Source organism: Microchirus variegatus, assembly GCF_963457635.1.
Source record: "Microchirus variegatus genome assembly, chromosome: 12".
Lineage (NCBI taxonomy): Eukaryota > Metazoa > Chordata > Actinopteri > Pleuronectiformes > Soleidae > Microchirus > Microchirus variegatus.
The window spans coordinates 13,987,933-14,051,221 of record NC_139813.1 but is presented as its reverse complement, the minus strand read 5'-3'; the positions used below and the strand labels follow the sequence as shown (position 1 = coordinate 14,051,221).

Sequence of the window (63,289 nt, the reverse complement as noted above, 5' to 3'; positions counted from 1 at the left end):
AGACTTAATTAAAAAAAAAGAAAGCACAAAGAGTGAGGCAAAGAAGCAATGTTTGTGTGTCAGCTACACACACAATTGTGTCCGTCTATTGATGTGCTCTAAATAGACTATTGTACTGTGTAAATGTGTGTGTGTTCTCTTGGTTTAAGTTTGTATTTTTTATTACAGCGCCCTTGTTTATTCTACTCTTTAGTTTTTACACTGATAAAGATTCTTAAAATGTATTGTGCTACTTTGCTGGAAGAACAGAAGGCAACATACATTTGTTTAGGGGGAAAAAACCACTATATCACTATTTACTTTAAAGGCGCCATATGTAAGATTGTGGCCAAAAACGGTTACTACACTCAAATTTCAAAATACCGAGGTCTTTTAGGTTTTTCCACCATTGTAACTGGCAACCCGTGGTTGCTTGGCAGCTGAGACTCTACTGACTGCAATGATTGGTAGACGGCGGTAGGTGGCGCCACATACCAAAACATGATTTCAAAACATATACATGATTTAAAATATATTTAATGCTAATATTTTGGCTGTACTGTTGTTGTTGGTCAGTTCAGTTTGTTATATGAACATTATTCCTGAGTCTCTGTGACATTATTTATTTATTTAAAGCTGCAGTCTGTAACTTTTGGGCTTCATGACCTTAAAGGGATAGTTGAGTAAAAGCACAAGTATCCTACCAGAAAATGACTTTTGTGGAAGTTGAAGTCACTTTTTATTATAATATTACTAAAGAAGCACCACAGCAGTTCAATCACCCTGCCAAAACAGCCCTGTTCAGAACGCTCTGTTTAGTAGTATCTCTTTAGGTCCACCTTAAAAAAAAGTAAAACGAAACTTAAAGAGACAGGAAATGACATCAGGCACAGAGGCTGCTGGGCGCTATCCTCTGAGGCTGGAAGTTTGTGTAGAACTCTGTGCTGCACGGTGGAGCCAAGAATAGAACTTTTCGCGGACTTCTGATTTCGGATATCGTTTAGCGAATTGTGACTTCCCAATGAGCGCGTAAGTCAACATCGTGTGTTTCACCTCCTGTACTTAGACTGAGGAGGACCACAAAAACATGAGTGAGTCATCTATTTTCACACTTTGCCGACTGATAGGACCTCCACAGTCCCAAATATAAGGATTTAAATGATTAAAAATTTGATTTTGCTTAATATGTCCCCTTTAAAACAAACAGACCAAAACAACAAGCGACTTTACAGACCCCAGTGACTTAATTCTTCAGCAACAAAATTGTGACTTTCTAATTACTTTCTGAGAAGGAAATGTCCAGTTCTGCCACGCGAGTTAACTAACTACATCTATGTACATTTAATTTACTGCGAGTGGAGTCTGACTGTAGACACACACAGAGAGGAACACTGTGACCACACAGACACAGAGTCACAGACAAGAATGAGCTGTAGACGTGCAGTACAGCTGACTGTGTGCAGAACAATCGCTCATCTGTTCATTCAAGTTAAAATAGTGTCTGTGGAAATATATTTTGTTTTCTCCTCTTATTATTTTAAGATTCAGTTTCACTGTTAATCTTCAACGCTGCTTTTGTTCTTCACTCCCCGTGTCTGAAGACACTGAGGACAGTAAAGCCTTCTTGTGATTCCTAACGCCTTGACGCCATGTGGACATAATGCTAATACAATTTTTTTTTTTTTTTTTTTAAACGTATATAGACGTATGTCTACAGCTGTTTTTCCGGTGGACAGGCCCCAAAACCAGCTCTGTCAAGCAATACTATCAGACCTGACTGAGGGAGTGACTAGTAGAATTCACACTTCACTCGTGGGTGCTTCTTGCCATACTCCAACATCTAAACACCACTGTACTGAGAAACACAGAGGAGTCGGTGGTCTTAGCATGGAGGTTAGCATTTGTCTATGTTTAAAAGTGACATCCAACCATTAATTCTTTACCAGCGAGCTGAAACCTAGGTTCAAGTTACGTGGAGCTAGTAGGCAGTAAAATCTTCACTAAAATATAACCGAAAAAACTTTGTCTCAAATATTATTGTATTATTTTAATCACAAAAAAATGCAGTTTTCAGTATGACGACGTGCAACGTACACGTTTGGGTTTTGTGTTCAGTGTGAATGCCATCGTAGTTCTTGGAAACGGGATTGGTGAGTGGAAGAGTCCTCAGACAATCAAACTAATACAAAGTTAATCTGCTTGATTTCCTTTGCTACGATAGGACAACACTGGCTTATAGTCACATGTACTGTAAGCTCATAATTGTGTTATTTGTTGTCATTTTAAGTGATAGATGCATGAAGCATAAAACAGAGAGGACAGAGAAACACAACTGAGGCGGTTTTAATGAAAAAAGAAGTACATGATGAAGTACAAGTGCGTGCACATTTATATCATTATTTACTTAAGTAAAAGTACAGTCATTTATATTTTATTAGACAATTAAAGTTAGCACGCAAGCGTGCACAGCACTCTGTGATGACCAAAAACTAGTTTTTCAGAGTTTAGTATTTAACCGTTAAGATTAAGTGAATTAAAATGCACATAATTTCATTTAATTTCATTTTCAGGGCCATGGTTTCTGTTATAGCTTGCACACCACCTTTGCACACACACACACACACACACACACACACACACACACACACACAACATATGACAACTAATTTGCTGTAATTAACGTTCGAAAATTGTCAACGTGTCACACAGGGGAAATTCCCCCGAGCCCATGATGACTTTGGGGTTGAACGTGTGCCAAGTGCTTCAGACGAACTTGAAAGACAAACTTCACACCAACTTGTTGAGCGATGTCGCCAACTGTTTAATGACTGTAATGACAATGCTTCATTCAGTCATTCATCCATTCATTCCTTGTTAACTGTTCTGTCTGCAGGTGGGAAAAAAAACAGAGGAGTCTTCAGTCGTAAAGAATGGGACTTTGAAATTAAAGGATTAATAGCATTTCACCCAGTCATGATGTCTCACCGTATACTCCTATGCTTAATTTGTGAATATGGTATGTGCTGTAGTTTTGTTTTAGTACATTTAATCATTAATATCAGTAAATAATTGTTTACTCTTTGTTTGGAAGTCAAGCACCAGTGAAAATAAAAAAAATAACCTTCCATTCACAGACATTGAAAACAGGGACTTTGAAAGCATCTGCATATTGTGGACTGAATCTTTTTCCAACTTTGTTCCAGATAAAAATAAAACTGTAACTTGTTTTCAGTGTGGTTGATTGGTTTGCCATGTGTGTACACCTCAAAACCAAATGGAAATAAAATATAACCATAGTTTTAAATCAACGCAGGATTCAAGGATGTCGCCTACATCAGGGTCAGGTGGTCTTGAGGGAGCAGAGTGAAAAGGAAAAAGGCAGATGGAGCCGTTTTTGCGATCACAGAGACTAAAACTCAGGTGAGGAAGGAGTTTGAAAAGAAAGTGGTGGAGGTGTTAACGACAGGTGTGCATGTAAATATGGTGATTTTTTTTTGGTGAATGACTCAGATGTTTAATACCCTGAATGTCTCTTCAGAAGATTGGACTGCAGATGTTGATAGGGAACAGGAGAAGAGGAAAAACAAGAACACAGTAGACATTAAAACTTCAGTCTCAGAGAGGGATTTGCTCGTCACCATAGATACCAGGAGGATAAAAGAAGATACAGTTCTTTCCACTGTCTCAGACTGAGTCAGGAAAACACACGTGTCAAGTTTGTCTGTGATGTGTGGGGGCAGAGTCTGCACAACAGGTGGCTGCTGGGAAAAAAATCTGCCTGGTGCGTCCTAACTTTGTAAGATGATGTGGAATAAACATATGACTGCAAATGTCTTCATCTATCTATAAAGCAAGTTGCGTCTGTCTGTCTGTCTGTCTGTCTTTGACGGGCATATCTCGCTGACCGTTAGTCAGATCGCCCTAAGATTTTGGATATGGGTTGATTTTCAAATTTTTAATTTTAGTTCTTGGTGATTTATCACGCTAAACCAGGTAGGCTCATCAGCAGCAGCTGTGCTGTCTGAAGCGGGGAGGTGGGAGTGAAGAGGCTGTCCTTATACTGAAACAACAAAGTCAGTGTGCATTCACCAATACGGGAGCACATATTCATTTAGCATTAGCATGCAACTATTTTGCGCCTAACTTGGGGAACCTGTTTCCAAAGGTAAGCTAGCGAGGCTACGATTAGCATTAGGGTAGGGCTAACATAATACAAACACTGTGCAACCTCATTAGGCACAACGCAAATTTTAGAATTTTCGATTAGCATTAGCGTAGCTAGCTGTTGTGACTGTCAGCCACACCAGTTCCTTACGTTCCTTATCATGCATAACTGAAAAATATTGTTCAGCTCCCACTATAGGAATACATACTTCCTACAGGCACTGCAGTGTACTGTAATAAAACAAAGTTTCTAATCATATCTATTAATGTACATCCACATGTTTTGGTAATGGTGTCACAGCTGCCTTCAGGATATAATCTGATCATAGTAAAAGACAAATAAAGGAATATATTCCTTATATATGAATATATATATATGAATGTTTTGTGAACAAATTGAGGCTCCAAATTAAGGAAATGTTAAAAAGAAATACCAGTTAAAATGTTGTTTACTGAAATAGTAATGTTGGCAACATTTGAAAGTGAAAGGTCCAGATTGAGCTGTATCAGCTGTAGAAAATCTATTTTCTTATATTTCAAACATCTAAAACTAATAACCGTCATGATTCATGTTTACATAAGGAGTGGGTCCTGTGCCGTGCTTGCATCAAGCCCACACCTGACAAACCAAACACTCAGGCCTCTCATGTTTTCATACCTGAAGAACACCTGCAACAACCTTATTTGAGAGGGAGGGGCTTTTCAGCTGTTTGCAATGTGTAATGCCACCACTAGAGGGATGTCATACTTTTATTTTTTATATATTTTGAAGCAATATTGAAGCACAGAAATGGACATTGTACAATTAGTTTCCCCGCTTTTACGATTTAATTAATTAACAGCTGTCTTTTATGACATTTGTCTGGACGGGAGACGCTGTTTCTTCACAATCAGCCACTGTATTAAGCTGGAGTGAATTTTCCTCTCTGCTCTTTTGGTTTGAAAAACACCAAAATTCTTCACATTGTTTCCATGAAGACATCAGCGTGGCTGTTTGACTTTGAGTAGGGTGAGAAAGAATGACGGCATGGTGTAACATGTGAGGGGAGCATTGGCTTTTTCAGAGCTTTATTCTGGAACAATTACACACATATCACTATATCTGTGAGGTTATACTGTTTTTTTTTTTTATTATTCACTACTGGCTAAAGTGAAGCTGAAGTGAGATATACAGAGGAGCTGCTGCCCTCTAGTGGTCTCTCTGTGTTGTGGATGAAATGTATAAAGTATATAGATACTTGGGTAAAAGTACAAGTATCTCACCAGAAAATGACTTTGGTCCAAGTTGAGGTCACTTTTTATAATATTCACATATAAGTAAAATAAGTCTTAAAACGAAAGTCTTGAAGTATATGATATTTACTTAAAGGTCACATAGAGTGGTCCTGTTGCACATATATGTTAGTTATGGAGGTCTACTTACATATATTAACTTGTTTTTATGGTGCTAGTTGCTGTAAACTAGCCGATAGAAATCCTCTTTTCTGACACTCTTCTTCAGCCGCGATATTTCAGAGTGAACTTTCACCCCCAGAAGACAGAGTCTTGTGATTGGCCAGTACTATCCAGCACATCCGTTCTCAGAAGCGCAGCGCCCCCCTCTGGAACGGCGGATGCACTGCTCCTCATTATCAAACCATTGTTTTAACAGTGTTTAAAAATAGCTTCTCCACGACTCCCCGCCGCAGTCCCTTTATGACTTTAAACCGGAGTCAGACCCAGAGTCAGAAGACTCTGTCAGGCTTCATAAACAAGGTAATGACGCAGATACACACCAAAAAAAACAGCGATAATAGGAACTTCCGGTCTAGTTCCGCTTTAAACTTAAGTTTTAGATGTAAACATATTTTTTTTTGTTTATTCTTCTCTTTAGTTTTTTTTACAGTGATAAAGATTCTTGAACCATATTGTACTACTTTGCTGGAAGAACAGAAGGCAACAGTGGGGAAAAAACTGTACATCACTATTAACTTTAAAGCTGCAGTATGTAACTTGGGTTGTTGAGTAAAAGTATCTTACCAGAAAATGACTTAAAGTATATGACATTTACTGTATTTAAGTATCAAAAGTTATTTTCTGATATAAAATGTACTTAAGTATTAGAAGTAAAAGTATTTTTTTTAAAAAGTGAGGAGGTAGAATTGAGCCATGGTGGATCAGTGGTAGGTTGAGTTGTCTTTCAACTGGAAGGTTGTGGCTCCAATTCCTGGCTCTGCTCGTCCATACGTGTCCTTGAGCAAGACACTGAACCCCATTTTGCAGCGTGTGCATGGGTGAATGGTAAAAACTGTAGTGTAAAGCAGCTCATCAAGACTAGAAAAGCTCTATATAAATACAGACCATTACCAACTCTCTCCTTCTTCTGGTTTTATTTGGCAGTAACAAAGACAGTTTGAGGAAAATGTGGTGGAGTAAAAGTGAATCTTTTCCTACTAAAACTGGTGGAGCGTGTTCATTCCACACTCCTGTTTTTATTGCAAGTGCATCACGTTTCTCTGTGAATTCTAAAAGACATCTTGACATATTTGGCATTTTTAAAGTTCACAACATCCACAACTATTCACAGCGTGTCAGTTGATCATTTGTGGGTATGAGTGGATGAAAGGTGCCACACATGTAGTTACCTGTTTGAGACACACTTGGAAAAGTTCACACACATGCACAAACGCACAAACAAAGCTGAAACGTTAAATAAAATGTGCAATAACAACATATTGTTATCCTATCAGTGCTAAGATAATGATGCCTCTCTCTATTTCTTGTCTTCTTCTTCTCACAATATATTAATATAGTCATTTTCGTCTCCCACTTCTGTCTCTGTGTTGTTCTAAAACATGTTTTGAAATGCTCCTTTACTGCACCTTAAATCTACCTTTGTGTGAATGTAAAAATGATCTATAAATAAGTCTGCCAGGTTCAAAACTTCCTTCTCTTGCCTCCTTCCTCCTCCTCCCCTCTTCACCTGACACCTGACGCTGACGTGTAGAGTTACAACACAATAAGAAGTGTACAGAAGAGGTCGGACAGCTCGTGGTTGACGTGGTAGAAAACAAACAGATCGAAAAACGGGAGCTTTGTGTGTTTGTCCATTGCCTCGGCTTTTGTTTGACATGAGACGAGACACGACAGAGAGCGACTCGGATCAGTGAATCAGCGTGCTCCAGCTGGTTGTCAGGTAAATTGCAGTGTGATGTGTGTGTTATTATTAGTGAGCATGGGTGTGTTTGTGTGTGTGTTTTGAATTGACTGTATGCACAATGTGGGAATATTGTTCAATCTCACTGCCAAATACGATGAAAAAGTAGCACAAACATTAGGTTTGTTGAAGATTTTGGACTTTACCTCTCAGCACAAATACAGTATGTTAGTATAATGAATAGTGGGATATGTGGTGGATTTCATAATGATGTGCCTTCCTGTAACACAATGTACAGCATAACATATACAATATAATATTTTGATCCTGCTGTAAAATCTTTGAATTTTTGACCACAACATCCATAAATGTCAGATTGATTGCAAATTAAAAACAAAAAAGCATGTTTAACTTGAACTGAAGCTTTATTCTGCACAATGTGTTCTTATTTATCATATTGATAATGTTTTATTGTGCTTAATAAGGGGGCCATTTATTCGATTTTTACTTACTTTTCACATATGATATAAATAATTACTTCTATGTTTTTGTAATATTTGGTACTTTCCTTCCTTTTTTGTAACTGTATGTCTCTAAATCTGGCATGGAGCAACTGTGTGACCACACATTTTTCACAGCGATTAATACATGATTCTGATTCTGATTCTTCAAAAAGCAGCACAGCGAAAGGTTTAGTCAAGATAACAAAATTGTGTCGTGGAGTGCAGTTTCTTTTCTTGTCTATTGTTCTGGGCAGAGCCATCTCATTATGTTAAGTTACTGTAGTGTCCAGTCTGTCCTGACTCCTGACCCCTGAGGAAATTTAACATGGATTATCTCACTTGTTGATGTGAGGAGTTGAACATCATTTACAATCTTTCCACAAGGATATACAGTAAGGTTTGAGTGTTGAAGGATGTGCTAGTGCGCAGTGTTTTGCTGTCCAGATGGTTATGTCAGAGTAATTCCTGTTCAGAAGGACTCGCTGCTAATCCTCCAGAGACTCTGCACTGGCTTGATCTCGTGCCCTGGATGGGGAAAGCGAACAGCTAACCTCTTTGGCTGCAGGACGCTGTTTCTGAGAGATTCTGGAGGATTCTCGACTTGAGGTTGAAGGTCTGAAGTTACGATAAAGGCAAAAGTGATCACTGGAACGAGCAATTGCATAGAGGAGAGATGTAGCACAGAATAGAGCAAAGAGAAATAGATCAGGACAGGTTGACTGGGTGCAGAGTCAAGACTCGTGGGACCTTTGATAATCAGGTACATGCTTTTTTACTTGGTTTGTATTACAGATTATGGATTATGGAGCCATTACTATTGTTTAAATGTGTCTTACTTTAGTGGTGATTATTGTAAAGTTCAATCAATAGAGAGAGTGAGGGGATATTTTTTTGAGTGATGTCCTCCCTTACACAGCCTGTATTGTTTATTATTGTGGTACCGACTGACGCTGCTAAAGGTCAAAGAGGAGGTGGCTTTAATTCACTTAGCTAGCTCTGTACTGTATGATTCGTGTGATTACATGAGCTGACGTGACTTGGTTTCCCTCCGCTATGATAGCATGTCAACAATAAGTATAATGCACAGGATGTTTGCTGTCACATCCCTGCGTGTTGTTTGTTTCATTGTATCTGTGAACTTAAATAATCTGCAGATTGGATGAATACTGACTTTTTTCCCCATCAAAAAAGTGGTAAAAATCTGTAAAAAATCCTATATATTTATTGAATTAAATGATGTCATAGTCCCCAATTTCAACTACATCTCACTCATGCATGCTGCTGTATCTGACGTACTTGATAGGATAAGACCCAGAGCAATGCTCCTGTTCTCATGCACTCTATATTTCTCTTGTGTTTGTGCTCCTGTTGTGACCTGCTCCTCTGACTGCTGGATCCATACTGCTCCTGCTCATGGTGAGTTCACTGAAACACACCCTTGATGATTGACTGCCACTCTCTTCAGTTTATGATTAAAATACCTTCTTTTAAAATCCCTCTCTGTTATCAATTTATGTCCAAAAAATAATTTCAATATGTATTTTCCAGTTGTAAAAAAAAGGTTTCAAAAGTTGTTTGTTGCTTTACAGCACATTAATGCTGTTTGCTCCTCCCCCTCGGTGGATGTTAAATCTCCACACTGCCTCACACTATAAGCCAATTACTGAGGCTTCTGTAATCTGGATGTGGTTATATATGTAAGAGGTCTGTGTGTGTGTGTGTGTGTGTGTGTGTGTGTGTGTGTGTGTGTGTGTGTGTGTGTGTGTGTGTGTGTGTGTGTGTGTGCGTGTGTGTGTGTGACCGTGATTGTACACGTGTGACTTCAAAACATATTTCTCCACTTCACTTTTAACAAATAACAACACAATCTGTCTCCTGTTGACGGCAGATACAAACTCTGATACCCACTTCCCACGGTCCATGGGAAGTGGGACAGTCTTCTGATTCCATAAGGCTTTAAGACACACCAAGAGTAAATGCATATATGAACAAAAGAGATCAAAATCGGACGTTTAATCTGTCCACGGTCAGTTAAATGCATTCATCTTGTGACTTGCTGTTGTATTAAGACAGTTGACGTCTCTAAGTTTGCATCTAATAACGTTGCCTTCTTATTCCTTATTTCTTCTTAATTTCGTCATCATCTTCACCAACACTGTTGTTTAATGTGAATTTTTCCAAGAACGTTTAGAATCTATGCACAAAATATTCAAATTAGTTTAAGATTAAACAGAATCTATTTCTATGAGTCAGAATCTATTTTATTGCCATGTAGTATGGTGTTTCTGGTGCATACCAAAATCCAATAACAAGAGGCAAATGTATCAACAAATGTAAATGAAACCAGATTAAATGCGGAAATGCAATAACTGCACAATAATGAACACACAATATATAACCAAAACAAATGTACATAAATAAAAGTAGAAATCGACACAATATTAAAGTGTGCAGTCTCTGGAATAATTGAGTATTGATGTGTGTAGCAGTTGCAGCACAGAGCAGATCTGAGCAAAATCTAAGAAAAATTCCAATAATGTCGACATAAGAAAAAAAAAAGGAAATTAAGATGATGTAATATTCATCCAATCCCCGTCCAAAAAAAATCAGCATAAAATCAGAAAATGAACAAGCATCAACATATTGCAGTAACACAATCTAGCCTCTAGAGGGAGCTGCTCCGCCACACCGCCACTTCGACATCCGCGTCAAAGATCCCTCCAACGCGAATGGACAGCCCCGTCGACCAATCAGATATCAGCATCTAATACAGTAATCCGTATGAGCCAATAAGAGGCGCCAAAAAGATGTTTTTTCACTGTATGGGCGGGTCTTAAGGATGATGGACACGTCTGCTTTGAACCTCCTGGCCAGATTGCCTGTGCGTGAGGACAGAAGCTGTGGATTTTGGAGGCTGAGACAGTGAGGCGAACATTATTATTTTTGGAGGGGAAACAGCGCAAGTGGACGCAGTTTTGGAAAAGTTCCTCTTATACGCATCGCTGGGAATTGCAACAGGTAATTAAAATTCCCCCCATTTTAAAATCACGTGATTTATACATCAGCGACTGCCGCTGCTTCAATGCTTTCGATATTAAGCGTCAAATGAAGTGTGTTTTGTTAGCGGCGGGTGGTAAACCTGCACCGAAAAACCATAACAACACGTGAAACGGATAATGTAACGTAGCGCTTTCCTGGTGAAACCCCCGTTACTCCCCCTTACCTTTCCTTCATGGCGCCTATCTTCTCCCATATTATCATCATCACCTCAACTCCTCTCATGTCCCACTGTATCCCACGCGGGTGTGTTTTACGTGGAAAGGGTTAGCTTGTGTTCAAACACGCGTGTTTTTCTATGCGGTGTTTTTATAAATGAATAGACGGCAGTTTTACGCTGCTGTGGTTGTGTTTCCTGTTGTAGGTGAATTGTACTGTCACGTTAGTCACGTTAACGGTGGTTTTGTTCCAGCCATGCTAACGCAGTCGTCACACTGTTCAAACATCCGTCTGCGTTTTTCTTTTCGTTGTCTCTGCGGGACAATTCATTGCCAAAGTAAACCAGCAGTGGTTTTGGTGGGTGTTTGAACGCATCACGGTGCTGAGAACAAGCACAACAATGTTGGATTTAATGTGTTTTATCTGCTGTTGAGGTGCGTTTGTGTTCATTACCTTCACCTCCCGCTGTATGAGATGTAGGACGAGAACACGCTGTGTTTACTGCCTTTACATCAAAGACAGTTTTTCTTTAATGTGGTTCCATGTTGGAAATGTTTTACAAATACAACCAGAACCTTATTTACCTGTAGAGTATGTCCTTCCACATTCTTTCTTTCTATTATTAATATATCATATATGCTAGGGATGGCACATACCACTTTTTAATGGCCGATACAGATATCATGAAATAGAGTATGTACAGATACTGATATCACACTAGAGTATGTACAGATACAGGTATCACGAACGAGAGTATGTACAGATACCGATATCACAAAGTAGAGTATGTACCGATACAGATATCACGAACTAGAGTATGTACTGATACCGATATCACACACACTAGAGTATCTACCCATACAGATATCACACACTGAAGTATGTACTGATAACACAAAGTAGAGTATGTACTGATACCGATATCACTCACTAGAGTATGCACTGATAACACAAAGTAGAGTATGTACTGATACCGATATCACTCACTAGAGTATGTACCGATACCGATATCACTCACTAGAGTATGTACCGATACCGATATCACTCACTAGAGTATGTACAGATACAGGTATCACGAACGAGAGTATGTACCAATACCGATATCAGTCAGATACAGTCATTTTAGACCTTTTAAACAAAGACACTGTTGACAAATGAGTTCAGAGCATTCAGAAAATTACACATTTGTGTCATTTCAACCTACTTCAAAGACATAATATAATTTTCATTAAATCTCAATTTTTAAACTATAAATAAAAGTCATGCCCACCACCCAAAAAAAAAACCTTTCTAGTAATTGTTTCTAAATTCAATTGTCGAGAAAGAATTCATGATGTACACATCTCGAATTGAAATGATTTACTCTGTTGTTGTGGTGATAAAGTGAAACATGGGCTGAGATAACATGACACTCACTCAAATAAAGGGAGAACAGAGTTTGCTCTTAAACAATGAGGTCATCACTCTTATCAACCGCTGACTGTCAGAGATGATTTGGTAAATGTGCTCTGAGTTTGACCACCATGCACAAAAGCCGCTGATCAGACTACACAAAGCAACGTCTTAATATTTCAGTTAGCATCAGATGATAGTTTTCACTTTAAAAGCAGTGCACATGACCATTTGACTTGCTGTTGATCTGACCGTATATGGTACATTGCTGCGGTCATTTTTCTGCTTCATTTTTGATCGTTCTCCCCAGGCTACGTTCCTATTCCTGTTCAAATATCATACTTTCTCATGAACCTTTCAATGCCACTTGTCTGCTGACATGACCGTATGCACATACAGTCCTTGACATGTGTGCGTTTCCCAGATGAACTCGTAGAAGGTCATACTCCTGACAGCAGGCAAGGCATTGTGTGTTTCACAGACAGATAGGCAGACAGGTCAGCAAACTAACCAGCCACTCTGGACCGAGCTGAGAGTGTGCTGACATGTGCACAGTCAGTCGGAATTGAACAAAAACATATTGATTAATGCATTGAATCAATGTTGACACAGTCAGCCAGTTTGTTACTTGCATATTTGTCTCTCTTTGATAAATCAAACCTGGCTCCCTGAAGTACTTTATTAAAGGTGCCTCTTAAAACCTGCTGCTCGACTGTCACTGACACAAGCAGAATAATATTACAGTGCCTCACCATGCAATTATGTCAGCATGTATTATTGACGGCGCTCTTATTTCTTCCTATAATTATGTGTCTGTGTGGCCCAGTGTGCTCAGTCACATTAATCAGTGTAGCTCAGATGTGGTGCCTCTGCAGGCCTTCCTGTCTTTTCTCCATTATGAGAAGGTAACGAGGGCAGACACGGTGTCATGGGCAATGATGTTGTAATGTTATATTAGCATTGATTTCCCTTGCCTTATCATTTTTTTGTTTGCAAGGATTATTGGCATAGGGTGTGTATCAAACCTGGCCAACGTACACCGCACTTCAACTTTTCCTGCATGCGTTTGTTGACATTACATATGTTGTAAGAAATTAGGTCAAGTTTGTAAAATGTGCTGCGCTTCTGAGAGCTGGTGTGCCAATTACGTCACTTCCAGGTACCTGGCCAATCACAAGGCAGTTGTCAAAGCTCTCGTTGGCTGGCCAATCACAACACAGACTGTCTCCTGGGTGTGAGATTTCAGTCTTAAACACCGCAGCTGACGAGAGCTTCAGTGAGGAGAGATTTCTATCGGCTCATTTACGGCAACAAGGTTTTTGACCATAAAAACAAGTTAATGTATATAACTAGACCTCCATAACTCACATATAACGTGCAACAAGACCACTCTTGTGAGCTTTAAGCTGCAGGATGCAACTTAACCAATAGATGTTGCTAAATTGTACACACTGTACCTTTTTAACTTGAACTTTGAACTACATAATATGCATTTGATGATTAGGGATTCATGTTTTAGAAATCTTGTAGTGAAAGTCAGGACTAATCATGTATAGAATGTTACTGTAGTGTGCTTTTCCTGTCGGGACTCCCCTGTGTGTGTGTGTGTGTGTGTGTGTGTGTGTAGCTGATCATGTTCATTCTCAGACTCCTGGGGGTGTGTGGAACAGTGGCAGCTCTGTCAAACCCACTAATGAGAGGACTTAATTGGTTGTTCTGGTGGGAGAATCTGCTCATTAAATGTAGCTGGAGCTAACTCTCGGCTTTGCTAGAATGTGAGCATGATTTTACCCCCTTAATATTGCTGTCATCATATCCATTAATAAGGGATCTACCAATGTATGCTTTAGAATCTTGTCTTTGTCCGAGTCTTTGATCTCTGTGTTAGAGCACTGTTAATTAAAACTAGAGAAACGTTAAAATAACAGTTTCTGGAGTGTTGTGTAGTTAAGAAGGGGTGTAAACTAAAATTAATGGAGAGGAAGTGAGTAAAAGTGAAGGAGAGGCTAAGTGAGGGCGACACAAATATTGCTTAATCATTCGGAAAGACTATGGGAACATCCCTGTGTGTGTGTGTGTGTGTGTGTGTGTGTGTGTGTGTGTGTGTGTGTGTGTGTGTGTGTGTGTGTGTGTGTGTGTGTGTGTGTGTGTGTGTGTGTGTGTGTGTGTGTGTGTGTGTGTGTGTGTGTGTGTGTGTGTGTGTGTGTGTGTGTGTGTGTGTGTGTGTGTGTGTGTGTGTGTGTGTGTGTGTGTGTGTGTGTGTGTGTGTGTGTGTGTGTGTGTGTGTGTGTGTGTGTGTGTGTGTGTGTGTGTGTGTGTGTGTGTGTGTGTGTGTGTGTGTGTGTGTGTGTGTGTGTGTGTGTGTGTGTGTGTGTGTGTGTGTGTGTGTGTGTGTGTGTGTGTGTGTGTGTGTGTGTGTGTGTGTGTGTGTGTGTGTGTGTGTGTGTGTGTGTGTGTGTGTGTGTGTGTGTGTGTGTGTGTGTGTGTGTGTGTGTGTGTGTGTGTGTGTGTGTGTGTGTGTGTGTGTGTGTGTGTGTTCTCATCCCGACCTTGTGCGTTCAACAGGACCCAAACATGTCACATCAGCTCAGACACACACAGATAGCCCTACTGTTCCACAGCAGGTTAAATGACTCGTGGTGATCGTGTTTTTCAAAAAAAGTAGAAAGTACAAAACAGAAATCAATCCTCGGTCTGAAGCTCAAAGTCACAAGTCAAATTTATTGAGTTTTCTTTGTCTCGTTTCAGTCTGTGGATGTGTTTGCGCCTATAACCTTAAAGCACAATACATGGCTTTCACGTCTTCTATTGTAACATTGGGGACAGTCAAAACAATTATCAAAGTGGACATATTCTGGTGTATCGTAATCCGCTGCGACTGCCGCGTGTATGAACTTGCAGCTTTCAGGGCTGCTTAAGGCCAACGGGCACCACATCATTCAGATTCACACACACAGAAGATCAGAGGCATGGATGAATGGAAACTGAAATGCATCGCTGAGCTCATTTCTCAGAGGGCAGAGTGGGGGAAGGAGATGTTGAGGATTTGTGTGATGGTTGGTGCCTAAATAGTTAACGTTAAGATTACAGTCCGTATGTTTACATTAGTGATGAGCTGATACGATGATGGTCAAAATCGCTGAAGCAGGTGGACACACTTCATGTTGTCACTGGATAAGCACAGTAGTCCAATTAAACGGCGTACTATACGTGGAAATGTACTGAGTGTTCTCTTTGTTTGTGTTGAGCCAGTAAGTGTAACAGAGGCACATATAATGGAGTTTGACTGTGCATTTTAATGGTTGCACCAAGAATGGAGACTTATTGTTCAATGAGAGGATTTATTAGAGGAGAATGGCAACATTTTACTTCAAAGAGGGCACTAACTGCTTTCACCCCAGGTCCCCAGCAAGTGTCCGGCTCTGAATGAAGCGATGGAATAAAACCAGAGGGAGAGAGAGAGACTGGGCCTGTGGCTTTGGCAGGAGGCCAAACATAGTTAAAAACAGATTAATCAGCACAGGGTCACATTCTCACAGAGAGGCTGCAGAGAAGAGGGCACAGCCCGCATCTTTTAAAGGGTGCATCTTGGTTTGCATCAACAAAGGAGCTGATGATATGGTGGTTTAAAGCTGTTTAACCAAGAACTGTTGGAAAAAGCTCGAAAAGGGCAACAAGGAAACTATTTTATCTTGCAAAAGTCCTTTTAATCATCACATTCAGTTAAATATCCTCAACAAAATAATGAAATTATACTTATTTTTTTTTAGATTAGTGTTCATTTAAATAAAATTTCATACATGTTATTATTTATGTTTAAGGCAAAATTAAGACTTAAGTTATTCATTCAAAACAAATAAAAACTTACTTACTGTGCAAAAAAATAACGTAAGCATAAGTATAAATAAAAGCTTAGGCTAGCTGCTTTTTTCCTCCCAGAAGTTACATAAATAAACTCTACATAAATAAAACAAACTGGTGTTTTGTGTGGTTTTTCAAAATAGACACAAATATATTTATTATTATTATTTTTTTTTTTTTTTTTGGAAAGTTTTGAAGTTTATGAATCGAAGTTTATTTGAAGTTTATGAATCGATTCAGAATTGTGGATGATTAGAATTGCGATTCTTATGTGAATCTATTTTTTTCCCCCACCCCTAATTGATGGGTTCACCCACCCATTTACTAACATAATAATTCATTAAAAATATTAACCTCCGCCAAGGATGTTTTCGCTGGAGGATTATGATGAAATCAGGAAATGTCCGCAATGGGACCAGGAACAAGAGATTCAATTTTGGGGTGTGATCCGTAGACGCTATCACTGGTTACAACACTCGCTTTCTGACCATTACTTTATCACTGGTTGCAACACTCTCAGCAACACTGCCTGACCCAGGCGCGCCAGCATGGTGTATTTTGTAGGCACTGAGCTGCCTTGGCGGAGGTCTGCGCTCTCTGACTGCTTTTCTAGTTCATTATGTTTTCACCATTTGTTAATTAATTTCAGTCTGTCCAAAAAGTCCAAAAGGATCACGAATAAGAGAAGAGAGGAATTGGAGTAGAGGGGGAGGAAAAGGAAGTGAGAGGAGTGTCTGGGGCAACAAGGTTGACAACTTTGCTAGCTTTCTCTCATTAGGTGCTTTTCAGAGGCTTTGAAGTTTGTAAAACATTTTCGACAATGTGTAAAGGACCCAGTGAACTCACTCTCTCTCTGTTTTTTGTGTGTTAGCGGGAGATTCAGACAGACGGAGCAGCATCATTTGTTCGTATTTCCCCCTGATCGGGAAATGATAATAAGATGGAGCTCAAAAATGATTTATTCCTGGGTAATTACTATAATCAAGTAAATAAAAACACTGTATTTACTCATGTGTACTCTTCTGTTTATATTTAATTGGCTTATGTGAGTTCGCATCCCTGTCATTTTTAGTTTACATAATAAACTGATGTCCATGTCACAGTTGTTTCCTGTTTTTCTGATATTGTAATGAGATGGGCGTGTGCCTGCACGTTCAGATTGAGAACCTCTGTGTATCTGTTTTAATGTTAATAGGGAAGTTAAGTGGACTCTGGGGACAGGACACCAGTCAAAGAGCGTGGCCAGATGCACCTCTGAATCACAATGTTGTGTACTATAGATATTGTGTAGCATGACAAGGCTAGCTGGGAATGGACTTGGGAACTACTAAGATTTCACACACTGGCAAATCAGTATTTTTATTAGTCAAACTCACTATATGAAAACGGTTTTGTTTGAACATTTTGAGGCCACCTTCATTTTTAATTGGGACAAATAAAGTACTAAAAGGCCATTCATTCACAATTTGGACAGCCAATGTGACCCTTTTTAACTGTAAATGTGGTATACACTCACAACAAGGCTTCGTATTATTGATTTCCCTCAGTCTGAAGCTTTGTTCTTCCCACATTGTGGACAAAAAAACATGAGAGCCTTTCACAAAGACTTGAATAAAGAAACCTTTTATAAGAAAAACCTATTAAGTTACAGAGGTTAGTCAAACAAAGGCCGGTGAGTAGAAGAGGCCAGACTTCATTTCTCTGTTTACTTGGTTGTCCTGACAACGTAAAAACCTAAACGTGATCATCACTTTTCCTGATGATCACTCGGAAACAACGCCGTTCAGAGGGTGCGATGGAACAGATGTTTCTGTAGTGACACGTTTGTAATGAGAGAGAGAATTACTTCGACACATGTGACTAAAAGATGGAGGGATTGGAAAATAACATGTGGGGTCGTAGAAGATGCCTTGTGCTACACTTCCTGTTTTCTGGTCAGAGGTTAGATAGGTCTGTGGTCTGGGATGGACTGATACCGGGTCCCTAAATAGCTCCTCAAGAAGAGCTGGTCAGTGCAACATTCTTCAGATAATGATGTTGGAGTCTTTTTTAAAGAGAGCGTGTTCTCACAGTAACTGAGAAAACCGAGTAATGCTGTGAAAATGAGGACACCTCATGATCTGCGTAAGTGGAATGCCTAATTTTAGATTTAAAGGTGAAGGTTAGTCGTCAGGTGGATGTGACATGGTGATGTGCTGCTTCAGAATAAGTGCTAGGGGGGAGGAGGTGAGGAGGTAGAGCTTCGATGAGATGAGTTGATGCGTCGCTTATCCTCCATGAATGTGTGATCGCCATATTTGGGCAGAATGTTCTAATGAAAAAATAATGATCCACTCATTGACGTTTTGCTTCGTTTCATATGTTCACCTGATCTGCATCAAGACAGCTGCAATGAACACAAAACACCTGTTGCTACCGCCTTCTATGGGATATATGTTGCCATAGCAACACCACACCCACTGCTATTAGAGAGAGAGCTGTGCAGTTTCACTGTCTTTATTCTCCTTTCACTCACTCACACACTGCAGGTCATGCACGCTTTCTACCTCCACTCTCCATTTTGTCTTTTTCACTCCTTCACTCACACACACACACCTCTCCTCATGTTCACTCGTGTGACCGACCAGCACTCGCCTGCGAGTTCACACGAACTGGCCACTTGCGCCTGACTGCTTTAATCGCTGAATAGAGGAGTTTAGCAGTTCACAATAGTAATTTTGAGCTGACCCATTATTCTCGCTTGTTAGGGAGGGGGGTGTCTGACTACCTTACTCTATATTCTTCTTTGACAGTGGTATATCCAACGTCAATTTTAATTATATTGGATAATATCTATGAATATCAGCGTAGTGTAGTTGACAACATTCTTGGAGTGTTTTACAGTGCTGAGAAGAGCATCTCTTGCTGTTTAAGAGTAAGAGTTTGCAGCTGACACCAGCAGTTACATGCTGACAGTAATGACACAGTAACAGCGGTAATGATAAAGTGTCAGTCACCTAAGCATCACTTACAAGATGACCTTTCATTTGCAAAGCTCAAGTCTAAGGCAACGAGGGGACGCTGGGAGGTAGCGCAGTGAGATTTTGCTGTCACGCACAGATTGGAGCAGAATCGGAGACAAAGGCTCACTGTTCATTTCAAAACACTGCTTTAAAGGTCCCATTTTATATTGAACATGTCTGTGACATGCTTTGGTCAAAATATCATAAGGATGAAGCACCACAGCAGTTCAATCACCCTGCCCAAACAGCCCTGTTCAGAACGCTCTGTTTAGTCATATCTCTATAAAAAATTGTAAAACAAAACTTAAGAGACAGGAAATTATATCAGCAACAGAGGCTACTAGAAGCTAACAGCAGTTAGCATTTGGAAAAGTGATAATTTGCAGGCTCTAGCAGGCATATTGACGTCATATACAGTATAACATGTATCCACTGGACAGATAAATCCTCTGAGGCTGGAAGTTTGTGTAGAACTCTGTGCTACACTGTGGAGCCAAGAATAGAACTTGGATGATTTTGCATAGTATGGGACCTTTAAACTAAAAAAGATCTCTGTGTTGCTCCTCATCAGAAATCGTTGCCCTTAGCGGAAAAATGTCTGACCATTCACGTACACTGGTCAGATTTGTACCAGAGTAAACAGGAAGTATTTCCCAAAGGGCCCTGCTTGTGTTTCATGGAGTGGTGCTTTCTGAAAATAAAATAATATGAGTGTGGATTTATCCAGAGTTGGATGAAGAGGTAAATGGATCTACATGCAGGCAGACACACGCACACAAACAGGGATTATCCTTTGTGTAATCCTCAGTGTCAGAGTGCAGTGTAGAGCAACAGACATTTGGGAATGTTCACACCACTAGTGTTTTTGTATTCGTGTGTAATTGGAAAGACACATCCATAGCTGGTGTGTTCATCAGGGATTCTCTAAGTACATGAGTATGTATTTAAACATTTAGAGTATTTTTGTGCTTCCATGTGCTTTGAAGTGTGTGTGTGTGTGTGTGTGTGTGTGTGTGCAGCTCTCATGGTGTGACAGATGGACAAATAGTACAAGAGGACAGCACAGATTAGGATTCTACCCCCCGTGTGTGTGAGTGCACAGTTATCTTAAAACCAAACTAGGGCTCACTGTTAGCTGTTGGAATATTCTGTAAAGCCATTGGCTTGTTGCATGGACATTTTGGATGTTCCAGTGTAGGGTTGAACGATTTTGAATAAGTATCTCATTGCAATTATTTTGCCAGGAATTGTGATTGTGATGTAATTTGTGATATCAGAGGGAATGTTAATGTTTACACCATTCAAAAACATATTTAAAAATGATTACTGTGTGATATCTGTGAGGAAATGATATGTTCTCTTTAGTTTGTAGAATACGATGTGTATAGATCAAGACAGTAGTTGATCTAAAATGACAATATGACACACATTTTGGCTTTTAAAAAAAGAAAGAAAATTACAGTAGGCTGTATTACGACTTCTTTATTGTTCAGCCCTATTCCAGTGCGATATGCAGGGTTGGCTTTTTAATTCTTTATTCTCAGCTGTATGAAGGTGACTGATTTTCGGGGGTTTGTTTATTAGAACTCGTTGCGCTCTGTAAACCATCGGTCAAAACGACCTCTGTCGTTTCCTAATGCAAAGCATTATGGGTGTCATTAGAAAACTGTGATTAAATATCCCCAGTGGCAATTAGCCATGTACCTTTAGCATAACCTGATTGACATTCATATACTGTAATTACACCTCTGAAGTACTGCTGTTGTTGTACAGTTAGCTGGAAACAGGAACGTCTTGTATTAATCACTGATGTCCTTTATGTACAGTGGGGTCCAAAAGTTTGAACAAGACCATCTATAGTGGTGCACTGGTCCATGACACAAGCTCCAATTAAAATATTTCAGCTAACATATCAGGGCCCCACTCTCCATAGTATTACATCGAACATATGTGATATGAATCTCATCTTAAAGTGAGAAAGACTATCGACAAACTGTCAAAACTGACACACGATCACAGTGTCAGAGACTGTCATCTCTTAGTCACTTCTTGCAATGAAGTGCCACTCCTAGTGCAAAGCTTGGATTGCACATTTGTGTAAATATACACTGTAGGCGGATACACAGCACGTTACCCATACTCCAGATACAGCTTATTATGTGTGAAAGCCACAACTTTTACTCCTTTAAACACCTAGACTGGTCAACTTTGTTTCTGGAATATGGTCCGCATCATATTTTATAGTATGTTAACTGTGAACAGGTAATCCATTGGTCCATTTAGTACTTCGGAAGTGGCCAAAGGTGTTTCTTTTCTCTTGAATGGAGGATAGTGCACAGAACTATAACTGGAGTAGTCATAATGCAGAATGAATTTGAATTTGAATTTGAATTTGAATAAATTCTATGTGCAGGCAGCGAACGCAGTGACTGAGTTATGGAGTTGCAGATCTGTTGTAAACCAAACCAGACCTCTCTTGCTGGGTGTGGTGCATGATGGAGAGAGTGTAAAGTAGCTGCTGCAGTTCCTGTTGGTCCACCACATAATATCTGATGTGGTTTGAAATGGATTTAGGCAGAGTCATAATTTCTATTGTCACATCCATGTCCACTAATCTCTATTTTTTTCTGCGGCAATCTCTCGTCTCCATTGGGATTTATTGTAGTCCATGAGAGTCCTTTCCATGGAGACAAATCCCTCCCTTCGGTACCCCCTGTAGACTGACATGGGCGGGGTTGTATGTTGTTTTTATTGTATTAAATGTTGTCATATCTGCTTGATCAAGAAGTAAATAAACAAAAACACTGATGTCAGAAACTTGGACCTATTTGGATTTCTTCTTTGACTTTTGTTCTCAATCCCGTGTCTGTCTCTCTCGTAAAATTTTATCTCTTGGCCACAGACCACGTCATGCAAATGTTGCTATGACAACAACCCCTAAAGCCCAGTCAGACAGCAATAAAGTTGTAAGTTGAGTAGCTGTCGTGTGGGTGTGCGTTTGCTCGACTCGTGCAGCTGCAGTGTGCATGGGGTAAAAACACCAACACTCTAAATGTGGAAATAAGATGGCTTAATCTCAGATTAATGTCACTGTTTCTTTCTTTGATGTGAAATCAACAGTACCAATGGATTGTGAAGAAGTAAACAAGACTTGTGTTTTAGTCCAAACTTGAAGAGATGCTTTATTAAAAAATGTTAAAGTATAAGACAGGAAAAAAAGTCTGTTTCTGATCTGATATTCAGAAAGAATGAAAGTAACAGATTGTTGACTAACTGAAACTAAGATGTCGCAAGAACATTTAACCCTGCACTCCCCATCTCCATCCTTATAATATGTGTTCATTTGTAATATGGCACAGTAGGTGGGGTTTCCATCTCTCTCTCTTTCATCAACCTCCCACCTCCCTTTCTCTCTCATCTTGCTCTTTTCTAATTCTTCCTCACCAGCTCCACCTCCCATCCATACTCCTCTCTCTGCTCTCTCTGGTTTTCTGCCCTCGTTTCTGTCAGCGATCGTCCCTCGGGGGGAGATGGAGCACTGAGGGAGGCAGGAGAGATGACGGGGAAAAGAAAATGGCAATGACAGTTTGTAGGACAGACATTTTCTTGGAGGTGAGAATGTAAAGGTGACTGAGAGACATACGCAGAGAGAGAGAGAGATAGAAGAGCAAAAAAGAAAGTGAGAAATCAGGAGGTGACAAGTGGATACAGGAAAGGAGTTACAGGAGGGAAAGAAACACGGACAACAATAGGTAAGGCTGTTGGTCTTGTCCATCAGTTTGTTTATTAATTTATCCATTTATTTTATGCATAAGGTCAAGTCTAATCTGTAGACTGTTGGAGAGCAGATGGTTAAATTGTCGTAGAGTGTAAAGATGACTCATTTGAAGCTTTAAAGGACCAGTCAAGATCATTTTAACTTGTACATGTCCATACACAATTATGTGATTATGTTAGCCAGGAGGACTATGGCGCTTGTCCCAGTCTGAATTATGGACTGGTGAGAAATTGACTTATTGACTGAAGTATGTCTGTCTCCCCTACGCCAGGTGACCTTTCAGTTTGTTGTTCGGTTCGGCTAGTTTTTAGAATGTGAAGTGCCATTTCTTGTCTTTCTATGGGGTCATACCAATGTTCCCCGGGTCCTATGTTCCCCGATTGCCTTTTTTTTTTTTAAAAGGGTCCTATGTTCCCCGTTTTTCCCAAAAAAGGTCGACCGGCAACAGTGGGGAACATATGAACTTTTTCATGCAAAAATGGGTCCTATGTTCCCAAGGTCCTTTTGAAGGGGATCGTGGGACATAGGTACTGTCCCCTTTCTACCATCCATTAGCTTACATTTAAATAAATATTTCATTCTATGAGCTCACAGAGCATAAAATGGTCAGGCTTATCAGTCCAAAAAGTACACAGGTCTGAATTTCACCACAGTTTTGTCGTTGTCGTCTTCTTTTGTGAACTTGCTTCCTCTATTATTTCCTGGTGTTGGCCCAGGGTGGAAACTGTGGTGCAGCAGGGGTCCGACTACATGCAAGTAGTCATTTGACTCCCGATCACATTATCTGGGTGTGTTTTTGATTTGATTGTGTCCTCGTTACAGTCAGACTAACATAATGATTCCCTTTTCTCTAATGTCATTTCAAAGCACTGACTGAAAAGAGAATAGATCAGCAAAACTCAAGCAAAAGATTAAAATACTGCCTCAAGTGCCATGTAAATAATATGTGTGCTTACAGATAATTATAAGATTAGTATCTTATATTTGGAGGGTTTTGAATAACGCAAAAACACTTGAATAGTGCACTTGCCTTTAGATAAATTGTACATGAACAGATGTTGTCTTGATGGAGCCACAAATTGCAACATCTGATGACAGTTTTTGTCTGCTGATAGCATCTTTAACCCACACTTGAATTAAAATGAAACGGCTGTCACAAGTTACAGGAATACTTGACTGTTTTTCCTGGTTTTCCTGCCATAAAACATTCACTGTGTATATGGCGCATCGCTGTGTGTACGTATATGAGGGGAAGGCTGTTATGATGCCATGGTCATTGTTTATTATATAGACTGTGGGAAGAAGAGGGAAAAAGGAGGGGTTTCAGGGGGTGATTGGAGGGGAATGAAAGGGTGTCCGGAAGCAAAGGACAGAGAGAAAGGGGGTGAGTGCAGAGATTTCGTGGAAAAGGTGGAAGAGGCACCCATGGGTGGGAAAGTAGGTGAGGAAAAACTGGAAGAGATGGAGAGAGAGAGAGTTAAAAAGTTTCAAGAGGTAGAACAAGGTTCCTGGTGTTTAACAGTTGAGGGCTGGTTTGAAGCAGGCCCTAAGTGGCTGTGACAAACATCTTGCAAAAACCAACAATCTGATGCCAACTCTCTCTGTCTCTCTCTCACACACACACACACACAAATATTTCAGTTGAATAGCATCCTTTGTGGAGAATTGAACACATGCATCACACTAACCTTTCTACTTTGATGGTTGGAGTTGCTTCTCTCTGGTGCCGTCCCCCTGATGTCAAATGGAAGTGATGATAATGATGATGATGGCACTCACAGCTGTTTTTGTAGATTTGGATCTGTCTTTAAAAGCGTTTGTTTGCAAGAGTCTGTTTTTTAAAACAACAACTCGCAGCAGTCCGTTCTTCCAAAGATGAAGAAAATCCTCATGACACACAGCCAGTTTTGTAGAACTAAAACCAGAAAGGATGTTTGTCGTCTCAAGCCTTCTTTAGCCCTTTGTTGCTTCCCAGCTCATTGCTTTTGTGTGGTGGGGGTTTTCAGGTTTCCACATTTAGCAGCTAAAATAATACATTATGTTCGGTTTCCTTTTGTTTACTTTTCATATCCTGAAACATCTCTCCGAACGCCTGAAGGATATTTGCTTGTTCATCAGCAGCATATCTCATAGCAGACTTTTGTTCTTGCAGAACAGGAACACGCATGTCGCTCACACACAATGCATTTTATTATATTTCTAACAGCTCTGCTGCGGTAACCAGGCACTTCTTCCACTCGATACAAACCCTGACAGTCAGTTGGTCGGTATATCGTTTCCTCATACACATAACTAAAATATTTTTGATTGATTCAGTCTTAATTACAGTGCTATATCTTTGGATTTCCGTCGTCATACACAGATAAGTCAGCAGTGTTTATTTCCCTACGCATTTGCACTCAACACTATACACACCTCTCTATGGGCATCTCTCCTCCTCCCCTCCCTACCTCATCGGCCCATCAGGCCTAAGGAGACCTGTTCTATTTTTACACCGGCCCCCGCCCTACACACATCCACTGTGTGTGTGCACTGTGGATGTGTGTGTGTGTGTGTGTGTGTGTGTCCTCGTATTGAAGGTGGCATCGCAGAAAAGAGTAAGTCAGAGTAAAATGGGCTGGAAGTAAAACCTCATGTAATGAATAATAGAATGGGGCGGGGAGGAGATGAACAGAGAGCTATAGTGTGTGTGATGGAGAAAATGGGATTAGAGAGATTCAGGACAGTGACTTAATAGAGTATGAATCATGCCTAACCTTCAGCCGGAAGCTGGGTACAATCAAACACACACACGTACACACACATACATACACCCACCAGAGTGAAACAGGCTGTGTATGTAGGTACACTGCAAATCCTGACCTCAACATGCCCTCAAGACCAATGTCATGGTCATCTAGTGTTATCACCAGATTAGTGTCACACTGAATAAAGGTGTCTGTTGCTTTGATTGGGTGTGCATGGACAGAGCTGCCAAAGATATTTAGGTTGAAGAGAATGTGTGTGTATGTGTGTGTATATGTGTTGACCACAGCTGCGGGGGTTCGTAACATTGACTCAGTTATTTTTTTGCGATTTATGTGCGCTAAAGTGTGCGACTGCTTGTAACCAGCTGTTGACCCAGATTGTGTGTGTGTGTGTGTGATGCAATGACATCCAAAATGCTTGCTTTTGTCTTCTTGCGTAAAAAGAGATGGCCCAACCCAAAAGCTAATGTTTCAAACTGCTATGAGCTCATGCGCTAACTACTGTGAGACAAAGGGCCAGGATATCAGCTATCTTATATCAACCTAATATTGGACTGTGGTTTTCTATTGCATTTGCGACAAGGTGCCGACCATAATAGCCAATCCCAACTGACAATATCGCGGAAGGCGGTGTTATGACCTGGACAGGGCTGAACGCTAATGTCACTCAAAGCTTAATGTGACCATGTGCAGCTCATTTATAAAACATACGCCAAGGTAAAATCTACGCTACATGCCATAAAACAATAATGTAGTTGGCAATATTCAGCGGGGCAGTCTTTTTTTCAGCCAAAGCGAATTAAACTAAAATTCTTATCCAAGATACACTACTCTTCACAAGTTTGGGGTCACTCAGAAATGTCCTTATTTTTGAAGGAAAGGCACCTTTTTTCAATGAATATAACATTAAATGAATCAGAAACACACTCTATACATTGTTAATGTGGTAAACGACTATTCCAGCTGCAAACGTTTTTAATGGAATATGTACATAGGTGTATAGAGGCCCATTTCCAGCAACCATCTCTTCAGTGGTCTAATGGTACATTGCTAATCGTGTTAGAAGGCTTTAGGATGGTTAGAAAACCCTTGTGCAATGATGTTAGCACAGCTGAAAAGGGCAAAATTATTATTTTGGATAAAAATCATTATTTCTAATCTTGTCAATGTCTTGACTATATTTTCTATTCATTATGCAACTCTTATGACAAATAAAGTGTGAGTTTTAATGGAAAACACAAACAAATTGTAGAGGTGACCCCAAACTTTAGAACGTTAGTGTGTATTCGCATATTTTTCAGTATTAATATGTATCCCAGAATAAAGAAATTAAAACAATAATACATTAAATCATAGATTTCACCATCATACAAATCTTAACACCTCCCCATCTCGTTCCTTTCTCTCCCTCGCAGGTTGATCTGTCACCATGACAACAGAAGTGGGCTCTGAGACAGAGGTGAAGGAGAAAGCAGAGGAGTCGGCCGATCAGCCGGACCAAACGGACCAATCTGAGAAGGCAACAGAAGAAACCCAGGAAGTAGCAAACGCGGAGGGAGAGGAGAAGGGGAAAGAGAAGGAGAAAGAGGGGAAAGGAATATCCAAATTCCTGCCAACATGGCTTAAAAAGCAGAAATCTCTAAGTCAGGTACAGTAAATTCTCCCTGTTATCATCACATAATTAAAAAAAACAAAACATTGGGAATGTCTGTCAAATTCTGTGATCATTTGGATAAGTTAGCTCTTATGTAATTGCAAATTTTCAGTTTGAATTACTCAAGACGTGATGCTCAAACATGTCTTAAACCTGGTGTAATAGTAGTGTTTGACCAGTAAAATTAATTAGAGTTCCATTTAAGAGAACCAGGGTCATGCTTTTGTTCAAGTGGAGCTAGATCACACTAAATACTTGACACTTAAACCTGGAGAAGCTGGGGTTTTTTTTCCTAAAATATTTGTAAATCCCATATTTTCTGGGTGTCATTGCTAAAACAACAAATCTAATGGTGACCTGTTGGACTGTTGCGCAGTACTGCATGTCTGCTTTGTCATGTCTCTGTTTTCACAATCTTGTCTTCCGTTGACTTCTGAAGACTTCTCCGACCAAGGAGGCGGCGCCCGCAGAGGAAGCCGTTAGTGCAGAGAAGCAGGAAGAGGAGGGGCCTGCACCAGAAGTGAACGGTCTTGCAGATGAAGTGCCAGAGAAGGAGGCTGTAAAGTCGGAGCAATTGAAGGAAAAAGAAGAAAAATCTCATTCCAAAGCCAGCACGGACACTGAGGTACTGATTGCATACTCTTATAACTGCTCAAGGGAAAGTGAAATAGACAGAATGACTCCCTCAGGCTTATTGTGTCCACACACAAACTGACTGTACTGGGAATTAAACATATTTGAAATTTAGAGTTTGACAGATATGGATTTTTTGGACATGTGTTTCTTCTGTCTTTGGTTTATCTTTAGAAATCAGTGCAGCTGATTGCTCATATATGATGCAGATGTTTTTGGGGAAATACCTTGGGTCAATTTCCTTTTTTTCCCCTCTGTCTGATTAAATATAAGAATTTAATAACAAATCATACACAGAAATGCTTAACTTACAAATGTGTGGTCTTTCCTCTCCATTAAGAATTTGGTGCAACTATAAAAATATGAAGCAAGTCATCAAAAACTAAACTTTCTCAAACAGTTTTGACCTCATAATATTGATAACTGCTAAAATGAAAAGAGCACATAAACATGCATATATCATTTTTATAATCAACGCCGATTAAAACACACTTTTTTTAAATTGCTTTTAGTTTGTAATTGCACTGTTTTTTTAATCAGAATAACCGAATGTATCTTTTTAACTTCACTGAATGTATTAAAACCATGAAACCATGACCCAAAAAACTGATTTAATTCATTACCGTGGATGACATTGCATATCCTACATTAAAGATTGCATAAACATTAGGTAATAAGTATTTTGCCTGAGCAAATTTTGTCCTCTGTCTGACACATATTTTCTCAATTCTCAAACTCTTTGAAGACACTTTGGTGATTCACAGCTGTGCAAACAGAATCTTCTGAAAGTGCTGCACAGCCTGGGGAGGGTGGGAGATTGAAACATTTCTCCCTCACACACACACACACACACACACACACTATTCTAACCACTAATCACATTAAGCCACACAGGCCCACCCAGTGACATCAACGTTACTATTACCAGGTCAAATAAAAATGCCTGTTGCAAGAGCAGATTCACAAGAGATGGGAAATCACACAGGGAGACTGGTAGAGGAAGAAGCGATCTCTCTTGTTTACTGTAGACAAACGGTAATGAACAAACGATTACTTTTTTTTTAGAAGAATCGGACCGTTTTATGTGAAAGCGCACAGTGGACGACGCTGCGAGCTGTGGTTTAACGTTGCTTTTCATCTCGTCCCCTGAACGCCCATCAGCCTGCAAAGAAAGAGAAGGAGGACGAGAGTGTTGAGAAAAGTCCCGAAGACACCAAAGAGACAACAGAGGGTCAAGGAGTAGAGGACGAGAAGAAGGAGCAGGAAGGAGAAGTGCAAGGTGAAGGGGAGGTAGGAGGAGGAGGAGAAGAAGGCCAGACCTCCATTTTCCAGTCTCCCCTTCGTCTGGTGAGGAAGACCAAGATGAAACTGGTGGTATGCCATGTGACGCTACTGGATGGGACAGACTTCTCCTGTGAGGTGGAGGTAAGACACTGGAGCATACATTATAATTTAGTGTTTTTGTCTGCCAATGCTGCTGTGAATTGTAAAAGCAGCCTTACCGCATTTCCTAAACATCTGTTAATGTAAGAAAAACAAGTGCTCAGAGTTTTGTTCTGTGCTGATCACATGAGATCAAACCGGTGAATCATTGTTACCATGTGAAAGATTTTTGGACGACAGACGTGTGCGTGTCATCCAGTGACTTCATTTTGTGGTCCACCCAAAACACTGCACCGTGATTGCCTTACGCGATGGATGTTTGGCCGCGATGCTATGATGATTGGTACGAATTAGAGAAGATGAAAAAAAAGGCGATTGGACAAAAATGCAGTCAGGCATTCTTGCAGTGTTACTGCATCCTGCAAGGACTGAAACACACTAATGCACTGAACGTTTAAATAAAACATGCGCGCCGCTAAGAAATCCTTTGAAAGTCTGCGGTTTTAGCCGCGCTGAATGAATCAGATCATTAACTTATGTACTTATGCTATTTAAGTAGGCCACGCGCGAGTGGCAGCGCGTCTGTGATGTAATGGCTAATATGATTATGTTGTGGATATTTAACTTTCTGACTCAAAGTACAGCCCCACTCATGGTGTTTGGGGCGTGGTTTAGGGGGATACATGCTTAGTCAGGTGACCCAACACATACACACACACACAAGCCTGGCAGTTAATGGGGGGGGGGGTGGGGTCTAACCAGATTACTGTTCTGCATCTGCTACTCCAACAAACACATGCCCTACACACAGACACACAAAAGCACACATGTTGATATTCATAAAATCATCTCTCCCTCACACTTGGTGTGTTGCAATGCTTATTATCATATTACTGTTGCTTATTGTGTTTCATCGACAATGTGTTTTTTTTCTCATTATTAGCATAACTTGTGGTTAAAATTGTTGTTTCCCAAAGTAGACGGCTCATATTTAACCATTCCCACACTCACTCACTCACATTCAGTTGGAAACTGCCCAGAATAACCACCACCACAGATCCACTGGTGTCTGGTTCAAACACTACTACAGCTATAGAATACATAGGGAGCTTTCTCCAAGTCTGGGAAATTTTGAACCCGGCATCTTTACCCATGGTAAACCCACTTCCTAATCTACAGTATGCCAACGCCCCGGCAGCGTGCGCCCGAGTGTCTATGGCTGTTTGAACAGTCACCGCTTTGTCTTTCAACAGATCGCGCTGATACTGCAACTAACTGCTATTGTCCCAAAGTACACACACACACACACACACAGGGACACACACTCGCATATCCATCTATCCCTCCCTCCACACACTGGCATAGTTAGGTCGTGAGAGGGAGAGATTCACAATGCATTCCAGAGATTGAATTTTCTTTTTTTGCCCAGCCTGACTCCAACACACACATACACACATACACACTGTGCTGACTACCTTACCATGTTATTCCATCTGTTCTATATATTACTTGATGGCATCAAATTCATTCCAGTGTAATAACTTAATTCATATTTTATTAGTTGCAGTAGCTCCAATGCAAACCTTGGCCAGACTCTCCGTATGAGTACATTTCCAAAGGAGAGTCTCTCGGCGTCACATGGTCTTAATGCCGTTTCCAAGAATTTCATTGGCATTGGTTTCAGTGGGATTTCAGTGTCACACACTTTAAACACTGTTTCGTAGAATGTCATTAGGTTTCAGTCAAATAGTATTTGTAAATACGAGACACAGTTGCTGTGGGTTCGACACACACAGAGCAGACATGTTTACACAGAAAAATAAGATGCAAACACGTCTTTCTAGCTCTTTTATGGTCACATTATTTTATAGATTTTAGGATTTCATACCTAATTCATTTATTTTTCTGACATGCAGTTTCAACAGTTTGGTATATATTGATGAAATTGAAGTTATTCGATTAGTAAATTAATCGTCAACTATTTTGATAATCGATTCATCGGTTTGAAGCTTTTTTCATTATTAAAACAAGATTTCCGATTGTTTAAGCTTCTTAAATGTGAATATTTTCTTCGTTTCTTTGCTCCATATAACAAATAATTCACTTTATCACACTTTATGGACCAAGCGATTAATCGAGAAAATAATCGGCAGATTACCAGACTATAAGCTGTTTTTCACATGCTTTGAACCCTGCGGCCTTTATAACGATGCGGCTGATCTATATATTTTTATGGGCCAAAACTGGTCGTTTGCGAAGAGCAACTTTTGCTCGGGTTTCGAAAAAACTGGACTGCACATGCACAAATTCGCCGCGAGACGAAAGTGATGGTGAGAGCGACAACGAAAGAGAGACCGTGAAATTGTCTGACGAAGTCATTCTGAGGCTGTTCAAGTCCGACACTGAAGAAGACGACTTCAGTGGTTTTAGTGTGCAGGAGGAATATTAAAATAGCGATCAATGACTTTTCTAGTAGGCTGTTTTTTTTAACCAGGAAAAATGCTTTTTTTCAAATTCCTGAAAAAAATCTTTGTGTATCATCTTTCTGTGACACCTGCGACTTATAGAAAAGTGCGGCTTATATATGTAAACATTAGTTTTTTTTCTAAATTTAGTCGATGCGGCTTAACGTCCTGCAGACATCAGACGGTTGTCGCTAGGTAGTGCCTTGCTCTGAAGCACATTGTCGCAGCCAATGAAACCCCTAAAGGTCACATTCTATGGGTGTTTAGAATGCAGAGTACGTGCAAGATGTTTCCAGCTGTCCCCAGACGAGAAGAAAAATGGCCTCTTTCATCCTTTTTTCTTCCACTTTCACCACGCCGTCTGTGGAACGCCACTCACTGCCTGTGTACACCAGACTGAGGCTGTGCTAACGGAAAAGGAATGGGCATTACTAAATTATTTGCTTTTTTTTTTCTTGGCTTTTTTCCCACCCTCTCTCTCTCTGTCTGACCTTCTCTCTGTCCAAAGGGCGCCATTCTGTGTTTATGTGCGTGTACGCCACTGCATGCATGCATGTGTGCTAAATGTCATTGTCATAGTTGAGTGTGGAGGATTTTATGGCCATGGGTCCCATCGGGAGTTATGAAGGAATTTGTTGGCCAAAAACAGATGGAGAGACTGAAGAAAAAAAAGATCAAGAGAATAAAGAAGTGGATTTATAGGGAAACGGGAGGAACAGAGATGCATTGATTGGGAGCAATGGACAGAAACATCCATCTCACTAGATGATGCATAAAGGACTTTTTAAATGTTCTCCCCTTTTGCTGGTACATTTCTCACACTTTGATTGAACTTTAGATCAAGAAACAGTATATAGTAGCTTTTTAATAGTATTTAAATCTAGTCTGTTGTGACTTCTGTAGCCCCCCTGAGGAATAACCAATGCATGGTGTCTGTCTAAGGGATCTTGCACCACCACTACTCAATACTACTCAAGTCAAACTGCTTAAAATGCATGTTTTTTATCATTATAATCCACTTTTGAATGTTTTTGTGTGCCCTTCCTGGCGCTAACAATGCTGAGATACTGAGAAACACAGAGAGTTGCATGGCACTGATGGGCCTAACCAGCACTGTGTGAATTGTTTTGGCAATGGGTTCAATGTAAAATGGTGATTATACTTCTACAACTGTGTAATGAGCTATCCAACTGTGTAACCATGGAGACTACTCGAGCCTTCATAGTTTTCCGCCGTGGTGCCGGATACGCGATGACATTTTTCACCCGGTCAGTAGGGGTGGTTACAAGACTGGCCTAGATACTTTTGATACAACAATGGAGACGTAAAAGACTGAGGAGATGTGTTTACGTTGTGATAGTAGTCAAACTGGAAAATTAATTCCGGAATTGATGTTTTTAGAAGACCAATCGCAGCCCTTGCCATCTCCGTTGTCACCTGGCGGAGAAGACTCCAACAGGCTCTCTGGTGACGAAGAGGGCCCTCCGTAACCGACGTAGAGCACTTTACGCTGGAGTAATAATTGGGCTTAACAGACACTACAGCATTTAATCTTTGTCTCTCCGACTCCACAGAAACGTGCAAAGGGCCAGTTCTTATTCTTCAAGGTGTGCGAGCACCTCAATCTGCTGGAAAAAGATTACTTTGGGCTAACATACAAGGACAACCATGAGCAGATGGTATGTATCTGTACACACACATACACAGGACATACTGTGTGTCTAATAAGTCAGTTATGTGAACTGCAGACATGTGGGTCTGGATAGTGTCTCATGCAGTTTTGTGACTGTCCTGTGTGTTCATCTTCTGTTTACTCACTACTCCACAGAGCTGGTTGGATCCCATGAAGGAAATCAAGAGGCAGATCCGCAGTAAGTTTTACGTTTAAATCGCTCTCTTGCTTTTTCATCCATCCATCCGTCCGTCCGTCCATGTTGTGCAAGGTGTTGCACATAATAACCAAAAGACAATAGATAAATACATATTAAATGAATGAAAGGGATCACATATCCTCTCGTACTGCTGGAAAAACAAGCCCCCTTTACAATAAAGCCAAACAAAATCATAGACATCTGACACCAAACAGCAGCAGTATGGCAGCGTGTGCAGGGCTACCACTGACCGTGTGATTACTCTGCTTCATTATTCATCAATCTCTTTATCCCTTTTGTTGTTTCATAAATGTAGGGCAAGGTTACATGTTTTGTTTTAGGTTTTGCACGCAGCATATGTGTAAGACTGGGACAATTGGCCCCACTCCCTGGTTTTAGTCTATGGTTTGTCAGCATTTTGAAGTTCAGTATGTTTAGGATCAGAATGAAGATATTTCTGTACTCGGGGGAAGCAGGTTGGGGTTAGGGCACCATTTTTCAAAAATTCCACCCCTATTCTAGTAATACAATACATTTTTTTAACCCCTGCAGTCCTGAGTTCTCTCCTAAGTTGTTAAAAAGTAAGGTTCCCTAAAAACTAATGGCAACATCTGGAAAATGAACATGTGTCGCAGTGTTGCTCTGGAAATGATGTCATAATTTGTATCGCTTAACACATTACCACTCTTTAAAACCTATTGAAGTCGGGGTTTTTGGACCAGAGGAAATGGGGTCATTCACGGTGTGTATGAGGGTTTGCTATGATGGCACACAACCAAGTTTCAATCCTTATATAGAGTTAATGTTAGCATGAACCTCAGCATGGGAAGTTACTGCTAAACCTTTCATAACTCTCATATCAACAACATGTAATAGATTGCAATCAGATTCTTGTTTTCTTCTCATTAGTGTGGAATTATTTTCTGAACATTTCGAAGAAAACGCTCAACAAATCCACAACTTGACTGTCTTTTTTTTTGGTTCTTATTTCCTTCCTTGACATTACAGGTCAAATGGGTTTTAAAACATAGTATAAAACTTAGTCAGACGTTTAAGAGGAAGACGGAGAAGAAAAAACATATAATTTTGGCTCATAAAGTTTATTTTAGACTTAGTACATGTGAGCTAGTGATGCGAGGCTGTGTGTGGCTCCGTGTGGATCCGTGCACATCAGAGAATGTTGTGGTGAGTGTACATGCCTGTGTTTTTGTGGCTGTGTAGCTGTGTGCGCCTGTGGTTCATGGATGAGTGGTGGATGTCTGGGTACAAGTGTTCACTGGGTTCAATTTTTCTCCTTGTGTTTGAATGTTTGTACTGAGAGAGAGAGTGCAAAGGATTACACTATCATGTGTGCCTGTGATCATGTGAGTTGGAGGCCTCTGTGTGTGTCTGTCTGCGTGTGTGTGTGTATACTGACAAACCACGCCAATGTAGGACTGTTTTGCTCCAAACTTCTATCCGTGTACACTTGGCTGCCGCAGCTCTACAACACTACATAGTAAGCTTGGATAAACATAGATCCTCATAAGATTTTATGAGGGGGGGAATTATGATGGAAACATCAAGCAGCTGTTTGTGCTTTTATATACAGTGGACAATTAGGGGGAAAAAGCATTTATCACCTGTAAGATTGGAGTTTTATAGGTACAAAAATACATTGTCAAATAAAATTCCACACACTCCTGAAGTTGTTTCTATGGCAAGCTTGGTGTGTGGTTAGTTTCTGTGGTTAAATCTTTTATGTATTCTATGGGTATCATGATGCTCTTTTAGCACAGATTGGTCTGTCATTTTTAGACTTGTCTTGTCCAGGATCATTGTTTTCATGTCATGGCACATTGTTTAATTTACATTTCCCGTTCCATATATTCAAATTTAAAGGGGACATATTATGCAAAATCAAATTTTTAATAATTTAAATCCTTAAATTTGGGACTCTGAAGGCCCTATCGGCAAAGTGTGAAAAAAGATGACTCACTCATGTTTTTGTGGTCCTCCTCAGTCTAAGTACAGGAGATAAAACACACGATGTTGACTTCCACACTCACTGGGATGTCACAATGCGCTAAATTCCTGGAATTGCTGTCTCGTGGAGCTCCGCTTTGTCCGTAAAACACCACAGTGTAGCACAGAGTTCTACACAAATTTTCAGCCTCAGGATTTATCTGTCCAGTGGATACATGTAGACCCTGCAAATGATCACTTAAGTTTCCTTTTACTTTTTTTAAGGTGGACCTACTAAACCGAGCGTTATGAGCAGGGCTGTTTTGGCAGGGTGATTGAACTGCTGTGGTGCTTCATGCTTATTAACATGTAGTCGTGCTACAATGGCTGAAACCACAACACTGTTTTTTTTCCCCCACGTCTTGCACACTGGACCTTTAAGTATACTTTAAAAATTAGAAGAAAAACATGCTCATGTTTATATATTAGTTCATAAAAAGATACTAAATATCTTGAAGATAAGGAGAAATGACAAGGACAGATGAAGAAACAAATGTGTTCATCAGGTGATTTTAAAAAGTTGGTGAAAATGTGAGCATACTTGAGAAGAAGGTGGTGGGGGAGGATTATGAAAGAACACTGACCCCAATTAGTTGGAAAGTGTGATGTCAGAATGAGATGGGAATTTGGATTTTAAAAGGTGTGCTGCTGTATTAAGTGAGATCATATCATGCATGGAAACTGTCTGCAACTGCCAGGCCTCGAGCAGAGCAAGTGTGACTCAAGCAGAGCAAGTAAAAGTTCCTTCTTAGATTCCACTGTTCCAGATAATGGGAACAAGATTGTCTTTGCTCTCTTGATGTCATGCTTAATTTCTCTGGAGGCTGAGCAGAAACGCTGAAGCTTCTCTCTTCAGTCCGGTCCGTGGACCTCTGCAGGACATGTGGCTGTTGTTAATGTTTAACAGCAGCACTCATGTTCTTCACATAATCAAACTAACCCCAGGGTGTCTCACCTATCTGATACGATCCGTGTCATTATATGCATTTTTAGCCAATCCAGTCGAAATGCTGGATTTGAGAACTACAGAGGCACATGTTCTGATTTTTGTTGCTTTTACACAAAAGTAAAGACATCTGAACTTGATTTAAACTGGATTTCAAATCATCATTGTTAACCTACTGTTACACAAGCAGCGCTGGAACATTGTGTGGCATAAAATCCATTATGTCTAAATCGATTTAGAAAAAACACTAGGTGAAGAAATGATGAATAGAAACAGAAAATATAGAGGGAGTGGAGTTATTTTAACCAGGATGTTAGTGAGAGAGTGTCTTATTGTGTTGAATGTCTCTCTGTACATATAATCTATAGATTGTGAGGAAGAATGATGGGTAGTTCGTGGTAGTGCAGAAAGACATAACGGTCACAAGAGAATCAGAACACTTAGCGCTGAAAGAAGAAGACATACAAACTCAATCTCACGTCCAGACATGTCTCATGTCTACACTTAACATACGTCGATATTCACTCACCATCACACACAAACACACACAGTGAGAGCGGGAATCGCTGCACTTGATATTTGTTGTTATTTTATGTGTACATTTAGAAACATAATGTCATTTATTGGTAGAAATAATACATATTTTACACTGCACATCGTTCCATCCTGTGTCAGTGTGGTTTTATTGCTGCGTGTCTCCTTGCACGTTTTATGTTTGCGAGTGTGTGTACACATTGATGTGTCCATGACCTTGGGGGGAGAATATGGTCGTGACTTGACGTCAGCTTCTCTCCCAATTGAATTTTCCAGACGATGTGATCTCCATGTTTTATCGAGTGCGTGTGTGTGTAGTTGTTGGGTGGAGATAGGAAGGGTGGAAGCGATGGCAACATGGCGTCCTGCAGTAATGAGAACAGGAAATTGGAACCAAGCGGAGATTGAAATGAAATTAGTCCAAACCCCGAAAGGAAACCATGAGACGCTATCGTGAAGCCGTTAGTGATGTTTTTGTTTTGGATGAGCAGCGGGGTTTATGAGATTTGTGAAGTTCATAAAGGAGAAATGGTTTAACCTATCTTTGTTTCTGCAGGTAACAACTGGCAGTTTGCATTCAACGTCAAGTTCTACCCTCCTGACCCTTCACTGCTCACTGAAGACATTACCAGGTACACACACACACACACATGTCAGAGATGCTACCATTGTTTACTAAAGTCTGCTTTTTTATGGCTATTCGGGAAAGAGATCAAGATGGTTAACACAGTATTTAGTTTTTGTTATGGTTAGTGTCAAGAAACCACTTCCACATTTACAATGACACTGTTTGACATTGATATGGAGCAGTGTTCCTGGTTACCTGATGAATGGAATTCTTATTTGTCTCCTTTTAGGTCTGTTTTTAGTCTCCACTGGCCACAGAGCTAAAATATGACACACTTGTTAGGATTTTTTTCCTGCTGTTTATTTCTCAGTTTGTCACTACCTTTTGTCTGTAGAGTCGGTTTAGTTGTTGGCATTAATGTGGGGTTCACTTTATCAGAGCCTGTTAATACATATGCAGACCCACACACAGGCATGCTCCAAGCACACAGCATTTAGGGTGAAGTGTATGTCTAATGGAGCGAGCAGCTTCTCTGATGGTTGTAGCCAAAGGCTAAATAAGGACACAATAACACACACAGGACACTTGCTACCTGCCACCTACCATTGTCCTATGCTGCATGGCCCCTACACCTTCGTTTCGTAATATATAACATATGTTTACCAATCAAAATGTTCTGTATAGGCTCAGATTATCTTTTGCCAAAAACTGATTTTACCTTTACCTTCTGACTAAAATATTATACCTGCCTCAAAATGATTAAATTAAATGCTTGAGTGTTACATTTAACTCAAGATTATTGTGATTAGTCCTTTATACCTGTAAAGGTCCATTACATCAAATCAAATGCTTGGGTTTTTTTTTTTACCTGCCAAAGTGTGATTACATCTCCTACCTAGCAGCTTAATGTTTATTTCTTCCTCCAGATTACTTAACTTCATGTTTTATTGTTTTATTTGACAGATTACAGTTAATTTAGTTTATTTTAGATGTTGAATTACCTCTTAAGTGCCAGTATCACCAACAAAATGCAATTTTTCACATGCCAAAAAGTGATCACTGCAACTAACGATTATTTCCGTTATCGGTCTGTCAATTATTTTCTCAATTAATCAATTAATCGCTTGGTCCATAAAGTCTCATTGTTAAAAAATGTTGATCAGTGTTCGTCAAACCTGGAAATGACGATGTTCTTGCAATGTCTTGTTTTGTCCACAAACCAAAATGATTCAGTTTTAATAATTTCTTTGTTATTGTGGCGCAAAGAAACAGAGAAAATAGTCACATTTAAGAAGCTAAAACAATCAGAAATCTTGTTTTTAATAATGAAATAAGCTTCAAACCGATTAATCATTATCAAAATAGTTGACGATTAATAATCAATTAATTGTTTCACCTCTACTAGCTTCTGATTGTGAGTTTGTTTCCTCCTCAAAATAACCCTAACTTTAATGGTTGAAAGTTCTGTTTGACAGATCATGGCCCACTTATTTTCTTCTATAGCTTAAGATTTGTGTACAACTCATACAATGCAGTCCTGCTGTGTGATTAAAAGGGTACTTCTGCCTTAAAATGTATTACTCTCGTGACAGTTATACGTATTTAACACACTGGAGCCCACTCAACTATTTTTTTGGCCACATAAATACTGCACTCTGTGTTTTTCTCCACTGAAGAGAAAACACTCTCACTGGATGACTGAGATTTAAGCCCGCAGTGCTCGCCCTGCTTAAGTGACCTTGGATTCTTTGTGGCCAGGCTATTGCATTTTTACCAGCAACCTGAGGTGTCAGAATAAGTCTTTCACACAAGCTTCATTCACATGATGAATTCTCCCATGAAGGTTTCACGCGGAGGATAGCTTTCTCTGTCGTGAACCCGCAAAACCACTGGACAGTTCACTAACTGCAAATGTACATGTTATGCAATGGGTTTTTGATGGTGAGAATTAGACATCAGGTTATTCCAACATACCAGTGTACCCACCCGTTTGGCTACATGGTTAGTGTTTCCTGCTATTCATCCACAAAATCAATCTTTTTCCCCATTTCTTGCTCTCGTAGGTACCTGCTGTGTTTGCAGCTTCGCGAAGACATCGCTTCTGGTCGACTGCCTTGCTCATTCGTCACTCATGCTCTGCTGGGTTCATACACATTGCAGGTAAAGTGCTCAAATCTGTGCTCCTGAAGGCTCTCGTGTAGGCAGTAAAGGAGCTACCAAGTGTACAGTGTCATGATTTATCTCAGCATTGGCTAATTGACTTTTATTGGTTTGCAGGCAGAAATCGGTGACTATGAACCCGATCAGCCTCGACCAGTGGACTTCATGAGCCAGCTGAATTTTGCGCCCAGTCAGAACAAAGAGATGGAGGAGAAGATACTGGAACTCCACAAGTCTCACAGGTAAGCAAGGATTCAGTGATTCTGTAACTAATCTTTACCCACATGATATGTAGTCTGAACATTATGGATTTACGCCACTGTTCTTAATATTTCTCCTTTGAATGTGATTAGGGGGATGACACCAGCTCAGGCTGACGCACAGTTTTTAGAAAATGCCAAGAAACTGTCCATGTATGGAGTAGACCTGCACCATGCTAAGGTACAAATTACCCTCTCTGCTCTGCTTTGCTGTGTCTGGAGATTAACAGAGTTTCTTAGATGTGGGTTTCTGCATGTTGCTGTCACTGTATCTGCGTGTGTGAATGTGTGTCAGCTGTACAAACATTAAGGGGGAATCATTGCCATGGTTACACAGCAAGTCTCTCTCTCTCTCTCTCTCTCTCTCTCTCTCTCTGGGATAGCATGTCAACTGCGGAGAGTGTGCATTTTTCCATGTGTATGTTTTTGTGTCTTTGTACAACATGGGCAGAAAAGATGGGTAAATGTGCTCTAGAGCAAAAGGAGGAGTCCTTAAATAGAAGGACAGGAAATGAGATTGAAGACATGGAAAAGAGGCAAAGGAATGGGAGGGGGAGGGGGCAGATGTAGTGAGAGTGAAATGGGGACAGATCCTTTAAAGATTGAAAAATGGTGAGTCCCCTTTAAGGGTATGCTCCACTTGTTTGTAACACAGACACAGAATGCCAGTGGAGAAGAGGAGAGCAGTGTTTGAAATGTTGAAAATGTTTTTTCATGGCATACCAAAGATGTGGGAATTCAAACAGGAGACCTGTTTCAGACTTGGAACGTTAATTTGTGCAGTTTTCATAGTATAAAAATCCAAAGGTAGACCTTTTTGAAGAAAGAAGCAGATTATCAGACATTTGGACAAATACGTTTTTGATTTAATTTCATCAACTGATTTATTGTAGAGCTTATTATTATTATAGACACAGCTTTGGGCATATTTTAAAAATAAAAAGCATACAAGACAAACAAGGTAAATGTGTTTTTGGTCTGATTTCATAAACAAATAATAATAAATAAGAATATTCAAACTTACTGAGATGAAATTAGGCTCATATATCTCAACTTCACAGAGATAAAATCTCATGGTAAAAAGGTTACTGAAAAAGGCACAAAAGTTCATCAGCATTATACATAAATGGGAAATACTAATAATCAAATTTTTAAAGCTATTTTAAAAAAGTAGGGAAATGAGGAACTTGGAATAAATAAATACAAACCTTTCTGAGTGTAATGTACCATGTTGCGTATGGTGTCATTATTTTCAGATGACTGTTAACAGCCTGATGAAGATTCATTGGTTTAGCAGCAGCAAAAACATAGTAAAGCAGGTCCCACTATGCAAACATTGTAGTTTATTAGGTAATGGCAGCAGGAACAAAATAGCTGCATACAATTTTTATTAGGTTTAGGTTTTTATAGGTAAATGCACTTGTTTTTACGGGGTTATTGAATGCACTAAAAATTCAGACCGTGATGTCCAGTAGAGTGGGTCAAAATCGACCTTTATTACATCATCCATTTAATAACCTTGTTATATAATGTCGAATAAATGGAGCATCGACAACAGATGGTTGGCGTTAGCTTTTAAAACCGGGGCGCTCTCTTCCAAAGTGACTAAGACTTGTCTTGCTTCAATCATTGAAAAGTCATTATTTGGTCTCGAAACAACAGAATAAGAGTGAAGGGGGGGAGAAAAAAAAACTACATCTGCTCTGTTAGAGTTACCCGGAGTGTTTCAGCACAAGTCCGGAAATCGATTACTCTCTAAAAGCACGCCAAGGCCATGTGACATGTGTGCTTGTCCCAGTAAAACTGTCCATTATCAGCATATTGCTTCCTCCATTAGTTCAACAAATTTTTCCTGTGTTTATTCACCACTGTAATCAATATGGCCCTTACCATCACCAGATGGATTTGGACTTAAAAGCTTTGTCAGTGAGTTAGTCTGCACCGTTACTGTACTAATGACAGTGATTATGCATGTGGTAATTGGGTTACTATTGACCTGAAGCAGACTACTTTAGGAATCAATCAATGTGCCGGATCGGCCTTAGTCGACCAAACGGGCAGGTACATTCAAATGTTTCATGGAGATTTATTCATAATTTCACAATAAATATATCTTGTGTACATTTTTCATTTGCCTCCCGCAGGATTCTGAGGGTGTGGACATCATGCTAGGTGTGTGTGCCAACGGACTCCTGGTTTACAAAGACAGACTCCGGATAAATCGCTTCGCTTGGCCCAAAATACTCAAGATCTCATACAAGAGGAACAACTTCTACATTAAGATCAGACCAGGAGAGGTTTGTACCCCTGCACATGCACACATGTACAGAGTAAACACAGTGTGTGCTGTGGATAGTATTTACTCAGTCCTGCACATAAGAGCAGACACCAGTCTGTTTGCTGTTAACAAAACAGAACACACATCATTAGCATTTTGTATAGCGGAGAAGATGTCATCATTTTGATTTCTCATTTGTCTCTTTGCTAGACGGAGCAGTTTGAGAGCACAGTGGGATTCAAACTGCAGAATCATCGATCTGCCAAGCGGCTGTGGAAAGTCTGCGTGGAGAATCACAGTTTCTTCAGGTAGAACTCTTAACATATATGTATTTTATATTATACATGGACTTCAGAGATTCACAGTCTCTGAAGTCGAGGCTACAGAGAATAATGTTCAGTGAAGTAACCAGTGTTTTATCAGTCTTATTAAGGCTACGTTTACACTAGCTGGATATTTTTAAAAACTGATATTTTCTCCCCTCCATTTTCCAAAATAACTTTGTGCACATCGTTTTCAAATTTTTTTTTCCATTTATATTAACCCGCATAAATATGCTGTCGAGATTCATCATAACTACGCCAAGCCTGTTGGCGGCAGTGTAGGAAGAAGGAGAAAGCCATACAAGCCAATCAGAATGTATGGACGTAACTATACAAGTGACAGAAGCAATGATCGCGACATTCCAAAATCGTCACGCCACTCCTCCGGGACAATAACCTCGTTCTCAGCAGTCCCCCTAGGTCGGACCCAAAACCGGCGATGCTGACGGTGACGGTGACTCCGTTTTTCTCTGTAAAAACAGAGTTTTCCAAAATCTCTGCTTTTGCCGGAGTTTTTAGAAAGAATCGCCGTTTGTGTGTAAACGAAAGGCACAAACGCAGGGGAAAGTCTCCGTTTTTAAAAATACTCGTGCTAGTGTAAACGTAGCCTAAGAGTCTTTGTGTCAGTGATTCTTTTAGTTTTTAACTGATTTGATCCCTGAGGGCAAAACATGCACACCAAAACACATGCACCAGATTGAGCATTGTTGTGTTTCTAGTTGCCGTGAGTGTGTTTACGTGATCGAAAGAGGGAAGGGACGAGGGAGTAAGCTTCAATATCCTGTTGAAGGAAACTATGTAGTCTTCCTTCTGGATCTACGACTGAAACTATTTCATTTTATTTAAGTAAAAAACAAGTTTCAAAGTCATGCTACCCAAATAATCTCAGCTTCATTGTCTCTTTCTGTGTCTCTTGTTGTAGGTTAAATGCACCAGAACCTCCAACCAAGCCCAAGTTTCTGACTCTGGGCTCCAAGTTCCGCTACAGCGGTCGAACCCAGTCCCAGACCCGCATGGCCAGCTCCCTCATAGACCGCCCGGCGCCCTGCTTTGAACGCACCTCATCGAAACGCATCAGCCGCAGTCTGGACGGAGGTGACTTGCACATGCACGACACTTTACAAAAGTGACACTGAAAACATGCCGTTCCGGCTTCAATCTCTTCACAGAATTCTTAATGAATGAATAGACAGATGGAAAGAGGAATGGAAGGAATGATGACCAAGTGGAACTGGGGTCATGGATGGAAGGATTACTAGGGTGCGAGTGTGTGTGTGTCTGTGTGTAGAATGCTCAGACCAACCAGATACAGGAAATAGCTGCAGCATGTGTTTCCTGTCACACAGAGAAAAACGGAGAGCAAGAAAGAAATGAGAAGAGAGAGAATGCATTTGTTAGAGAAAGTCCTTTTATGAAAGACGTAGAATATGTCAAGCATGGATCATAAAACTCTTATAATTTGGCCTGAGCAAACACAAAAAACAACAACACAGTGTTACAGTTGTAGCCTATAAGAGCAGTCTTATTTTTCGATCTGTACTCTTTCATGTTGTTGTGAATTTGACAGGATCACAGTGTTTTTAAATGAGCCATTTCCGCAGTGTCATTGTCTTTGGGAGACAGAGGACACGCTTTGCTGTGGTTTTTCCAGATTTTGCTAAATGATCCCATGTTTATGTTCATGCAGCTGTGTCGTTTCTCTCTATGATCTAATGGTTTCTTCCACTGCCCTATGGTGTCCCCTGCTGGACATGTTAGTCCACTGCAAAAAAGCGATAACATTTGGTTAATTCATTTATTCTGGCAATAGTTATTATTGTATGAATTCCTTGACCCTGTCAGGACCAGTAATCTTCATGGATTTTTCAGGATCAAGTTTAAGGCGTAATTTTGTGGTTGGGTTATGGTTAGGTATGAACTGGTTATGGTTAGGATAAGGGATAATGCTTTGGGTAGGCTATCCAAATGAATGGAAGTCAATGCCTTGTTCTCAGAAAAATGAATGTGCAAACCTGTATGAATGTGCGAGTGAAAAAAGAATACTATATACTGAACATGACAATTATGAATCACCAAATCTATGTGCTTTGAACTGGTTAAAGGTTATATCTGCAAGAGCCACTATATTCTCTGAGAAGTTGACTTTCATGGGGTATAATATGGAAACATTTGTTTTTCTTTCTTTTAGCACCAATGATCAGCATAACTGAGGCTGGCAGGGACTCGGCTGAGAATGGACGTGAACACCGCCTGGATGACTCTAAGGTGTGTGCATGAGTGTGTGTGTGTGTGTGTGTGTTAAGAGAACATTTTAGTCAGTGGTATAGTGATTTGGAGCCACATTGTCCCACAGGAACAACTGCTGTGTCAGAGAGAGGAAGATTATTTATATCGGGGGCTAAAAGACATCAATATTTAACAATCAATTTTAACTTTCTCAGCATCAAGTGAATCATATCATAGATTACATACAGTCATTCTTAGAGGTTGGGTTACATTTTTAATTAAATTTGTTTTGTAGTATGTAATATATATACATGGGAGGAACTATAACCTCTATATTGAGTGTTATGCCAAGAAGAAAATGTGTAACTGTGGACACATAGCAAGTTGTTGCTTGATTCTGGGTGGTAATAGTGAAGCAGGTTTGGTATTATTATACCAAGTCAATGATTCATGAACATGACGCTCAAATTATAGGCTGCCAGTAAATAATAATTGGAATTAGAACTTAAATAAAAAGTATGAAACTGTTTTCTCCTGACAGAATTATAACTTGCTCTCATCGTATCAGGACGGCTCAGTTAATTTGATGTGGTGCCTGCTGGTCTGAAATCACAGACACTAGGTCTTGCACTTGTGCCGTTTGTTTTTTTTAGGTGTTTAACTTTTTTTTTCCTACAAGGTGGAATTCTCCAAAGAACAGAAGGCAGCCAAGTTTGATCTTTTATCTCCTTAATAAGTGCATATGTATGTAAAAGAGGACTAAACTGACATCATTTTAGTGAAACTGAGGACATCTCTTCTCACAGGTCCTTAATGAAGCGTCTATGTCCACTAGCAAGACAGTGTCCATTCTGCTATATCCAGCACTATAATATAGCATAATATGGATCACTATTGTACGCTACGCATGCCTCTCGTTTCACCCCCTCCCACTTCCCCCTTTTTTCTCCGCCTCCTCCTCGCTCACACCCCAGCACTGTGGATCCCGGTCTCTATCTTAACCCTCGTTTTAAAGCCCCCGTTGACACCGTTTCTGCACACAGTTGTATTCTTGCTTATGCTGTGTTCACTCTTACCACCTATTGTGGTGTGCTGTGCACTGACTAATGTTATGTCTTTTCCCCCCCTTCTCTCTTTTTTCCTTCACACATTGTTGTTGTTTTCACTCCTCTCTTGCATGCATGCCATCATTTTTGGTATAATTTCATGACAACAAAAAATGGAATTACTTTTTTTCATCCTATTTTCCGTATTTTACGTCCCTGCTGCTTGCTCCCACGCTGTGTGAATATGTGTCCCACCCCCTCTGTATCTCCCTCACTCTGGTTTTATTATATTCTTCTTCCACTCCTTTTCTGCGCTCATCTTCCTTCAGCAGTCGATCTTCATGTTTCCTCTCTCCTTCTCCTCATCATCCTCACTCTCCTCCATCCCCCCATCCCACGACTCCATCTCTGAGCTTGACCGCGGCCTGTCAGACATCTCCGAAGACGACGACCTTATCGACGACGCGGCCGCCTCACGCTCGCCCTGGGCCCCTACCTCGTACACTTCCATCGCCTCTGAGGAGAATTTGACCGATCTCGAACACCTTGAACAAAACCTTCAAGCTTCTAACGCATTAACAAGCTCCCAAACGTTCACAGCAGAGGTTTGGGGAGCCGAGGAGAGCTGTGTGTCTGAAACCAGAGCTACATTAGGGGGCTGGTGGAGCTGGTTCTCTCTGAGAGGAGTGGTTAAATATTTTTCATTCATTCTGTGTTTTCTCTCGGCGGGGAAGAATGGAAAGATGTGTCAGCTTGTAAGGCCCTTTTCAGGATTAATAAACCAACTGAGCTCTTTGACCCTAAATGGGTTCAAGCTCATCGTCAAGTCGGCTGAGAAACTGAAGTTTTTTACCGTTATTCCCTCTCAAATTACGACACCCAGATTAAGTCAACATCTCACCAGTTTGGCAGTAAAGATGAATCAGTTTGTGACCTTTTTTAGTCATCGCCTCCCCACCAGGTTCACTAGTTTGGTTCCAGCTTGTCCTTTTCGCCCGACACAGCTGCGTTTGCCCTCGGTGTCGTCTTTGACCTGTCCTCTAACTGTCTCTTCCTTCTCCTCCCTCTCTTCTCTGCCCTCTTCCTCCTACTTGTTTTCCCTGCTGAATTTCTTCTCTCGCTCTAACCTGACTGCATCCGCGCATCGCTACCTCCTAAACCCTTCCCCTCTGTTTCTCCCTTGCCTGCTCGTCGTCTTCCTTTTGGTTGTGATGCTGACAGCGAGCCAGTCTATGGTCTTGGCTCTGATTTTAGCCACGCCCCTCGGTCTGACCCTGTGTTACCTCGAGAATGTGGTGTCCAGTCAGCGGAAGGCACTTTTGCCGGCGTTTAACGCGGAAAGGCCGAGCGATCAGGCCGAGGATCAGCTGGGCTCTGGTTTCAGCCAGCTGGCTTCTCCTTTCACACACACGCCTCCTCGCGTCAGACATCACGCGCACACGAGCGGTAGCTGGACACAAGAGATGTGCGATCCTGCTGCATAAACACACACACTCATATAACCCGATTTCCCACCCTCTTCCACCCCTCTGTGTGTGTAAACTTAATGTCTGTATCACCGCTCTACTTTAATCCCACAAACACCACCTTTACCTATTTTTTATTCCTGCACCCTGTCAACCCCACTGTATTGTTAATATTTAAGAACAAAGAATAGAATGAGGACATTTTTGTCAAATTATTTAAGAATTAGCAGAAGATAATCAGTGTTATAGAGAAACTATAACTATATTGTTGATATTATAATAATAGAAGAAAGGTATATGACCAGATGTAAATACCACACAGAGGCTGTGAAAGAGTATTTAAGTTTATTTGGGCAAAAAACAACAACGTGTAGAGCACATTGTGAGAGCTTTTCATATCTATAATCATTGTAATGAGATTAACGTCACGCTCGTCAGCTGATGTAACATAACCGTATTAACTGGTGAGTTGCACTTTTGACTGAAATGTCAGTTGCCGCGTTTTGCCTTTTGTAGCTCAGAGGAAGGATTAGTTGTAGATTAGATGTCGTAACTGTAGACGCAGATAAATATAAAAAAAACCGTAACCCTGATTATTACTGATGAATGTTATGAGTAAACAATGTTACACTAACTCTAATCCCTGAGGTTCAGGACTCTCCGCTAATTCCCAGTCTGCCTCTTATTTCAAGTAGATGTTTTTGTAGTGGCCATGTGGCGTTTTCTTCATAAATACTGTAGTAATCAAAAGAGAAGCTGGAAATAATACATGAATTACTGGATGTATTTACACTAGCGTTCAAAAGTTTGGGGTCACCTATACAATTTTGTTGTGTTTTTGATAAAAAGTCACACTTTTATTCATCAAAAGAGTTGCAAAATGAATGGAAAATAAAGTCAAGACATTGACAAGATTAGAAATAATGATTTTTATTCAAAATAATAACTTTGCTTTCGTCAAAGAACCAGCAAAACTGTTTTCAGCTGTGCCAACATCATTGCACAAGGGTTTTCAAGGGTTTTCTAATCATCCAATAGCCTTCTAACGCGATTGGCAAACACAATGTACCATTAGAACACTGGAAATGGGCCTCTGTACACCTATGTACATATTCCATTAAAAACCAGACGTCTGCAGCTAGAGTAGCTTGTATAGAATATAAAGTGTGTATTTCTGATTCATTAAATGTTGTATTCATTGATAAAAAGTGCTTTTCCTTCAAAAATAAGGACATTTCTATGTGACCCCAAACTTTTGTGTAAATGTGAAATGTGATCTCTGATAGATTCAGAAGATAAACCCAGTGTAGTATTTGATTAAAATGTTACTTTGGTGTTTAGGACCTGCACAGATGAATAATAGACAAAATAAATTGTTCACTTATAGGATATTTTGACACAGACATAAGTATTGCACAAAAGCAGTCCCTAACACCTGCCGTCTCCCTGTTGACCACTGTCATGTTTAATGGGTGTGTGGTTTTGATGCAAAGGTCACATGACCAGGGAAGAACATCATGCGTAGCTGTTCCCATCATCCACGTCCATGTCACTTTTTTCTTTCTTTGGCCCCTCTTTCCCCCTACCACCACCACCCACCACCTCATTTTGTCATGACTGCCATCGCCATGGCTACGGCATTGAAGGTTAAGACGGTGGACGTAAGCCCTGGTGATGTTGAAGCCACGTCCGCCCAGGTTTGTCCGGGCCCCGTCTTTCCCTAGCATGCTTTTGCAAATCAAAAAGAAATCAAAATGGGTGTAATGGAGTGTAGTCGTGTAAAGATGATTATGAATATTGAATGGGAGTGGTTTTTATGGTGTGGTGGTGGAGCACACGTACGGTAAACCTAACCTGTTTTTACTCTCTCTTTGACTTGAACCCATCTGCAGTCACTTGGAGCCAGCGAGGCTGCCGACTCTCAGGTTCACACATTGTTATATATGGTTATGTGATCGTGCGTTTGGTGTGTCGGTCATTTGCTGTGTCGGTTGGTTTGTTTTCACTCTTTCAGGGTGAAGTTGCCCCATGTGAGCACAGGGATTCAGTTCTAAAGACCCAATCTGGAATGTGTACTTTGATAAAATAGTATTTGAATGCCATTCAGGTGTCTGATCCTGCCTATTCATTCATATAAGGATTGCAGATTGGGCCTGAGTATAAAAACTGATCCTGGACGGGCACTTTCACCTCAAATCTTCACTTTCGGGTTTGCTTTTGCTGCAGTTCATTGTTTTGCAGTTTCAGTTTTCATTTTGTTTATTTCTGTGGTTTCTCTTTCTTTCTTTTTTTTTGTCATAATGATGATAACAATCAAATCAAAACACATTATGGGTTTGGTGGTGATTTTGAATGCTTTGAATAAAAATGGTTCTGGCACTCATTACACGCCAAGCCAATGCTGAGAACCATCAGCAATAATTTTCTAATGGTTCCAAAATGTTTGTAAATTTTTTCTTATTTTGTATCATTTTCTAGTTTAAACGGAAAAAAAAATAATTTCACTTTTTTTTTTTGCTGTATGTCTGCCTTCCAGAGTCCATTGAGAGTGCATGTGGACAATATTTATGTGAGGCACAGTAATTTAATGTTGGAGGTTGGTACTGGCATCGTCTGATGGCTGAAAATAAGAACTACATGTTTTCCGTGTACTTTCGACGCCATCAGAACTTCAACTTCCTCTGTGACTGTTTTGTACAAGACTGCTGCCCTCTGGCACTCTCAAGCTCTGTGTGCATGATGTGTGTGTGTGGATGTTTGTTTTATGCACTCATCTCCAGTTATTTAAAGATTTTTTAGTATTGGACAAATGAAAATATGACTTGGTTGCAATTGTCTGGATACAAATGGCAGCTATGTTGAAGACACAGGCTGGAAATAAGTCATACATCCAATATTTGATATGAAGAAGCCTGAGGTAACGAACACTGTGAGGATTATTCACAAAATCTGGGTTCACCATCTGCTCTGGTCAGATTTTATCACTGTAAACCCACTGTTGCACCAAACAACCGAGACATTGTTGGTGTCCCTCATAGTAGAGCAGTTTCAACGTCGGTCTTATCGTATTAACAAGGTCTGAATATGTCAAACATACATAATATTAACTTGTCATCCAATGGCGAAGCAAAGGAAAAGTAATGCAGATTCGACCCAACTGCACACCAGCTACAGTAACCTTTTCAATTGAACATATAAGGATAAATATAGAAGAAAATACTTATTTTAATTATTTTTATATACTAAACAGTACAGATGAGATTTACTAGGTAAGGAATTTTTTCCAGCCCGAGTGTTCGCAATCGCGGCCTTGTGAATAGGCTCAGTCGTTGGTGTGTGAATGTGACTTTTATGCATGCTCTGCGCATGGTGAATGCTGTGTTTGTGTTTTATCTGGTTGTGTTTCCAATCCATATTTGTTGTTGTTTTTTCAAAAAAAAAAACTTTTGATTATTACCAGGCAGTTTTTGTCTAACCTGACTAATCCTGCCTCTCTAACCCAACTGAAGAGTTATCCCTTTTTTGTTCTCTGGTGATTGGCTGCTACCACTGAGTGACATGTGGTTTAATAACTTACTAAAACATCCTTTTGTGAGACATGGGACCGATAGTGATGCTTTGAAAGAAGTATTTATAGCACTACAATAGTCTTCCTTTCATTAATTGCTAATTGATATTATCTTAAAGAGGGTAGAGAAAGTAAAGTAGGTTAGACGGATTCCTATCAGTGTGTGGATTAATTCAAACCTCTTGACCACAGTAGACATGACAGTTAGTAGTAGAGAAATTAGGTCAGGGCAGGAGATGAGAATAGTAACTGTTGACAGCATTGATTAAAAAGTTAGGATAAAAGTATAGCAAATAAGATAATATTGAGACAGATGGAGTGAAAGGGTCTTCACTATCAGTTCCATGTTTTACATTCTGCCCAGCTGTTCCTGGTTCACTGAAGAAAGATGATAAAGAAGCTCTGTTTCGCTGCAGCCTGCTTTTATACACACACACACACACACAACAAAAATACATGAGAAAAGACTAAATTAAGAATTCATTCAAGGCTTCATCGAGACGTGGCATCTTTCTTGTTTTGACAGACTAATGTCCGTGGGTCCTGTTGAACCAACGTTTTCCCAATCCCTATATCCCTCTTTTCTCTCCTACCATCCCTATGTCTCATTTCCATCCTTCTATTATTACTTTCAAATCCTTCCTTCCTTACGTCTCTCTCTACTTGTTCCCTTTCCTTCATCTTCCATAAATTTCCTCCCATCTTTTCCCCCCTGACATTTCTCATTCTATCCTATTCTTTCACTCCCATTCAACCGTACTTACCTCATTGACTCTTTATCCCTTCCTCATCTCCCTTACCCCACAACCTCCACCCCCATTAGGACCATGATAAGACTCAAGACGAGGTGCTGAAACACCAAGCTAGCATTAGCCAGCTAAAGCGCTCCTTTATGGAGGCGCCTCCTCCCTCTCCTCCTAAGACCAACCAGTGGGAGAAGCGTCTCACCTCCTCCCCTGCTACGACAGTGCGCGTTCAACAGCAACAAGTGGTATGTCTGTCTGAATGTTGATGACTCTGCAACTGAATTAGACAGCATTTCTGGGTTTTTTTTTGTCTGGTTAAATACCATTTTGCTGTGGTTTTTCATATTTTGCTGCAAAGAAAACAATCTGGGGAACACAAATTCACCATTAACTAGGTGCTTACTAACATATATAAGTAGCATACTAGCCCTTTATTAGTAATCATTCTCACGATATGAATTAAGATTTTTCCTACATAATACATGCTTAATATTTACTAATAAAGGGCTTCTATGCTGCTTGTATGTATGTTAGTAAGCACCTAGTTAATGGTGAATATGTGTTCCCTAATGTATAGTGTTACCAATATTGTTTTGTAAGATCTTTCAGTTTTCTTAGTCTTGAGCAGGTGTTTTCTCGCGATTCTTTTGGTCACAATTGGAATTTGTCATCATCATACAGTGGATTTGTGGGCGCTTTTTTGCTTGTTCTGTGGGAGATCATTTCCATGTTTAAGAACTGCTCATCCCTTTAGTAGATTCATACAGGTCTTTCAAGCATATATGGGTTTTATTCCGCTCTGTTTGTTTTTGCTGAATGGCTGATATTGTGCTGGTTTTCACCGTGCATTTTCTGCAGTTTTTATGTCATCATATTAGGATGCAAAGCATGCACATCATTGTGTTTCACTTTGTGTGATGTGCTTTAGAGTGATCTCTTCGTTTGTGTTCTTCCCAGTTGTGTGTGTGTGTATTTCGCCTTAGAGCCTTTGATAGGAGAAAGCTTTTGGTCCAAAATTTGACAATTTTTTGGGGAAAACATTTTTGGTCCAAAACTTGACAAAAACGTCATACTATACTATACTATGTCGTCCAAAATTTGACAAAAATGTCATACTATGTCTTCCAAAATTTGAGAATTTTTGGGAAAAAATGCGACAACAACGTCATGCTATACTATGTCGTCCAAAATTTGACTTTTTTCTTTTTTTAAATACAATTTTGGTCTAAAATTTGACAAAAACGGCATACTATACTATTTCTTCCATTTTTCTCTGCAGCTTCTGTACTTCTATATAGACACTCATGCTCTGGCTTTCATTCAGATACTGAGACTCTCTGCAGTTTTCCTAAACCAACACTAGATGCTGTTATAACCACATGTTTGTCTATTACTACTGAGGTGCTGCCCCTACAAATTAACATTTATGAGTCTTGTCTACTTTCATTTGAATCCATATCGTTTTTATTATTCATTCATGAAACCATTATGTATCTGAGAGAATGAAAGTCCGTGTTACTCGAAGAGTCTTTAGCCGCTTCATGAATTAATTAATCACACGTCGTAAAAGTAAACTGACAACCTGTAATACGCTTCCTTTAATGGAGGATGCTCGCCTAATGTTTTCACAAGCTAAAGACCTTCCAGATGATTGTAATGCCTGCTGTGGATGCTGAATGATTGCCTTTGTGTCATAATGGGCATGATGATTCTGCTTTACAACAACTAACGGCTGTGAATGACACGCTTTGTCAATGTGTGAGTGGACTTAATGTGACCATGACAATGTGCTTCGTGCTTAATCTTTGCTTCACCTGCATCTTCGAGAATGAATGAACAGTTAAAAGCAACATGTATTTAAGCAGCAGTTTCTATTTTTAGAGACTTTAATGTGTTTACTGTGTAGTTTTAGCGTTTAACTCGACGAGATCAAGTGCAGACTTTGACCTCCATTTGTTACACGATGACGTGTTGTTGCTGTTTCGAAGGCACTGCTGACTTCAATCGTGTTTCTTTTTCTTTTCTATGTCGGTAAAGATAAGCTCCTGTTTACTAACTCTTCAATCAATAAGTCTTCACGTATCTACTCCTTATCCCGTCTCTCCTGTTGTCATGAACCTGACGCTGTGTGGAAAATGAACTTGATTGTGCTTGAAAGACACTTCACCAGGAACAATAATGGAGAATTAATGACCAAAAATAACGGCCCCTTTCCAATTATTAATTGATTTAAACCCCCATTGTATCACTAACTGTTAACACTGAGGATGTCGCTGCTAATGTGTGATTGATCATTTCCATGCTAACCTCTCTGTCACGCAGGAGAGTGAGCCTCATGCAGAAGCAGCAGCAGCAGCAGCTGATTGTACCATCTCTGATACCAAAGAATCTGCAAAGGTGGTCTTTACTCTCTCTTTTAATCCAACAAGCCTTCTACTCATGACACTCATCCACTGTTTCCTTCATCCTTTCACTCATTTCATTATCTTTCCATAGCCATGGTGGCTGTTGCTGTGTCTTCCTACATGTTTTTCACTTCCTACTTGTGATCCACAGTTGTCATCTCTTCTCTGATTTTGCTTTGGAATACATTTATTTTCAGTTAAGTTTGTTTTATTTAAATTTATGTTCAGTGATCATTTTTTTTGTTTTTGTTTCTTTTTGTCTCCAATGCGTTTGTGTATGCGTGTGCACCTCATTGTGTGCGTGTGTGTCCGTGCACTATGTGTACACGTGTGCATGTGTATAGACGGCCGAAGTTGAAATCGAAGAAACCGTTGTCATCCAAGAAGTTTCCAAAGCAACCAAACCTGGCCTTGTCACAGTCACAGCTGGCTCGCCTGCCAGCGCACCTACAGACCAGGAAACAAGAGAACAGGAAGTGAAGGCTCAGGAGGAAGTGGCGGCACCAAAGGAAACAAAGGCGACAAAGCAGGAGAGCGTTTCATCTGAGAGCGAGAGCGAGGAAGAAGCTGAGTACCATCCAAATGTCTCTGTGTCCATCTCACATACACAAATACCAGAGGAGAAGGAAGAAGAGGAAGAGGAGGACAAGAAAAACGAGGAGAAAACAGCAGAGCAGAACATGTTGGTGACAGATGTTCCTTCCCTTCCAGCCGAAACCTCTCATCCTGCAGAAGAAATCAGTGGCGGGGTCGAGGAGTCCCAGAAGGAGGACATGAAGAAGAATGAAAAAGAAGGGAGAGAGACCGAGGAAAGCGCTGACGAACCGATGATGACACCTGAAGAAACTCCGAATGGTGTGGCCCTGTCTGAGGAGGCTGTGACCGGGTTTGTGGCGCCTGTAGAGGAAGAGCACGAGCCCAGAATGAACGGAGAAGCCAGGCCACAGGTTATTTGTTGCTCTGAGGTAAAGTCTTCACTGGGCCAACTTCGGAGCTTCCCTGGGCTTTGATCCTTCCTACCAACTGTAGAAACACCCACTTCTTTTTTTCCCCCCCCTTCCTGCTTTTCCACAGTGCGGGTTTCCTTCCTGCTTGCGTTGAATATTTAAGCCCCATGTACATCCTCACACTCATCTTTGTCCTGTGGAAAAAGTTCATTTCAGTCCTAGTTAAAACAAACAAAAAACACCTTATTTTTATTGTACATTTCACTACTTTTGTTGATGTCAAGATTTGGCACACTCTTAATTTTAATGTCATTCATATCATTCAACATCTCATCATCTTCCACACAAACACAATAGTCCCTGCTGTGCATAGTGTGGTGTGTTACCGTCACTGCTTCCTACTCTACAGTGTATTTCAGTGTTGTGAAGTAAATGGGGCCTAATTGGGTAAATGCTTTTTAGATGCATGTTTTTATTGTGCATGCTGTTTTTCACCGTTGGTGGGCGTTTGCATGTGCATATTGTGTGTGTGTGTGTTTTGGCAGTGATGCTCCCCCTGTACCTGTGTAATTGGTTTGTCGCGGTCGCCATGGTAACGGTAATGTGGTAATCGTCGTTGCCAACCGCTTTGGAAATGCCACTCGCTCGTCTGAATGTCATCTTTGCATGTTGTTTTCCATTTTAATTGCCGGTTTCTGTTTTGAGAGTCGTTTTTGTTTCATCGGCTCATGTTTTTATGCATGTTTGTGCTGTGTCGTACTCTTGAGCTGCATGGTGTTTCCGTAGCTGCGCTGCTGTTTGTGTGGCTGTTGCTCGTACACGGCATTAAGCGGCTGCCGTCATGTTCTGCATTTCGTGGCGTTCATTGAAGACGTTCATTTTTTTTTACTTTGCATGACGTTTGCTGCATTCACTTGCATATGTTGTCATTACACACGGACAGTTACAGCTATACAGTTAAGGAGAAGAGAGTTTAACAACAGAAAGCTAATAAATACACTACCGTTCAAAAGTTTAATAATGATGAGGACATTTTTAAGTGACCCCAAACTTTTGAACGGTAGTGTACATGTTTGTGTTTCCCTAACTGTCTGAATGTCTCAAGTTTAATCCATTAACCGTCTTTCCTCTCCCCCTTCACATCTCTCTCTCCCTCCCCCAGCCTCCCGTGGTAAAGACAGAAATGGTGACTATATCAGACACGTTTGCAGCCCAGAAAACCGAGATAGCCACAAAAGAAGTGCCCATCGTTCATACGGAAACCAAGACCATCACTTACGAAGCCGCACAGGTGCACACTTCAGTAACACAGGGAGCTTTTGCCTGTATTCTCTCTCTCTGTGTGTGTGTGTTACCGTTCAGGGTTCCATTATATGTGTGAATCATATACCCTCAAAGTGTTTTAAAGCCTATTAATAATGTTCCATTTTACACAGTGCTTCCTTTCAGTGCATGGTGTCATCATTCGTTCCCTTCACATTGGTTTTTTGTGTTTTAGTTCCTCCCCCAAAGAGTTTAGTTCACACATGAAAGTTGTTCTGCAACTAATTTTCTTGTCGTTCCCCTCCCATCAGTTGGACGGTAATGGCGATGGTGAGCCCGGAGTGTTGATGACTGCTCAGACAATCACTTCTGAATCTCTGTGTACTACAACGACCACACACATTACCAAGGTATACTCACACACACACACACACACACACACACACACACACACACACACACACACACACACACACACACACACACACACACACACACACAGACACAGGTTCACGCAGCTACTCTATTAATGACTTCATCTGCTTTGACTGTCTTGACAATTGTGAGTCACTGAGCTGTATCCCACCTGGGCCCAGGTGGGCCTCATTTGTTCGTAATTAACCCAGTGCGACAGGCATGAATTCAATGTCGTACCATTTTCCCCAGACGTTAAAGGGCGGCCTATCGGAGACGAGGATCGAGAAGCGCATCGTCATCACTGGCGACTGTGACATTGACCACGACAAGGTCAGATTTCAGTTACACAGCCGATCAATCAATCACTCCTCTTTACCAGATTTTCTGCAGCTTTGCTCAAAGGTCTTTTTCTTCTATTTAAACACGTGTGTGGTGTGAATCTCCCTCCAAATCAGCCCAGATGTCCAACGGCCCTGATTTTACACCTTCACTGTGTAGGATATTTGATCAGGAGGAAGTCAAACTCTAACTTATCTTAATGTAGTTGTTTTCTGGTGACATGTTGATCGTGTTGCTTGACAGGCGGAATGCACTTTTTTAACTCATCCATCACTAACTAGAAGTTTCCATATGTCTCCAATGAGTTCCACTCACTGGCTGAGATCTGCATCAGTCCCTTCACTCTGTCACTTTCATACATTCAAAAAAAACATCTATGTTTTTTGTTTGTTTTTTTAAACCTTTATTTTGCCACACCATTATTTTTCTTTTTGTTGCTCGTCTTGGTTCGATTCATTTTCTGCCATTTCCTTTTGAGAAATATAAATCTGCACTTAGGAGGAGATGAGTTGGTGCTGTCCAAGGTCCTGCACACTAGTATTTGATATGTGATTGAGTGGTTTAAGTGCATTCATTCTTCTAGTCCAGTATTCAGTTAGGTTTCAAGACTTGTACCCAAAACTTGTTCTGTAGAATTTGATTTATACATCTTTTCTTGATTGAGTCTATATCTCAGATTTCAAAGTAATTGTACATTGGCTAAATAGTAATAAAACTGGAGATCTGTGGTGTCTGAGTGCACAGCGACATTTTCAGATATTTGGAAAAAGCAAAATCTATGTATTTTGTTCAGGTCTTGATTTGCATGATCCCCTTGTCAGTTGGTTTATGTTGCCTGTCTGTCTTAAGTTGCTGGATTTGCCAACTGATTTGTGTCACATTAAGTTGGGAATTCCCACTTAATGTCACTACTTCTACTTCAGTTTACATCCCAGCTAACTCAAAGAAGTAGAAAGACACTCCAATTGTAAATCCAGTCATTATTTAATGCTTCTTCTTCTTTTTTTATACATGTTATTCATTTAACTCCCATCATTTTCTCTCCTCTCCCCGTTTTCCACTTCCTCCACTGCTTGCCTCACTCGCTGCTGCCCCCTGTGTGGCCTTGTGGTACTGCAGGCATTGGCCCAGGCCATTAAGGAGGCCAAAGAGCAACATCCTGACATGTCTGTTACCAGAGTGGTGGTTCATAAAGAAACAGAACTGGCTGAGGAGGAGGAGGATTGACTGAATTCAGGTAATAATAATAATAGTAGCCCAATATTATTATTATTATTATTATTCATGGCGGAAACAGCAGTGGCCCCAACACAACCCTAACCCCCAACATTTAAAAGTTGTGTTTTCTACTTCCTTCTCCAAGCACATCAGGGAACTATGGAGTGCCATTCTTCTTTGGTTGCATAGCAAGTTTTTCAAAATGGAATAAGCACAAGCTGGGTGGATTGTCTTTTCAGGCTTCTGTAGAAACAAATTGGTGGCTACTGTAAAGCAAGGCCCTTACTTAAAGGGGACATATTTTGCAAAATCAACTTTTTAATAATTTAAATCCTTATATTTGGGACTCTGGATGTCCTATCAGTCGACAAAGTGTGAAAAAAGATGGCTAATCTTTGACTGAGATAAAACACACGATGTTGACTTCCACGCTCACTCGGACGTTACAATGCGCTAAATTCCTAGAATTGTTGTCTCGCTGAGCTACGCTTTGTTCGTAAAACACGAGAGAGTGCTGGCGAGGGCAGCAATATCTGAAAACTGGAAGTCTGCAAAAAAGTTCTATTCTTGGCTCCACAGTGCAGCACAGAGTTCTACACATACTTCCAGCCTCAGAGGATTTATCTGTCCAGTGGATACATGTTATATATGATGGCAATGTGCCTGCTAGAGCCTGCAAATGATCACTTTTCCAAATGCTAACTGCTGTTAGCTCCCAGTAGCCTCTGTGGCTGATGTCATTTCCTGTCCCTTAAGTTTTCTTTTTTTTTAAGGTGGACCTAAAGAGATACTACTAAACAGAGCGTTCTGAACTGTTTTGGCAGGGTGATTGAACTGCTGTGGTGCTTCATCCTTATGGTATTTTGACCAAAGCATGTTCATTAGGACACCAGAGAACTTAGTTAACTTGCAGAAGTAGGGTATAATATGACCCCTTAAAATTTCATGTTGAAAGACATGAAAAAGCAAGTTTAAACGTATACAAACATACTTATGGGTAATTTGTGTCCTTCTAAATGTTGCACACTGGACCTTTAACTATGCAAGAACCTGTTGGGTTTATTTCATTGATTATAAAAAGTCCCAGACATAAACCTGTTGACACCATCATCATCATCATCATCATCATCATCACACAGAGAAGTCAAGTTTAGGCTTTTCTATGCATGTGTGATGTTGAGTGCCAGTGTTCACAGCACCCCGACTGATTACCTTCTACTCTGTTTTTCCAGAACTAAAGGGCCCGTCATGACTGTTTTCTCTGTTAACATGAACAACCTTCATCATCACCCTTTTTCGACAACCAACCTCGATGGACTGAAGAGGAGGAGCTTAAGAACAGCAGGGGGACAGTAGAGAAGGTGCCAATCTTTTCCCAGTCGGTCGCTCTCACGTCGTCTCTGGTGCAACTTAAATCCCTCACTCTGAAACCAAGGAAATAAGGAAAAAAAATAATATCCTCACTCACTGTTTGAGGGAACAAAAAAGAACCACTTTGTTAGCTTAACATTTGTAGTGTGTTTTTATTTTTTAATAGTACTTTTTTTTTTTTTTTCTTTAACCGATTGTTTTACACAGAGAGAATAGTGTGTCTTATATTGCAGAAATACAACTATTAGGGATGCACTGATAGCCAGTTCTGGTGTGACAGCTAGATCATTGTAATGATTATTTCACGGGTACTAATGACCAGTAGTAACACTATTATAAAATGTTGAATTGTTTTTCCACACATGGGATGGGCCGCCTCAAATAGAGACGGCTTTTATCTTTCTCTTAACTTTGGACACAATTTGTCACTGATATTCTGCACTTGGAAAAAAACAATGTTATTGGTGCATTCCTAAACAACAACAACAACAACAAAAAAAGTTATTTGATAAACCGCAGCTCCCTCCCTCATTTTCAGTAAGTGTAACATTTTTTACAGTAACAACGCCTTCAAGAAACAGGGAGATACAACTTTAACACACACAACACATCATTAAAACCACATTTACCCTCACATGATAGAAACCAGCTCTGTCCAGTTGATCATGTATTGTTATAATCACACAGAAAATATGGAGCTGTAAAATATCGCGGTTAAAAACCTTGAGTGAGTTCAATTTCAGTTCACGTCTTTCTTTCTTTTTTACTCAAGGAGGAGAGAACGTTTTTACACTGATTGACTCTTTAGTTTACTTGACTGTGTAAAACTATTAATTTCTACTAAAAAAAAGGAACATCATTTGAACTGAAAATGAACTCTGTACAGTAAACTTAATGAAGGTTATTTCATGGGAACAGCTTTTAATCAGCTTAATGCTCTCCTGAGCCCAAACCACTGTACAACACTGACCATTCCTATTGGGCCGCAGGTGAGCAAGGGAGCAGTAAACTGGCTTTTTTTATTGGGAGAGCGGACCAGAGGAGAACTGGGAGAACATGGTGACATTGTACAGTGTCTATCAACATGGTCGTTACTCATTAATCATTTCATGCACGTTGGGCCTCTTATTAAAGCACGGCCGAGTCTCATTGTCACGTTATTTTGCATCGTGCGTCGAGTTAAAGCAGTTTGAACACACAATATGCAATTTAATTTGAGAGTTTTGTGCTCGAACTGCCAGCACAGGTACAGGACGAGTGTCTGGAACAACTTGATATCAGTTCTGTCTCGAATTCAGAATAGTTGAATGTTTACTTGTTTGTTAACTCGGCATCAGAAACCTATTTGTCGTCATAGTTCTTTGATTTCACCCCCCCCCCCCCCGGCTTCTTTTCATAGCGAGGAAATCTGCTAGACGTTAACGACAATTGACCAATGTCTCGTTTATCTTTGAGCGATGTTAGATTGTGTTGATTGGTTTTTGAGAGTGTGTAGTAAAAACAGGTTAGCTCTGCTCATGCGGGATGTTTTGACTGTTTTTTTTCACCGAAGCCACACTGTTTCGTGTCACTGTCGAAGCTGAAAATGTATTCTCTCACACAAGCGAGATTCTTAATCTCTCACTGCAGACAGACGGACACTAACACGGCAGTAAAATGCAGATTCAAGTGAATCGGAGGGTTCGAAGTTCTCTTGAAAATCTCTGAATTGAATTTTTTATTCAGTTTCGTTGGCCCTTTACCGAAAATTTCTTGGCGTGCAGTGCATTTAAGTTGATGCACATTTTGCAGCATGAGCAGCAAAAAAAAATAACGTTCAGTAAAATTTGATCAACTGTGCTCAAAGAAGTGGTTCAGATTAAGCTCTACCTCTTCTCTCTGGTATTTTATGGAATAATTCATGTTTTTTTTATGAAGAAATGCTGAGGTAGCAGGTTCCTCTTAATTCTAAACAATTTAAAACTCTCGTCATGGACCGAGGCACGTCCAGATGATGGAGTGGTAAAGACTGTCGTGGCTGATAAACAGTAGTTTGACATTAAATGACATTCCAGGTGAGATGAAGGTAGATTCATATCCTCCAACTCTCTTTAAATAAGATAACGGAAGAAAACGAAATCCTGCAGCGCTAGGCTAGGCAGCTTTGTAAGCTTTTGTCGTTGGTAGCTTCTGGCATAGTCTCTTTCTTCTGTGAAACTGATGTAGTTGTTGGAACATTGTGGCATTTGTCGTGCTCCCTCTCTCAAATATTTATGAACATTGTCACCCTTGTTTTCTTTTTTTCGCGTTTGTTTTTCTGGACATCGAAGATGAAGAAGAAGCAGCGTTACAAATCTAATGTTCTGCCACCATTTTTTTTTGCTCTTTTGCTTCTAGCCACAGATTTAACTTCATTCCAGTTACTAGAGCTTTGGGGCAGCGAGGAAGGTTTTTCTGAAATGTCTGTCGTCTCATTAATTTTCCGTGAGATTATTGCAGGGAAAAAATAGAATTAACTTTTTAATAGGTTTAAAAAAAAAAATGTAAAAAAAACCACACTGGGATTATGGTCGGTTTTTAATGGTTACCATGGCAACGTGGAGAGGAAACATAATTCACACAATGTCATGACTTTAATTGGTGCACACTTTTTTAACAGACGGATAAGACAGTGTGGGCTTCATTAAAACCAGCATCCTTTTTGTATTCTCACTTACTTCAACAAAAATATTTATAAAGAAAGAAACATTTATGGAAAACAACCCCGCTCCCTCTCTGCGCTCTCTCTCTTAGCACAATCAATGATCACTGTAAGGGTTTTTCTCTGTAGCAGCTTAACTGTCTCGTGTCTCCCCACACAGCCACTTCCCCCACGTGTAACACTGTTTGAATAAAGGATTGTTATACTCTGCATGGACTGCCCATTTTCTTGTTTATTCCTGCAAAAGTTGCACTTCTTGTATGTTGTTGTCTAAGTGTGCATAAGAAGGGTGTTTTCTAAATCTTAAACAAGATTAATATATAAACACAGTCATAAAATATATCAGTGTAACATTTGTAACTTTTCTGCGTGTTTCAAGCAATGGCTTCAAATCACTATCACCTTTGAAACAGTTTATTATCACGTTTCAGTGCTAAAAACAAGGGTTTGCTCGCTCAGCTGTGTGAACGTCACCCCACACTCCTCCTCCTCCTGTGTGTAGTTCTGTGCATCTGCCTGTAGATGGCGCTTCCGTCCTGCGGAAACTCCGCCAAATCAGCTTCAACTGTGGATAAAAGCAAGAAAGCAGACAGTTTATACATTAAGACTGATAAAGGGGGAAACGCACAAACAACGTAAAACGTACAAAACCGTTTAAAGTAACTAATTATTTCCAATACACTTGTTTTTTAATCCTGTCCGTGTGCGCATGCGCAATCACAGATAACACGTGACTCATC

At 40.2% G+C, this 63,289-nt stretch overlaps 1 protein-coding gene across 3 annotated transcripts; it reads left to right on the top strand.

Annotated features, from left to right (window-relative positions):
* The first annotated feature begins 10,686 nt into the window (after positions 1 to 10,686).
* epb41l2 (erythrocyte membrane protein band 4.1 like 2) lies at positions 10,687 to 62,759 on the top strand. 3 transcript variants are annotated; one of them, XM_083898729.1, is made up of 24 exons: positions 10,687 to 10,800; positions 27,194 to 27,426; positions 27,872 to 28,057; positions 29,227 to 29,490; positions 33,488 to 33,592; positions 33,742 to 33,784; positions 37,825 to 37,900; positions 39,900 to 39,996; positions 40,114 to 40,238; positions 40,350 to 40,437; positions 42,401 to 42,553; positions 42,745 to 42,842; positions 43,780 to 43,952; positions 45,046 to 45,122; positions 49,242 to 49,292; positions 49,488 to 49,520; positions 51,987 to 52,154; positions 54,232 to 54,306; positions 54,659 to 55,279; positions 56,424 to 56,552; positions 56,836 to 56,934; positions 57,191 to 57,271; positions 58,400 to 58,517; positions 59,731 to 62,759. In XM_083898729.1, the coding sequence occupies exons 2-23, from the start codon at positions 27,208 to 27,210 to the stop codon at positions 58,505 to 58,507; spliced, it is 3,069 nt and encodes a 1,022-aa protein (XP_083754855.1). In that variant the 5' UTR covers positions 10,687 to 10,800; positions 27,194 to 27,207; the 3' UTR covers positions 58,508 to 58,517; positions 59,731 to 62,759. The 3 variants fall into 3 exon arrangements, with proteins under 3 accessions (XP_083754855.1, XP_083754856.1, XP_083754857.1); XM_083898730.1 differs by lacking the exons at positions 49,242 to 49,292; positions 49,488 to 49,520 and adding an exon at positions 50,132 to 50,191; XM_083898731.1 differs by lacking the exon at positions 58,400 to 58,517.
* Positions 62,760 to 63,289: the final 530 nt, after the last annotated feature.

Coding starts and splice junctions, on each gene's coding strand:
- epb41l2 (XM_083898729.1), top strand. CDS start 27,208: ATGACAACAGAAGTGGGCTCTGAGACAGAGGTGAAGGAGAAAGCAGAG. Junction 49,293..49,487: donor TTGAAGCCACGTCCGCCCAG/GTTTGTCCGGGC, acceptor ACCCATCTGCAG/TCACTTGGAGCCAGCGAGGC. Junction 49,521..51,986: donor GCGAGGCTGCCGACTCTCAG/GTTCACACATTG, acceptor CACCCCCATTAG/GACCATGATAAGACTCAAGA.